The 72,089-nt window shown below is 34.8% G+C and overlaps 1 protein-coding gene and 1 long non-coding RNA gene across 4 annotated transcripts; one reads left to right on the top strand and one right to left on the bottom strand.

The window, feature by feature from the left end:
- Nucleotides 1-15,614: 15,614 nt before the first annotated feature.
- Nucleotides 15,615-62,584, bottom strand: fbln1 (fibulin 1). Of its 3 annotated transcripts, none has more exons than XM_051884318.1 (16): nucleotides 62,416-62,584; nucleotides 57,962-58,073; nucleotides 55,555-55,687; nucleotides 49,197-49,347; nucleotides 48,889-48,939; nucleotides 48,675-48,761; nucleotides 48,464-48,601; nucleotides 46,710-46,847; nucleotides 46,487-46,630; nucleotides 44,311-44,436; nucleotides 42,713-42,838; nucleotides 42,510-42,629; nucleotides 42,305-42,436; nucleotides 41,998-42,121; nucleotides 32,250-32,395; nucleotides 15,615-30,608 (listed from the first exon to the last, which is right to left on the bottom strand). In XM_051884318.1, the coding sequence occupies exons 1-16, from the start codon at nucleotides 62,468-62,470 to the stop codon at nucleotides 30,319-30,321; spliced, it is 2,073 nt and encodes a 690-aa protein (XP_051740278.1). In that variant the 5' UTR covers nucleotides 62,471-62,584; the 3' UTR covers nucleotides 15,615-30,318. The 3 variants fall into 3 exon arrangements, with proteins under 3 accessions (XP_051740278.1, XP_051740279.1, XP_051740280.1); XM_051884319.1 differs by having other exon boundaries at nucleotides 32,250-32,392; XM_051884320.1 differs by lacking the exons at nucleotides 15,615-30,608; nucleotides 32,250-32,395 and adding an exon at nucleotides 37,637-40,397.
- Nucleotides 33,806-38,222, top strand: LOC127507321 (uncharacterized). The gene is made up of 2 exons (XR_007928322.1): nucleotides 33,806-35,740; nucleotides 35,827-38,222. It is a non-coding gene; the product is annotated as an uncharacterized LOC127507321 (long non-coding RNA).
- Nucleotides 62,585-72,089: the final 9,505 nt, after the last annotated feature.

The raw sequence follows: 72,089 nt of genomic DNA, 5'->3' as shown, positions 1-72,089 counted from the left end.
TCCAGTCGATCCACAAAAAGTCAGTTTTGGCTGTTTTGCAGGCCAATATGATGGCGATCTTTGACTTTATACTGAATATGTGAGAGAAAACAATTGATTTATTCCGGTCGATCCACAAAAAATCAGTTTTGCAGGCCAATACGATTGCAATCTTGGATTCTATACTGAATAGGTGAGAGAAAAAAAGCTTCCACTCAATCCACAAAAAGCCATTTTGAAGTCTTTTTAAACCAACCTTCAGACCTTTTTTTAGTCATATCTATAACCCCAAGCATGCCAAGCACCGTGTTTTTGGATTTATTGCAGCTCTTCCTGTGGGGATGGAGGCCGCCGTGGCTTCAGAGTAATCTCAGACTCCATTCAACATCCTTGAGTTGCCTGAACCACTTCTCCCGCCAACCAAAAGCATCGTTTTCTCAGAATCCACAATGGGCTTCAACCAGCCACTCCAATAAATGATCCCACACACAGTCATGTTAGTCAAAACAGCCTCAAATGCATCGTCTTGGCAAATGACTGAATCTAATTTGAACTATTGAGTCTATTTGAATGAATCCACTCACTCTTAAGATGGGATTCGGTTTGAAGCCAAAATTTCACATTATATTGGAGATCCAGCCCTTTAGGCAATGCGTTTATTTGTCTGTTTACATAATAACCCACCTGCAGATTCCTCAACTCAATTAAGTCCCTCAATCGTGGACTTTATTCATATTACTTCAACTTTTTGAGTCGGTGCACGAGACTCTCTAGTCATCCTGATGTTGTGTGTGTCTGTTTGCTTAAATTAGTCATGGCCAGCGTTGGAAAAGCAGCGCGGAAGTGACCAGTGCGCTTTCACCTCTCACCATGGCGGATCTCCTCGCCGCTCTGAGGCCAGAGGACTCGCGCCAGGCCGGGCCTGCCGAAAGGTGATGTGTGTGGTCCCGACTGGTCCAAGGTCAGTGGAGGCCCTCGGCCAAAGCCTCTGTGGTGCTCCAAAGGCAGTGACATTTTCTCAGGTTCAGGAATTGTAATTTTGGGGCAGCCATGTTAAATACATCAACATTTTTGTGCTGAGTTTATGAAAAGATGAGATGTTAGCCTGCAATTATCCTGGGCAGTGTTTACACCTCGACCTTCCCTGCCCTGAGAAACACTACACTCATTCCCACTGGGAATTTAATCAAATATACAATATTACATTAATAGTTGCTGTTCTACAAATTCTAAGTCTGAAAAACTATGTATTTTAGGAGCGTTGGTTGACATAGGGCTGGCTGAAAAAAATCAATAATATAATGATTTCGCTTTAATTAAGCAACATTGTGAATATTTGTCCATATTGATTTGTATGAAGAGAAGAGAAAAATCAAGCTTGAATATGAATCAATTATTGTAGAAATGCTGAAAATATCAGTGTTATTTCCTGGCTATAAACTCCCCGCCTTTGGTAGACATAACATGAACAGTCTGCCGTGGTGACAGTAACTCTCCTTGTCTCTGAGACAATAAAATCTGCACCCAAACTGATGATGGAAAGAAACCCGATGATCATTTCTCTCATTTCAGACAGAGGTTCGGTCTGACAGAGCCGGCCGGCCGCATGACCAATCACTGTCCGGGAATTCGAGAAACCTCTGTGTTGTCTTGAAAGACTCATCCACAGGAAAAAACAAGTACAAGCTGGACTTCTAATTGAGATGACAGATGGTTTTACTTAATCAGCGAGTCTGGAGAGAATCTACAGAACGTTGAGTTGATAAAGAATTGTGGTTTAGAAGAATAATAGATGGACTCACGAAGTTGCGTTCTCATTTCAGTGCAAAAAAATCATTATCTTCATCAGTATTTTAGCCTTGTTGTCCAATACAAATATCTCAATATCCTTAAAACAAGATTTATAAATCTGACTATTTATAGTGGCGTTCCACAGACAGATGGAGAAATTCGGTTATGATAGTCCTTCTATTTAGTCACTATTGCTGATGCTTATGCTTGTGATTAGGGGTTTAACTTGTCTATCCATCCATCTATCATCCATCCATGCAAAAAATGATTTTCTTACTTAGTATTTTTGTCTGGTTTCCAGTCCAAATGTCTAAAGAATCTTAAATCAGGAAGCATTTTCTAGACAAGTAAAAATGATTGTATTGTTTTCAGAAAAGCAAAATAATCTTGATTATTTAAATTAGCATTAGCAGATTATTTTGCTTGTTTTAAGCAAAAACTCACCTAATTTTGACTTATTTTTTCTGAAAACAAGACAATAATTTTTACTTCTCTAGAAAATGCTTCTTGATTTAAGATTTTTTTTAGATATTTGGACTAGAAACGGGACAAAAACTATAAGTAAAAAATAAAATAAAAAAAGCATTTTTTGCAGTGCATACTTTCCAACATTATTAATTTATGTATGTATGTTGGTAGGCATGCATGTATTTAAGCATGCATTTATTTATTTTTAATTAATTAATTTGCTTATTTATTTAATTATTTAGTTATTTATTTTTGTTTTATGTATTTATTTATTTATGTTTTGCTTATGTTTTGTTTTATTGGTTTATTTTTGTGTTTTTTTTATTTGTTTGTTTTGTTTTATTTATTTTTAATGTTTTATTTATTTGTTTTATTTATGTATGTATTCATTTATTTATGTGTTTATTTATTTATTTATGTTTATTTTAATGGTTTGTGTTTATTTGTTTATGTATTTTAATGGTTTTTATTTGTTTAATGTTATGTTTTGTTTTATTGGTTTATTTTTGTATTTTATTTATTTTTTAAGTTTTATTTTTTTAAATGTTGTATTTATGTATATATTTATTTATGTTTTGTTTTATTTGTTATGTTTTATTTTTAATTCTTTATTTTAATGTTTGTTTCTTTTTTTGTTTTATTTATTTATGTTTTGTTTTATTTGTTTATTTTTGTGTTTTATTTATTTTAGTGTTTTGTTTATTTATTTTTATGCAAGTACACCCACAGATATATTGTCCAGACTTTAAAAAGGGACGAGAAGTGGCCAAGTAAAATTTATTTATAAAGCACTTTAAAAACCACAGACTGTACCAAAGATATCAACATTTAAATTAATTTTCCTAGTTTTATTGTGCACAATTCATGATGGCATAATAACTTGCTTCACCTCTGTGTTAACTTTTACTTGACATCATGAATCCATCTTTACAATCCCTCCGTCCACCTGACTCCATCAGGTATGTAAAAGCCACTTATCATCCTTTTTTTTTACTCTGAAATATATCAGATTACAGAAATGAACTGAGTTAGGAACAGCATTTCATGTTGACTTAAAGAAAAGACCTGTGCATTTACACTGGAATGAAGGAATAATCTCATATTTCAGTACTTATTTAGTGTTACAAGCTACAGACTCCATGCAAATCTGTTTTACAAGAAGAAGAAGCTGAAGAAGTGACTCACGCAGCTCGCGATGGGCTCTGGGTGGTCCATCGCTGTGTCTAATCATTGTCACATTGTTCTCGACTGTGCATGACTTACACTTTTGAAACATGGAAAAACTCCGTTGCCTCTACTGCGACTCTCCCAGGTTGCGCAAGTGAGCAATTCGGTTTTAATCAACTCCTCCAACATAATTCCCATAAAGTGCTAATGTAGCTACGTAGATGCCCTTGATTGATGCGCTCGATTCCATCGCTCCAACGTCACTCATTTCATGCTGTGAATGAACACGCCTGCGCGCCGTAGCGCAGAGGTCACCGAGGTCACACCCACGACGGGTGCTTTTGTTTCTTCGTGTGGTGGGACGCAGGAATGCGTTTGCACCAAAGCCACGGGAAGTGTTGAAATACCGCAGGCCTCCCCGAGCCTCTTTGATGCCGTTAAGCATTAACTAAACTAACTGGCACCAAAAACAAAAACACATTGATGGACGACCCAACAAAAGAAGCTTTTTAAAAGAGAAGTGCGTGCATTAATAATTATCGGCCATTACACGGAAATGCTTTGTTTTGAGGCGATTATTCATGGCTGTTGAAAGGCCTCCGTGATGATCCTGTGACTTACAACATCGAGAAGGAACAAAAACAGACAGATGGGTGGATGGGGTAAGGAACATTTGGTGACGCACCGTTGCATGTTCAGCTGGACTCGGGACACAAAAGAGAGTGGCAAAACCAGAGGTAAAATCTTTTAATTATTTTTTACATATATTTTAAAACTAAGGCCATGATTGCATTGGATATAAATAAGGGTATTTCATTTCAAGTTTGTTTTTCATATCTGATATTTAGGTAATTTAGTTAAAGGTACACTATTTAACATAACTTAGTCAATACATCATCATTACTTTTTCCAAAACATGTTTTTGTCTTACCATGATTCACTATAGATAGCCTCAATTTCTCATGACTTTAATCCAGATGGACCAGGCACCACAGTGCAAAATGCACATGATTCTCTGATTAATTGCGAAGTTTAACCATTATACAATAAAAGTTTATCATTTGCACGTGTTTTAGGTCCTGTTAATTTTAACATCCAAGCGTTTTTAAACCATTTGAGCGCAAGAAGGAGCGAAAGAGAGCTCAATTCTGAACGTGCACGCTGTTTTCTGTGCGCACAGACACACGTGAACACTGTATTCCATTCTCTTCCGCATAACGAACGGACACATACACGCAAAATTATGTCAAAATGCACGTCTCTGCGAATATCCTCGTAAACACAGTTGCTCATGGCTTAAGAAGTGACTGTAAATAATTGAGAAAGAAAACCGGAAGTGTAACGGTATATTGTACCCACGCATTCGGCCTTAAAGTGACAGCAGCCTAATATTTCTGCTGCTTTCAGTGTTATGAATGTTAATCAAACAACAAAAGACAAAGAGAAAAATCACTTTTGTAGCTTTAAAGGGTTAATTCACCCAAAAATGAAAATTCTGTCATTAATTACTCACCCTCATGTCGTTCCACACCCATAAGACCTTCGTTCATCTTCAGAACACAAATTAAGATATTTTTGATAAAATCCGATGGCTCAGTGAGGCCTCCATTGACAGCAAGATAATTAACACTTTCAATACTAAAGACATATTTAAAACAGATCATGTGACTACAGTGGTTCAACCTTAATGTTATGAAGTGACGAGAATACTTTTTGTGCCCCCCAAAAAAACAAAATAACGACTTTATTCAACAAAATCTAGTGATGGGGGATTTCAAAACACTGCTTCATGAAGCTTTACGAATCTTTTGTTTCGAATCAGTGGTTCAGAGCGCGTATCAAACTGCCAAAGTCACGTGATTTCAGTAAACGAGGCTTAAGTGTTTCGAAATTTCAATAGTTCACGTGACTTTGGGAGTTTGATTCACGCTCCGAACCACTGATTCGAAACAAAAGATTCGTAAAGCTTCATGAAGCAGTGTTTTGAAATCGCCCATCACTAGATATTGTTGAATAAAGTCGTTATTTTGTTATTTTTGGTGCACAAAAAATATTCTCGTCGCTTCATAACATTAAGGTCGAACCACTGTAGCCACATGAACTGTTTTAAATATGTCTTTAGTAGCTTTCTGGGCATTGAAAGTGTTAATTATCTTGCTGTCAATGGAGGCCTCACTGAAAAATATCTTAATTTGTGTTCTGAAGATGAACGAAATGATGGTGAGTAATTAATGACAGATTTTTCACTTTTGGGTGAACTAACCCTTTAACACAGATTTATTATATTAAATTTATACAGTTAAGACTATGCAGTGTTTGATTATTCAATTTCTGTACTTGAATACATGAGATGCCAGGAGATTTTCTTTTGCATAACAGGATTCCTGTAGGTCAAACGGTAGAGCGTGTGCTAGCAACACCAAAGTCATGGTTTCGATTCCCAGAGACTGCATGAACTGATAAAATATAAACCTTAGTCGAACCAAATGCATACATGCAAATGTACATTTATAGAAGAAAATAAAAAGGTGACTGAAAGACGAAGTTTAAAATACAAAAATAAAGTTGCATTGTGAGATGTAAAACATTTGTTTACAGATGGATAGTTTTATCCAGGTATTAATGACCTCGTTGGTCTGAACAAGACTTATTTCTGTCTTACTCATTTTCCTTTCCAGTAAGCTGTTCAACTGACCGCGAAATGTTTGGATAACATGAAGCTGTTTTGTTCGACGCTTACATGTTCTGGGTAGGTGCAAAGCTAATTCAAAACACACTCACACCTGACACTACACAGTGAGTACTACATCCAGTGAAATCAATCGCCCAAATATTTATAAAATGCATGACCGCACTGTTTGTCTCGGGGCCCAGATTCGTTAACAAGTTAGACGTAATATCTCACAGGACACGGCAAACATCATTGTTTGGGGTTGTGTACTTGCAAACTCAGACAAAACAGCAGTCTTGTTTTGCTTTCAGATTGAGAACACCTAAACCTCGGGGTTAACGCATCGTGATGTCATTAATCTATGACAAATTATGAGAATAACCATTGTTGAGATTGACATTATTCACGCTTTAAAAATTCCCTACAGTACTCGAAATTTTCCAAAGGCCGCATTTGGTGTCACTTGTGTAATGCTAAAGTGGAGGTGTTGTCGATTTCTCCGTGTCCACTCAACAAACTTGAGCTCTCAGAAAGCCATTAACTTCGCCTGGAGATCCTCAGTGTCATTGAGAACATTTTCCACATCGATTGACGACATCGGTTTGGCCATTTCGCCAATAAGTGTACCATAAACCCAGCTAACAAAATTATATGTTTGTTTTGCTAATGCTCCCATTAAGTTAAGTTCTGAATGTTTTAAAGGGGACCTATTATGCAAAATTCACTTTTACATGGCGTTTGAACATAAATGTGTGTACACAACCACCCTATAATGGTAAAAATCCACCCACTCCTCTGTAGGCCCCGCCCACAACTGCTGACGGACTCTGCCTTATTAGCTTAGCTCCTCCCCTGAGTGAGCTGTACACATTCCGCCATGTCTACTAAAGTTATTCAATCAGGAGCAGTGAGTGATTTTCTGTTTTTCTTTTGTTGTTTGGTTCATATTAACAGCAGTAGGTACTGTATATTACGCTGCTGTCACTTTAATTCAATCTAATATACACATGTGATTTCCTTTCCTGCTGTTTACATTCACAGACATAACCGACTGTGTTTATGTGAACTTTGTGTGTTTTTTTTACATAACCTTGTGTGTGTTTGACAGTTTAAGCATAATAAGACGTGAAAGAGAACTTAGTTTAGTACTCGCACGCCGTCTGACAGCCAACTTTGCGCGTGTGCTTCAGATGTGTGCGCTCAGAAAACCATATATCAGAAGTTTAGACGGATATGGCTTTAAAACGCATGCAGATAATAAACTTTCATGATGATAAAGAACCGCACTGTCACATGAGTGTGACCGCGATAGAGATGATCATCAAAACCAAACAGATGTTTTAGTTTTTGGCAGAGTATCCGACGCGCAAGCTCAGCTGTAGGCTCCGCCCTCTTCTGGATAGGGGGCGGGGAGCAGCAGCTCATTTGCATTTAAAGACATGCACGAATACAACATGTTTTTCGATGTATAAATAATTTATTTCATTTTGATAACATAATTAAAGATCAGATAACTTTGAACGAACATTCCATTAACGTTATTGGAAGAACGTTTGTTCATAACTTTGAAAGAACCATGACCTGTTAGCTGGGAAACTTGACCCCCGAACACAAACCAAAGCGATTTTATGCCACTGGTAAGAAATTCCTCCCAGAAAATGATGCCATGGATCTCCTTAAATCTGAGCTTAAGATGTTGTTTGTTAGTTTCAGCAGACAGCCCATTTTTCTTTGATCTTTGAACATGTTATTGCTTATGTGTGAATCTAGCAGCCAGCTTTATTTTCTTCAATAAACAATGTGTTTTTCTGTTCTTCTGAAGAGAACATTTGTTTCAAATGTCACTCGCTGCTGTAAAAAGCCAAATAATTATGTGCTCGTCATAAATAAAGTTACTGTTAAAACCATCCATCAGCTTTTACAGTCTGACGTCATGCTGTATTTTCGTCCGGTCGGTTATCCCCGTCGACCTCGCATTCGTCATTAAGCGTCATGTAAAGCGAGTGCTCGGGGTTTTTCAGAGCCGATCTACTCTCAGACGGCCTTTGCTTGTGAACTCTGAATTTTCATGAGAGTGGGATAAATCCCACACTTCCGTACGCTACGGGTCTCGTGTGTTCTCTGGCTTTGGTTGTGAGCGCAGTTCTGGTTATAGGCGGTTTGGGCCGGCGCTGTAAGTTATGGGGAGTCACACGTTTCACTCGGGCGCTTTGGGTTTTGGTCAAGGTGGCGTCCTTATTACTAGCCTCCTCAAAACCCAAATGAGGTCGCATTTGAAGGGATTGCCCCTAATGTTTGTGAGAGGACAGAAATAAAAGTCCAAAAGAAAGGCCGCCGTAGTGTTGTGTGTGTCTGCCACCTGTTGGACTTCAGTAAAACATCAGCAACCATCAAATTTGGTGAAGTTTTTTCCTTACAAATGTCAGCTGTAATAGTAGATCTCTGGGAACTGAGAGATCAATGGCTCTAATCAGCAGACGTCCATTTAGAGGTTTTAATAATAGTAGAGGATGTTTTTGAGTGCAAACAAATGTTTGACTCTTAAGTTACAGATATTGCCCATTTCCGCTTGTTTGGGATCGGTTCAATGTGACAATTGACCTCAGTATCAGTCAGAAACTCAAGTACGTCTCATTGCTTTAAATCAAAATGTTACTTATTTAATGCACAATCTTGGTCTTATTGTGCATGGTTCGTATTCTAAATTAAAAAAGATTGTCTTTGTAATTGTTGGCCAAAAAATGCAATCACTCCATCTAACAATCCAATCAATTCCTATACAAAACAACTGAGATCTTGATTGTCATTTTTCTTTCAGTAGAGATGTTGCAGAGCAAAATATTAGTCATTAAGGGAGTAGTTCACTTCAGAATTAAAATTTCCTGATAATTTACTCACCCCCATGTCATCCAAGATGTTCATGTCTTTCTTTCTTCAGTGGAAAAGAAATGAAGGTTTCTGAGGAAAACATTCCAGGATTTTTCTCCATATAGTGGACTTCACTGGGGTTCAACGGGTTGAAGGTCCAAATGTCAGTTTCAGTGCAGCTTCAAAGAGCTCTACATGATCCCAGACGAGGAATAAGAGTCTTATCTAGAGAAACCATCGGTCACTTTCTAAAAAAAATTTAAAATTATATACATTTTAACCACAAATGCTCGTCTTGCACTGTTCTGTGATGCTCCACGCATTACGTAATCACGTTGGAAAGGTCACGCGTGACGTAGGCGGAAGTACTGATCCAGTGTTTACAAAGTGAACGTGCAAAGACTAATGCCTTACCCACACTTGCGATCTTGGCCAGTTGGGAGTGCGCAAGACTGTCCCATGTCTTAAAAATGCCAAAGTTCAGTGCTCTTCGCAGCGGTATTCGAGGCTAAGCGTATCCCATCATGCATTATGTTCGGGAACTAACATGCCCCGAAATCGCGAGATGTCAATGAAAACATTATATTCAAAGATAAATTAATTAGTTATTACATATAATTTGGTAGTAAAACATAAAATGTTGCACATTTTATTGGTGCAAAGATGATTAGGCTATGTGTATTTTGTACAACATTTGCAACTGCTTTTTATCACTTAAAGAAGCGCCACAATTTTAAAAGTGTGTTTTTTATTAGTTCATAGTGACTACTGAACAGACATTTAGAAGTTTATTTTAAAATGCAAAGTTTTGAAAATAATAATAATTAAACTCTGTAAACACTTGTAACACTATAAGTGTGTCCCATCGGGTAATCAAAAGTTCTACACACACTTGCAGTCTTCACGCCTACTTGAACTCTTGGGCCAAATATAGGAGATACGTGTGAGATACGATGTAAGTAGACAAGTGGTCAAGTGCAAAGACTGCAAGTGTGGGTATTTGGACAGGGCAAAAGTCAAACACCCTTTACAAAAAAAGGTAAAACAACAATGTCTGAAGATTTTGAAGTTGGAGAAGACCGCGGTTCTTCCGATTACGTAATGCGTGGAGCATCACAGAGCAGTGCAAGATGAGCATTTGTGGTTAAAAAGTATATAATTTTTATTTTTTTAGAAAATGGCCGATGGTTTCTCTAGATAAGACTCTTATTCCTCGTCTGGGATCATGTAGAGCTCTTTGAAACTGACATTTGGACCTTCAACCCGTTGAACCCCAGTGAAGTCCACTATATGGAGAAAAATCCTGGAATGTTTTCCTCAAAAACCTTAATTTCTTCTCGACTGAAGAAAGAAAGACATGAACATCTTGGATGACATGGAGGTGAGTAAATTATCAGGAAATTTGAATTCTGAAGTGAACTAATCCTTTAACCTGCTGGGGAAAAACTTAAACCTGCCTAATATGGTTTGCTGGGTTTAAACTAGTGTCTCAGTCTGGCCAAGCTTGTCTTCTGCTGGTTTAGCTAGTCAAAAAGTGCCCAAAACCCCTTTAAAACCAGCTATCAGACCAGGCCCATGTTTCCCAAAAGTCTTGTGAGCTAAGTTGATTGTAGAGAAAATTGGTGGCAATGGTCTCGACAATCAACTTGGGCTCAAAATGCTTTTGGGAAACGCAGCCCAGAGTAGGAGACCACCTAAGACCAGCGAACCAGTTTAGGCTGGTTTAAGATGTTATTTTTAGTAATATGAGGTTACAAAACCTAAGCTCCCTCAAAACTGAAGTTAATTCCAATCCTACATTTCCATCTTTTTGAATACCCAAAGTTTATTTCCAAAATGCGTCACATTACAGTAACAAGTGACATGGGTTGCGAGCCGCATTTAATCTGTTGCGTATTATTTCCAGTGAGCAATCGCGTAACAGTTGAGTTTCAGTTTCAGTGACGTACCTGCATGTAAAATTGTGCATTAGCATATACATTTTGATGTGTTTTTGCCAAGCGTTTTTGTTTGACATAATGAGAAACAATGGCAGCAGGAGAAACTCCCCCAACATTTTCATTAAAAGAACTCACATATATCTTAAAACATGTGTTGCGGTGAGGGACGGGGGATGCTGGCCAGGAAAATGCAGCGGGGGGAGCGCGTTTGTGTGTGTGTGTGTGTGTGTGTGTGTGTGTGTGTGTGTGCATTTGATACGACCCCGTCGTCTGCCTGTCCCAAAGCTGGGCCTCATCCCAGACGGACTCTTCCTGTCTCGAGATCCAGAGAGCCTCCCTTCCCCATGAGTCCTGACCACCACCCCACCAACACACACGTCACATACACGCACACACACACGCATGCACGCAGTCCAAGGCCGATGTGTTACGCTTCAGCAGCGGCTGTGGGTGGGTGGCATGGAAGACAGATGGGGCATTTCTATGGGCTTTATTCTGCAGGATTGCAACTCATTATGCACTGGTGCATGCATGCATTTGAATTTTTTTGCTTAAAGGGGTGGTTAATTATGATTTCACTTTTTTAACTTTAGTTAGTTAAGTTAAAAAAGTTGTTGCTGTTTGAGCATAAACAACATCTGCAAGTTCAATGCAAAGGGAGATATTTTCTTTTACAGAAATCGCTGTTTAAGGACTACAACAAATGGCTGGTAGGGACTACAACGAGCTTCTTCCCGGGTTTGTGACATCACTAACCCTAAAATTTACATAAACCCCGCCCCCGAGAACACACAACAAAGGGGGTGAGGCCATGTTGGGCTGCTTTAGAGAAGAGGAAGAGTTGTTGTAGTAGAGTGTTGTTGACATGCCGTCATTTTACTCCGGACTGCTTCAGAAACGAGGGTCAATTCAACACTGGATTTGCACAAAAGATTAACATGACGGCACATGCTAGTCGATGAGTTGAATCAACTCCACAGCAACTACATAAATTTATCCACTAACCATTCAGAAACGTCTAAAAGTTGTAACTTCTTCCTGAGTCTCTCCATCAGTGTCGACTCCGGTTTGAACAATGTAAGGCTGAACACCGTTACTGACAATCCTCATTTTGGCTGCGTGATATTCTTCAGCTTTGTTGTTGTTGAGCGACCGAAGCGTGAGCTGTTAAAGCTCCGCCCTCTTCTGGAAAGGGGGCCGGGAGCAGCAGCTCATTTACATTTAAAGGGACACACACAAAAACGGCGTGTTTTTGTTCACACCCGAATAGGGGCAAATTTGACAAGCTATAATAAATGATCTGTGGGGTATTTTGAGCTGAAACTTCAGACACATTCTGGGACACCAGAGACTTATATTACATCTTGTGAAAGGGGCATTATAGGACCCCTTTAACAGTCTAGTGTCATGTTTCACAGTCTTTTCACAAGCATTTTCTGATCCATGCAAAAATAAATAGCATGTTGTGACTACTACTGTTCAAAAGTTTGGGGTTGGTAAGATTTGTTAAAGTTCTTGAGAGAAGTATTTTATGCTCACCAAGACTGCATTTATGTATGGAAGCTTGTTTCCACCATGAAATAAAAAAGTTAATTGCGACTTTTGATCTCACAATTCGGACTTTTTTCTCGCAATTGCAAGATATAAACTCACAATTGCGAGTTATAAAGTCAGAATTGTGAGATATAAACATTTCTAAGATTAATGAGGATCTTTTTGGAACAGCTCACTCGGTCTTTAAGGCTCGTAAAATATTTCTATTGTGCTTTTCTTTGTTGTTATAATGTTTTTGTCGCTTGTCTCATTTTCCCTGACAGGCAGTTCATGCATTGCTGATTTTCCGGCAGTTTTTCAGTCTTCAGAGCTGCTATTGTGACGTCGCAGCCTCCGTCGGAGGGCTAAACCTCAGTCTACACACAGAAGAGGAACGTTAAACCATGATAAATGATTCCCTCACTGTCCCATTGTCTTTGTAAAGCCGCTCGGTCGCGGCTGCTCTCGACCGCAGCGGTCATGAGCGAGCGACGGCTGAGACTCGTCTCTCCATCTGCTGAAATGAGCTCGGGCCGCCTGCTTCACGTCCCCTGACGTTGAGGAAAGACAGTCTCGGTTCAGTGGCCTCGCGTTAAAAGGGATGTGGTCATAGACGGCTCCATGTCCCTCCGAACGCTACGACCAAGTTTCCACTGCTGAGAACCAACAGCACTTAGTTCGATCTATCAATGCATGGCATGACCGACTGTAGCGAGTCGAACAAGAGGATTGTGGGAATGTCGCTGGCATGCGTTTAGGTCTTCATTTGACCAGTACGCAAAAACCAGCGGCCTTTCATTTCTGCAGTCGGCTGAGCCAAGTTACATGGAAAGTTTGATTTACTAATGATCTGAATCAACCCTAGCAAATTATGGTCAAATTATAAGCTTGTGAAATAATTGAATTACTCATTTTTACCAGAGCACCTAATTCTATACGGAGACTTTCTGAGTTTCTTGCATATTTTACCCAGAGATGGGAAGGTTACTCTAAAAATGTATTCCAGTACAAACTAATAATTAATAATAGGACTGGCAGATGAAAAATAATATCTCTGTATTTTTCAGTCTTGGTGATATTGAATATATCTCTTATAACTTATGACTTAAGACTGATTTTTTTTTTTCCCACGTTCATTTCAACCAAAAAAGTCATAGCTGCAGTTTTAAAATAAAGTAAAATACTGTGAAATCAAGGCATGTTTTCTTTTAAATAAATGAACTCATTTTCATTTATATGCATCAATGCATATATAACACAACACATAATAATATAATAATGCATAGTGATAAACAGCAATATTACCTAAATATATTTTAACAAAGCTTGAGAAGAAGCACATGTAGTGTTCTGTGAACATTTGTGATAATGCAAATGAATCGTTTTCAATTAACATTTTATAACATTCTGTTCAGGTTATGAAAACTATGTTTTTGTTTCCACAACCAAAATATTTTAAGAATGTACACTCTAAAAAATGCTGAGTTAAAAACAACCCAAGTTGGGTTGAAAATGGACAAACCCAGCGATTGGGTTGTTTTAATCCAGCGATTGGGTTGTTCTAACCCAGTGATTGGGTTTATTTTAACCCAACCAAGCAATTGGGTTGTTTTAACCCAGCCCAGTGAATGGATTGTTTTAACCCAGCGATTGGGTTGTTTTAACCCAGTGATTGGGTTTATTTTAACCCAGCAAATGGGTTGTTTTAACCAACAACGTTCTGTTCAGGTTATGGAAACTGTATCATTTTGTTTCCAAAACCAAAATGTTTCAAGAATGTACACTCTAAAAAAATGCTGAGTTAAAAACAACCCAAGTTGGGTTGAAAATGGACAAACCCAGCATTTGGGTTTTTTTTTTAAACCCAGCCAAGCAATTGAGTTGTTTTAACCCAACCCAGTGAATGGGTTGCTTTAACCCAGCGATTGGGTTTTTTCTAACCCAGCGATTGGATTGTTTTAACCCAGTGAATGGGTTGTTTTAACCAACAACGTTCTGTTCAGGTTATGGAAACTGTATTTTTTTGTTTCCACAACCAAAATGTTTTAAGAATGTACACTCTAAAAAAAAATGCTGAGTTAAAAACAACGCAAGTTGGGTTGAAAATGGACAAACCCAGCAATTGGGTTGTTTTAATCCAGCGATTGGGTTGTTCTAACCCAGCCCAGCGATTGGGTTTATTTTAACCCAGTGATTGTTTTTTTTTTTTTAACCCAGCCAAGCAATTGAGTTGTTTTAACTCAGCCCAGCGAATGGGTTGTTTGGTCCCAGCAATTGGATTGTTTTAACCCAGCCCAGTGAATGGGTTGTTTTAACCCAGCGATTGGGTTTATTTTAACCCAGTGATTGGGTTGTTTTCACCCAGCGAATGGGTTGTATTAACCCAGCGATTGGGTTGATTTAACCCAGCGAATGGGTTGTATTAACTCAACGAATGGGTTGTTTGATCCCAGCGGTTGGATTGTTTTAACCCAGTGATTGGGTTTGTTTTAACCAACAACGTTCCATTCAGGTTATGAAAACTACCTTTTTGTTTCCACAACCAAAATGTTTTAAGAATGTACACTCTAAAAAATGCTGGGTTAAAAACAACCCAAGTTGAGTTGAAAACGGACAAACCCAGCGGTTGGGTTAAATGTTTGCCCAACCTGCTTGGTAATTTTATTTAACTCAACCATTGTTTAAAAATGACTATATGACTTGCTTAAAATTAACCTAAAATAGGTTGGAAATGAACATTTATTAATAAGTTTAATGAATAATAATTAGACAATAATCAATTATTAAAGTGCTTATTAATAAATGTTCACCTTTTGATTATTATTGTTGTCTCTAGTAATTATGTGTCTGATTTTTAATTTCCAACCTATTTTGGGTTCATTTTAAGCCAGACATATAGTAATTTTTAAACAATAGTTGGGTTAAATAAAACTACCCAGCACTTTGAGCAAACATTTAACCCAACCGCTGGGTTTGTCCATTTTTAACCCAATTTGGGTTGTTTTTAACCCAGCATTTTTTTAGAGTGTAACTTAGCAGAAACTGCATTCATACAGATTTGTAGCCATCGTACTATACTTCACTTGAATATATATTTTGTGTGCATGTATGTTTATTTTAACTTTTTGTTGCGAAATGTGTTTCGTGTCCTGAGCAGCTGTTCACTCAATACTAGACAGTTGACAATTACAAAAATAGAAGTAGAAATCTAAAAATTGTTTTTAATAACACAGTTGGTGATGCATACAAAACATTAAGCAATGCAAAGTGTGTCTACACAAGCGTACAATCAGTGTCGAGTCGTCAACTCCATATTCAGTTGTCTGTCTTTCAGCCCTATAAAGGATGAGCTCGCATCAACTCACAGAAACACCTTCAGTTCCACTTCCAAGGTCAGCTGAAGAGGAAACCACTAGGGAATGAGTAAAAACATGCTTTTACATTCTACAATTAAAAGCATCAGAGCAGCAAATGATGTTTCTTCCCACCAGAACACACGGTGGCGTCTAAAGCAGGGCATCGCTCCCATCATGCAATGTTCTTGTCTGTCCTAGTGTGTCGTGCTCCTCTTGAAAAACTTGTGTAGTTGGATAAAAACATTTTGTCATTTTAGGTGTCCATTTAGAGATTGTCTCACACAATTAATTGGATTAAAAGGAATAGTTCATCCAAAAATGAATTATTTTTGGGTGACTTATTCCTTAAAGTGGTAATTATTTTGCCTAAATTAGCTAGATTAAGTATAATTGTTCTGCAAAATCTAATAGTAAAGTTGCAATCTGTAAAAACACATTTTAAAATATCTTAAGCTTCTCAGTTGAATTTATCTTGCATATCTGAAGATATTTTTTTGTTTTTACTGTCATTCAGAAAGATTCATGCTTGTGATTTCATAAATGGACACCTAAAATGTTTAGACAGAAGGTTGATGTTCTTAAAACCAGAACTCAGACACGTAGATGTGAACGTTGATGATGTTCCGGTGAGAGACGACCCCGTTTGTGACGTAGTTCATGGCCAGCTTCAGTACGGTGCTCAGAGGACCAACCAGTTTATACACTCACTGCAGATAAACATGGTCCAACATTTTTCCCCCTCAAATAAGGTGACAAACATCTGTTTTTGAGAGCATGTGCAGTAAAAGTCACATTGAATCCGTCATTTTCGATACCAAACTGGGTCACTTTTAAACATAAATTTGATGAATATCTGAAGGGGTTTTTTTGTATGGAAGCTTGTTTCCGCCACGTAATAACAAATAAAAGGTAATTGTGACTTATCTCACAATTGTTACTATTTTTCTCAGGATTGTGAGATATGAACTCGCATTTGCAAGTTATAAAGTCTGAATTGTGAGAGATGAACTCGCAATTCTAAAAAATAGTTGCAGTTGCAAGAAAAAGTCAGAATTGCGATATAAACTCGCAGTTCTAAAAAATAGTTGCAGTTGCAAGAAAAAGTCAGAATTGCGAGATAAACTCGCAGTTCTAAAATTAGTCGTAATTGCAAGAAAAAAAGTCAGAATTGCGATAAACTCGCAGTACTAAAATTTGTTGTAATTGCAAGAAAAAAGTCAGAATTGCGATAAACTCGCAATTCTAAAATTTGTTGTAATTGCAAGAAAAAAGTCAGAATTGCGATAAACTCGCAATTCTAAAATTTGTTGTAATTGCAAGAAAAAAGTCAGAATTGCAAGATATAAACTCGCAGTTCTAAAAATTGTGAGATATAAACTGACAATTCTAAAAAATAAAGTCTCAATTGTGAGAAACAGAAAAAACACAGAATGCTGATATAAACTTGCAGTTCTAAAAAAAGTCGGAATTGCGAGAAAAATTCAGAATTGCGAGATATAAATTTGCAGTTCTAAAATTAGTTGTAATTGCAAGAAAAAAAGTCAGAATTGCGATAAACTCGCAGTACTAAAATTTGTTGTAATTGCAAGAAAAAAGTCGGAATTGCGAGATATAAATTCGCAGTACTAAAATTTGTTGTAATTGCAAGAAAAAAGTCAGAATTGCGAGATATAAACTCGCAGTTCTAAAATTAGTCGTAACTGCAAGAAAAAAGTCAGAATTGCGAGATATAAACTCGCAGTTCTAAAATTAGTCGTAACTGCAAGAAAAAAGTCAGAATTGCGAGATATAAACTTGCAGTTCTAAAATTAGTCGTAACTGCAAGAAAAAAGTCAGAATTGCGATAAACTCGCAGTTCTAAAATTAGTCGTAATTGCAAGAAAAAAGTCAGAATTGCGAGATATAAACTCGCAGTTCTAAAATTAGTCGTAACTGCAAGAAAAAAGTCAGAATTGCGATAAACTCGCAGTTCTAAAATTAGTCGTAACTGCAAGAAAAAAGTCAGAATTGCGAGATATAAACTCGCAGTTCTAAAATTAGTCGTAACTGCAAGAAAAAAGTCAGAATTGTGAGATACGTTTTTTTTTTTTTTTTTTTTTTTTAATTCAGTGGCGGAAACAAGCTTCCACACATTCGAGGTTGCGCCTCAAATAAAGTTGGTTTTGAGCTAAATATCAGAAGTGATCTGGCTATAGCGATCTCATGAGAAAATGCTATTTTATGAGCTGGAAATTTCGTGTGAATTTGAATGTGATACATGTAGAAAATTTTTAGGAAAAAAAAACAAAAAACATAAGCATGAATATCCTCCCCTAAACCATCACTGGGGCGTAAACAGATTGTTCGAATTCATACGAATTAGCCGCCGACTTGCCAAAATGTAAAATAGTTAGGAATTGCCATGAAATTGCCATGTCTATGTCATAACATGAACAGTGGAAGTATGTGAGTGCAAATGCAAGTTGAATGACATAAAGAAAAGTACACATCGCAAGAGCGAACATTAGCATAAACTGTTGTCTTTTCTCTTTCAGCAACAGTCTGCAAAGACATTTGAAAGAAACTTTAGTACAGTAACCTAAAGACACAAGCTAAACTATGCACTGCATAGACCAGGGTTAACATCTGTGTTGTGTACTTGTGTCTGTCCTTAGGTAATGTGTGGCTTTTAAGCATGCTCTGAAGTTTGAAATTATGGATCTTTTGTCATTTTATAGAGACAAAACATTGTCATAATTATGTCTGAGCCTCTAATAAGTGGTGGTAACATAACAGACACAAAGTTTATGAAAATAAAAATAATTCACGGCCATTATGGAGCGACTCAAAGGAGCAGCATATACCAAAGCTTCATTTGATGATGGATGTGACATTCATTGTTACAGAAACAAAGAAAACGGGGTTTCCCCAAAGGACGCGAGACATCCTCCGCTGGCAGACCACACCCGCTATGAGGACCAAGCAAATGAGCCAAGAATGCTGAAAAATCTTCTAAAAGCGAATGAATGAAGGAGACAGAAACGCTGTTTATACAGGCTGCCAGTGCCGCATCTCTTGCTGGAGCTTCAGTGACATTAAGATCTCAGCTAACCAGGAACATTCACAGAACTTCCCTAATGTTCTCTCAAAGTTATGAGCAAACGTTCTTCTGATATCTGTCTGTCTATCTATCCATCTGTCCGTCTATCTGTCTGTCTGTCTATCCATCCGTCATTTTGTGCGTTCTATCACTCCTACTGTTCTATCAATCATTTTATCTATCAATCATCTGTCCTATCTATCTATCTGCACCATTTATTTCTATGTAAATAAATATTAGAAAAATATTTCATGATATTTTCAGTTAATACAGTATATTGTTTTCAATATTCACATATAAGTTATGCACCATTTATTAAAATAAATGATACAATATAATAATATTGTGATACAAATATAATAATAAAAATAGGTTATGTAACCACTAGATGCCTGTATAGCCCTATTCATAAATATAGGGCTTTGTATTCCCTAGTTGTTTATAAGTGTATTTTCAGATATAATTACTTTTATTAGGTTTTATGTTTGGATATACATTTAGACATACCATACCATTCCGATGATTGATTTTTTTTTTTTTTTTTTTTTTTTTTTTTTTTACAACCTAAATTCTGGAAATGTTGGGACGTTTTTTAAATTTGAATAAAATGAAAACTAAAAGACTTTCAAATCACATGAGCCAATATTTTATTCACAATAGAACATAGATAACATAACAAATGTGTAAAGGGAGAAATTTTACTTTTATCCACTAAATGAGCTCATTTCAAATTTGATGCCTGCTACAGGTCTCAAAAAAGTTGGCACGGGGGCAACAAATGGCTGAAAAAGCAAGAAATTTTGAAAAGATTCAGCCCGGAGAACATCTAGCAACTAATTAAGTTAATTGATATCAGGTCTGTAACATGATTAGCTATAAAAGGGATGTCTTAGAGAGGCAGAGTCTCTCAGTAAAGATGGGAAGAGCTGTGAAAGAGTGCGTAAAAAGATTGTGGAATACTTTAAAAACAATGTTCCTCAACGTCGAATTGCAAAGGCTTTGCAAATCTCATCATCTACAGTGCATAACATCATCAAAAGATTCAGAGAAACTGGAGAAATCTCTGTGCGTAAGGGACAAGGCCGAAGGGCCCTCAGACGACACTGCATCACTCGTCGGCATGATTGTGTCAATTACATTACTAAACGGGCCCAGGAATACTTCCAGAACCACTGTCGGTAAACACAATCCGCCGTGCCATCTGCAGATGCCAACTAAAGCTCTATCATGCAAAAAGGAAGCCATATGTGAACATGGTCCAGAAGCGCTGTCGTGTCCTGTGGGCCAAGGCCTTTTGGCGCATCATTAAACGAAAAATAGGTCAAAGACGACCATGAACTCTACAGTAGCTGGAAACCTATATCAGGCAAGAATGGGACCAAATTCCAACACCAAAACTCCAGAAACTCATAACCTCGATGCCCAGACGTCTTCAAACTGTTTTGAAAAGAAGAGGAGATGCTACACCATGGTAAACATGCCCCCGTCCCAACTATTTTGAGACCTGTAGCAGGCATCAAATTTGAAATGAGCTCATTTTGTGCATAAAATTGTAAAATTTTGTCAGTTTAAACATTTATGTTATCTATGTTCTATTGTGAATAAAATATTGGCTCATGTGATTTGAAAGTCTTTTAGTTTTCATTTTATTAAAATTTAAAAAATGTCCCAACATTTCCGGAATTCGGGTTGTAATTCAAAATGTAAAATGTTTTGATCTAAAATTGCCAAAGACCTCTAGAGGGTTACGCTATAAACAAACTCTTCGCATGTATGCAAATGTGCACATTTTATATCCATTATTGTGGCAGTACCAAACTCTCTAGTGTTTCCTTCAAATGTATATGCCACTGAACTGAATGTTGCTAACTAACTTGCTCCTATATGGTAGTAGATTTTCCAAAAGAGAAACTGACCGTAGAACAAGAAGCTATCCACCTTTTTTTTTTTTTTTTTTAACTGTAAGAGCTGACACAGCCTTGAATGGTTAAATGGCTTCTGGTTATTTTAGCTGTACAAAAAGCATATATTATACTGCTTAATGTTGCAAACTGGTATTTGACATTATTATTTTATTTGCTTATCCTAATCATAAGCACACTGGTTTGTAGTGTGAAAAGTTTAATGGTTTACTGCCCTGCCTCTTCGAGTTTTTTTACCTATAGCTGATTCGCGTGAAATGGCTTTCGCAACATTTAGAATACAATTTGTTCTTGTGTTGCGTTACTTACGAATTGTGTTCTAAAGCATTTCGAAATGCAATGATGCTCAATCAAGTTTGCAGTTATAGGGAGTTTACAAAGTGTTTCAGGAAGTTTAAAATCACCCTGCATTGTTTTGTTTAGAGCTAAATGCTGAATGTGTCTGCGGTCGGTTTCCAAACCACGAAGCTGCGCAAATGTGTTCCCACGCTCATTTCAAAATGCCATTAAAGAGCAAGAAGACTGCAAATAGCTTCAGTTAAATGCACGTTAGCTGTGTACACACTTGCCACAAAACAAAGTCGAGTCGATGCCAACAGCCATTCGTCATCTTCAATGGCTACGTGGGTTGCGATATTGAAGGCTTACATGTAAACAGTCCAATTTCTGGTTTTCTGGTCACTCCAACTCTGAGAGGAAATGTATGACAGGATCCAAAATGGGCAGGTTTAACACTAGGGACAAATGCGAGGAATGAGTTGCTCGACCACAGTATTGGATAATGACATGCTGGTTGATGGGTTATGCAGGAAAGGGCAACGGAGTCGGCCCACATAGCCAAAATGCCAAGGTTTATCTCACGGTAAGCTCACCCCCAACGCGGCACCACACAAGAGCTGTTGGGAAGCGTGGCTGCGTTATCCAAACAGCCCTAAACAACTGGAAAGAGGACATGACTTTTACTTGCTCTCTTTGAAAGGCCACATGTGCGGTTTGGTGTCTCAAGCTCAATTAGCAATGAATCATTGCGGTCAACTAGTCGGACTGAAGCTGGAATGTTTGTTCCAGTCGTACCTCCATTGAAAACTCGACCACACTGTCATGTTTTACAACAGATCGCTTGTATTTGCTATCGCTGAAACTTAAAGTGCAGTTTATTCAGTGTTCAACTCTAGTGTGGTAGCGTGGCATTCTGGGAATTTAGCCTGGGAATTTTAAGTACTTGCAACCCAGTCATGGGGTGTGTTTAAATCCACCCTTCCCTCAGTCTCGTTCGCTCGGATGTACATCATTGCTTACGCTGCACGAGAACTCTTGCAGTGGGTTTAAACAGAACGCCCTAAGCTCTTGATCACTTCTGTTGTGACGTCACAGTCATGTTGCATTGTGGTCTATGGAGCTGCCTGAAGTGTACATATAAGTAGACCTGCTCCCTCTGTCAAAATCGAGGGGTCAAGGGACTGTCCAAATAAACTTTCCTCGTCTATTTGACGAAGTTGAACACTTCAAAATGGCGGCTGGGATTCCCTTAGGGGAAGTGCTTAGGGAAGTTTGCGAGTGTATGTCTAAAAGTGAAGCCCTACGCTGCGTCCGAAATCACGTACTAAGTAGGTACTACATTTGAATTTGAATTTACTTCACGACAGTTAAAATAGTATACTCTGTGTCGTACGAATATGGGTAGTATGAATGAAATTCGGACATACTATATCCGCCATGTTACGGTCACGTGACCTACCAGCGTCAGTTGCATCACTTCCATTCATAAATCCCCTCCCGTGGCCTCATGGGACAGTAAAGTGTCCATTGAATGCACACTTCAGAATCTCACCAGAAGTAGGTCATCCAGGGACTTTTCGCCTACTGTTTTTTCCAATATTATAGATTCTGACATACTACTCCTTCGGAGTACTGATTTTCGCATACTATACAGTAAGGAAGTATTCGATTTCGGACGCAGCACTAGTGATCTATCAGAAATGAATAATGTATTCAAGCACACGTCATTATGAGGTGCTCAAGGCTGCCACATACAGGTCTTAGTAGGCAAGTGCACTTTTAAATGTTTTACTCGCATATTTTAAATAATTAATGTTTATATGTTTGGTCTGTTACAGTTTGACTAAAATCATCAAAATTGACTTGAATTAATGAATATGACATGACAAAATATATATTAATTTTAAAAGACATTTTCATCAAAAGACAAAATATGACTTAAAACGTAAAAATAAACATTGTACTTTACGGTTTATAGGTTATTTATATATTATGGTTATTAATAGCCAAATAGCTATTCAGCGATTTGTTTTAGCAAACTGCAATTCAGATGGATAAAAGTCCCATCACATTTGTTTTTTTTTTCTTCTCAGAATACATCACATTACGGAAGCAAAATGGGTTGTGAATGCCGTTTCATGTTGACTTTAAATGATTCGAAATCCTGTTCTCTTATATAACCTCTGCTGTAAAGTCTCTCCTCCTTGCAGCCGCCGCCCTTGGATACGTCAAACGGGTGATGAATCAGTCTTGATGGATGACCGGGTCCCTGGCTGAGTTCTGTCGGTGAGTGAAAAGTGTCTGCGGGGGCTGCAGACCACCACAGTAGAGAGAAAATGGTTTAATTTTCAGCGGTAATCCCTCAACTGAAGAGTCTTCGTGGGTTTGGGTCCAGCTCATTGTGTGGCTAACGCTGTGCCATTTTGTGATTCATTCTCTGATGTGTTGTTATCCAGAGGCCGATGCGTTAGACTGTCCTCTGCTTGGCTTCAGCATGTGGCGCTTAAACGTCCTGCTGTTATTCTGTGCTTTCAGATTAGATAAAAGACCCTTCCTCTGGCGTCAGCGGGTGAAATAGATAAAATAGCAAAGCTGAACAGTTATATACCAGGTTAAAACTCTCCAAGTAGCAGTTCTTAACCCTCTGAGCCTCTTCATTTTTGGGTCACACTTGGTACCTTTGTGTATTTTCAGGAAAATGATTGTAATATATTTTTATTCAATAATATTTTTTGGTTATTATTGAGAATTTGGAGAGGATTTTATGATACTGTACAATTTTTATGAGCTATTTTTTCATTCAAATTAATGTTTTTTTTTTTTTTTTTTGGCATTATTTCAGATTAAGGCCTTTAACTTATCTGAATCATGTCCATGATTTTTTTGTGTGTTCACATAGCAAATGCGACAAAAATCACCAAGTGTCATCCCATCCCAATGAAGCAAAAAAATTAAAAAATTCAAAACGTAAAATTTTTTGGTCTGAAGAGCCTCAGAGGGTGTTAAACAAACTGTAGTCGTATTTTTTGTGCAGACCCCTAAAAAAGTCCAAATGAGTCACAAAACCATTTCATTTCATTGATTCAGACAGTTCAGTAAATGAATCACTTCAAAAATGTTTTCACATTTCAAATGAATCTTTTGCTGAACTGTTACATTTACATGAACTGACTAAATGAATTGGTTCACAAATGAATCGGACGCTGCACACACAGGACATTTCAGGAGAGTGTGCTACAGCCTCAAAGTAGTAAAAGTAGTAGCTATATGCATGAGGTAGCGGCTAATGCAAAGCGAATCCTCGTCCCTCCGCAGCGTCTACAATTCTGACACACTTCACTAAAATTCCTCTGGTCTGTGTGAAGGACAGTAGCCGTAGCCAATGTCACATACCTGATCACAGACAGCATGTCTCTGCCGTCGCCTCCGTTTGTAACATCAACTTCCCTGCACTCAAATATTGCATCACTTGGAGCGGGCGCTGACCACAGGTGCATATCCCTACCAGATGTTTCCACCAACTGGAATTTTTATCCTGCCTTTTTTTATCCGGACCGAGGTGGAGCCAAACTGAGAGCCGCTCAAGGGAAGATGCCACGGCGTTTGATTTCCCACCGTCCGCTCCCGCGGATGTCGGTACATTCCCCATGCTCGTGGTAGTCCGGGCTATTCCAGGCCTGCATTTCTGAGATCCAGACGTCATCGTGTCCGAAGCCAGGGATTCATCCTCAGCGAGGAGCGTTGATGCAACAGACTGTACCTCCTTTCCCAGCCACTCGGACCACACATACGTGCATTGAGAGCAGGGCTCCACAATATTGGGAAAAGACGATATTTTGTTTTACTGCAATGTGAAAAAATACACAAAGTTTCACCAGATGACTTGAATATCTCTATGAAAATAAAGCGATTTTGTTTAGGCGTGCATCTGCATATAAAATATATATATAAAAAACTCTTTTTGCGCTGAAGACTTTAAATGCAAAATCCTTTTTAGGACAGAACGATTTGGGAAAGCCTTGAAAAATTTGGGTGTTCAGAAAAAAAAAATCTTTCCACTTGAGTTTTCATAGGTCACTTCCCGTGAAAGCACTGGCTGTGTTTCAAATGGGATAAATCCATCTCCGAAAGGCACTAAAAGAGGTTAATGCATAAATGTAGATTTGTTTTGGAGCAGGACTGCGTGTTTGACCACTGAAAGTGATGGAAACCTGTTTGAAAATGTCATTAGCTAGTTTCCATCCACCTATTTTTTGAGCATTTTGGGATATCCAACGCAATCTCACAGCAATTTGTACATATTTTAAGAGGTGGCTAATTTGTACGACCTTACTCGTACGTTTTTATACGATTTGTCTAGACCCCAGTGATGGGTAGGTTTAGGGGTGGTCCTTCCTGGTGACGCTTTTTGAGAAATCGTACGAATTCGTAAGAATTATCCACTTTGTAAAATACGAACGAATTGCCATGAGATCGGGTTGGGTTATCACATAAAAAACTGCTGGATGGAAACGCCAAGATGCGCATAAATTCTAAAAATGGGACGGCATAACTGGACTAACTAGCGGACCGATCTTTTTGCACAGCATCTAAAAAGCTGTTTTGGTTGTTCTGAATTGCCTGAGCAAAGTCTGTCATTAAAGTGGTTTGGTATAATTACCTTCCAGAATTGTCTTACACGATTGCAGCATGTGCTTCCAAAAGCAAAATAAGCCGTTTATTGCATTTCGTCTGCGCACTCTGAGACGCAAGTACAAAAATTAGTATATACAGTGGCTTCTCCTACTTTTTTTTAATGATATTTAGCACCAATTTATCAGGAAGTGATGATTTTGTTCTCTTCGACTCACTGGCTGAAAACGCTGCTTTATTCGCAAATGTTTTATTCGATATTCCAATTTTGCGCATTAGTTAAATTCGCAACTTTGGATAGAAACATAGCTACTGTTTCAATTCTTTTTAGTGATGATAGTGATGCAGAAATTGCACACTTCCACAGAACAATCATGGCCGCCATATTGAAGGGTCGTTCCAAACCAAAGTTCCCGAAATTGAGAAGTTCCCTTTAGAATGAAGGATTTCGTAGGGTACAACTGATAAACACTTCGCTCCTATGATTTTTCGCGCAGACAACTAGCGCACACAATTGTACGAATACTCCTTCATTGGTTCGACAAGATGAGGCAGAAGTACATTTCAAAGAACAGTTTTTTTTTGTTGTTGTTGTTGTTTTTTTTGTCCCCTAGACCCTTCATCCCTTCGAAGCTCTCCCTCTCTAGAGCAGGGGTCTCCAAACTCCATCCTGGAGGACCACTGTCCTGCAGAGTTTAGCTCCAACCCCAATTAAACACACCTGAACCAGCTAATCAAGGTCTAATTACATACTAGAAACTTCCAGGCAGGTGTGTTGAGGCAAGTTGGAGCTAAAATCTGCAGGGCCGAGTTTGATACCCCTGCTCTAGAGGGTAAACCCTTAGAAGAGCTTTTCATCACAGTAAATGAACCAAATCTGAAACAGTATCATGAACTTCACGCGTTTAAATGAAGCGCTCAAACTTAATGATGTCAGTTTTATTTCAATATTGTGCAGCCTTAATTGAGTGCCACAAATAAAATGTGGAGATTGCACACATGAATATGAGCCTTTGAGTGTTTCCAGCTCAAAGACTCTCTCTTCTGTTCTTGAAATGTTGACTTTGTAGTGATGAGCACCACCTTGAGTCAACCTACCTGGAGCGGCGCTAAAAACAAACACTGCTGCTGTTCTGATGCTTGAGCTGGTCACCATAGACACGACTGTGTTGCGATTGAGGCCGTCTGTGTTTTCACACACTCGTGACTGATTCACAAACGTGTGGATGACAGACACTGCTCTGAGTGTTGGGCATTCCCAGTCCAAATCAAACAGCAATGACTGGGAATTTCCTTCTGAAGAAGCTGTTAGGAATCATTTATTTTGACTTATCTGTTTATAGTAACTTAAAGATTATGCAATTTATGTTAATACTTTTTCTCTTTCCATTTGATTATTCAGTCGTACTACCAGTGTTTGTAAAATAAGCTGTTGAAATAAAATCAAAACTGTTATGGTTTAGCGTGGTTATTGAATCAAACTTCATCTCTGAAGCTGCTTGTTTATTATGCGCTTTAAGAGAACAAAGTCAATAATTATCAAAAAAAAAAAAAGATGAAATTGCGATTGACGGTCCCTAAGGGCCGCCAAAACGTTCAAAGTGGGTGGAGCCACTTCTACTAAAATGGCTATAACTCATGAACAGAATGAGATATTTTCACCAAACTTGGTACACCTATGTAAGAGCTCATTCTGTGATCACGTGACAAAGGACGTGGCGACTGGCCACTTGGTGGTGCTATAACAGGAAAAAACTTGAAAATGTCTATAACTTCTTAACCGTTAGCCTGATCAACTTGAAAATTGGCAAGCGGTGTCTTCGTCCAAGGTGCCATGATTGTCTATGAGGACACTGGCGCATCTCAAAAAACATGGCCACCATCGGGCACTGAAATTTGAGCAGCTATCAGACAAGGTTAACGGAGGCCAATTGGAATGAAACTCACTGGGCCTGTTTGACTCATGGACCTAGAGGCCTGTGAGAAATTTGAAAGAAATCAGCCACCGCGAGGCGCCTTCGCGTTTTTTACGTGTGTAAAGAATTGTGTATCGCACGATTTTTCACGCACGGCCACGGCATTCGTACCACATGGTAGAACTCCTCATTCTGAGCAACTTTGCTTCTAGGACCGCTGCTCTCCATCGTATAGTTCGATGTTCGAAATATTGGAGATTATTTCAAAAAACAACTTTGGCAAACTAGTCCTAGGTTTTTGGCTCAACCTTGATAACTGTTAAAAAACTTTAAAAACCATATATTTTCTATGGTAAATTGTCTTTATTTGGTGTAAACGGTCTTTTCCATCTATGATCAAGATGGTTACAGGCTTGCTAATTAAAACATAATACTTTTTTTACACATGTGCGTAAAGGCCTTAAAGAACCCGTAAAGGCCTGAACCCCGGTAATTGATGCCCGCAGCTATATTTATTATTATTATTGTATTATATTTTAACTGAAATGTATTGTTATTGTATTACATTTCAGTTGAAAATTTATAATAAAAACATATTTTAATGTCTCCTAAATGCATATATGTAAATTTGTCTGGGCAGGACTGCGTGTTTGACCAATAAAAGAGGTGGAAACCTGTTTGAAAACAGCCACTTTTGCAATTTTTTTAGTGATGATAGTGATGCAGAAATTGCACACTTCACCCAAAAACTTGTACATTATGAGAAAGCATTCTTGCTTTCTTATATCATATCTACAAGCTTTTAAGCCATGGATTGTGATGACATATGTTAATAGTTGAGGTTAATGGATTCATACAACCGTCTCTGTGTTGCTCAAACACACCACAGCATCAACAAATATTGTTTTAACAGTGACATGTCTCGTAAATCACATCAAGCTCCTTTATTGTAATCCAAAGCCCGAGGGAAATGGGACGGAGGACAGACTGAGCTGATCTGCGCTCCGTACATCCCTGATTTATCCACACCAGCTGTTCTCCGACACTGACTCATGCCACGTCCATTCGTAGGACCAGTTTAATTCAAGGAGCTTCTGGTCACGATATGAGGCCCCTGACTAGGGCCCTGGAGAGGACCGTAAGAACAGCGCGTTCAGAAAGAGGTGGCTTCTTGCATTAAGTGCAGGAAACGCTTTCATGTGGTACCCGCTCGAACCAGGCCAGACAAACACACACATACAGACGTCATGACGTCAGGATTCCACACGACCACGAGTGTCTGCCGTCGGCATCGTTGCCAGTTGTTTGTGGCTCTTTTGTGTTATGGTGATTTAGGAAGTCTATTCTCTCGACTAGGAGGGGAAACTACCCATGACGTCTGCGCACACAAAGACGGCCAATTACACTCTTCAGGGTTTCATTATAATGCGTTTCATCTCAGTCACACTGATCTTTCATGTTCAGGCGCCAATTGTGAAGTAAATTAAATAAAGATTTTTGCATGAAAACAAACAAAAACTACATTTTTATGTTACAGCAGTCGGCCAAAATCAGGATGCAATGATGTGTCTGTTGCCAGGGTGCGGCTATGTGGTTGCTAGGTGGTCCAAGTATTTAAATAATACTAAAATAAAACTGTTTTGTTTAATGCATTAACTGAATTGAACATTATTGTAAAGGGTTGCCAAAGATTTTTTTGCACCCAGAGTTAAATGCTGGGTTAAAAACAACGCAAGTTGGGTTGAAAATGGACAAACCCAGCAGTTGGGTTAAATGTTGTCACTAGTAATTATGTGTCTGATTTTTAATTTCCAACCTATTTTGGGTTCATTTTAAGCCAGCCATATAGTAATTTTTAAACAATAGATGGGTTAAATAAAACGCCCCAGCATGCTGGGTAAACATTTAACCCAACCGCTGGGTTTGTCCATATTTAACCCAACTTGGGTTGTTAACCCAGCATTTTTTAGAGTGCAAGTATAAGTAATAGGGTAATGGATTTTGAAAAATGATTGATCAACCACATACAAATTGTAATCTGATTTGATGGCGCAAAGCATGACATTAAAAAAACCCCCACAAACCAGAGACACCAAGTCCTGGAGAAAAACAAACAAAATAAAATTGTTCATGAAAACGCATGGTTGATTGTCAATAAAATAACTTGACTCTAATTAGTTTCAAAGTTCATAGCCTGTGATTTCGTGGAACGTTTCAGACGTTTCACTCCATCTTATATAATCTATGAATGAATTTCATTTTAATATTGCTTCAAGGGATGTCAAAAGAGTATGTTTCTCATCAGTCTCACCCACATTTCTATAAACTCGGAATGGTTGCCCTTCCCAATAACCTTTGTGTGAAAGCGCACCAACAATAACCGTCTGGACACCAAGAAACCTCTTTGTGAGCTTTTCAAAGTGTCCTGGAAAAACAGCGAGTAGACAGAGAACACATTAAAGTCGGTCATGCCACAAAAGTGGGAAACAAGGCCACATGCTTATAGCGAAGGAAAAACATGGGCTCAGGATGAACAACACATGGACGAACGTCTTCAAACGCAGCCGAGAAGGCCGCAAATGATGCCGTCGACTCTGCAGGCCTATCATCAGATAGGAATCACACTGTCGGAACGAGTTAGATTGAATAAGCCTCTCCGTGTAGATTCATGCTTCCCCCTCTCCTCCCGCAAAGACACACATATGCATTTGGTTTGTTTAAAGAACAAAGAAAAAAAGAGAGAATCTTTCGTAATGGGAAATTAGGTCAGAAAACCACTTGATGCAAATGTGATTTCCAGACAGGGATGCCTCTGGGCTCGGTCTGTGGTCCGCTGGCGTTGTTAGCCACATGCCACAGTGACACTCACCCACGATCATCCCGTGATCCAGACGCTTGATGATGTCGAAGGAGTTCTGGACGTTTCCTTCCAGGATGTCGTAGACGATGTCCGGGGAGTCCGTGTGAGGATGGTGAGAAGGTGTCGGGGATCGCAGGAAAACGATTTCTGGGAAAAAAGAATCACAGTTGTCAATACATTAGTGAACTTCTTAGCCACGCTAAGGTTTGGACGACATAGACACCAGGGTTGAACCAATATTCAGAATTAAAGAATTGGCTATCGTTATGTCTGTCATTCTATCTGTTGTTCTGTCTATCCTTCTGTCTATTTGCCTATCTTTCGTTCTGTCTATCTATCATTCTGTCTAAATTGTTTTATCTGTTATTCCATCTATGGATCTGTCTATCATTCTATCTGTATCGTCTATCTATCTATCTATCATTTGTTCGTTCGTTGTCATTCCTTCTACTGTTCTGTCAATCATTCTATCTATATAATTTTTTTCATCATTTGTTCTACTGTTCTATCTATCTATCGCTTGTTCGTTCATTCTATCATTCGCTCTTCTGTTCTAACTACCGTTCGTTCGTTCGATTATTCGTTCTACTGTTGTATTTATCTATTGCTTGTTCGTTCATTCTGTCATTCCTTCTACTGTTCTATCTGTCTGTCTATCGTTCATTCTGTCATTCGTTCTACTGTTCTATCTACCGTTCGTTCAATCCTTCGTTCTACTGTTGTATTTATCTATCTGTCTGTCTATCGTTTATTCTATCATTCGTTGTATTTGTATTTATCTATCTGTTCTAACTATCGTTCGTTCGTTTGATCATTCATTCTACTGTTCTATCTACCGTTCGTTCATTGTGTCAATCCTTCTACTGTTCTATCTATCGTTCGATTGTTCGTTCTACTGTTCTATCTACCATTTGTTTGTTCAATCATTCGTTCTACTGTTGTATTTATCTTTCAATCAGTCTATCGTTCATTCTGTCATTCGTTCTACTGTTGTATTTATCTATCAATCTGTCTATCGTTCATTCTGTCATTCGTTCTACTGTTCTAACTATTGTTCGTTCGTTCGATCATTCGTTCTACTGTTCTATCTACTGTTCATTCGATTATTCGTTCTTCTGTTGTATTTATCTATCTATTGCTTGTTCGTTCATTCTGTCATTCCTTCTACTGTTCTATCTGTCTGTCTATCGTTTATTCTATCATTCGTTCTACTGTTCTATCTATATATCAATCATTCTCGTATCATTCAGTCGTTCTATCTATATCTATTGTTTGATCATTCCTTCTACTGTTCTATCAATCATTCTATCTATCGTTTGTTCGATCATTTGTTCTACTGTTCTATCATTCGTTCTATCATTCATTCTACTGTTCTATCCATCAATCATTCTCGTATTGTTCAATCTATCTATCTGTCTATCTATCGTTATCCCTGTCAGTCGTTCTGTCAAGTTCTTTTCAAAACCTTTAGACATTTAAAGTTTGTCTTTACAAACTTAGTTACGCAATTACAAAAATGAGTTTTCTTTTAATTCTACTTATAGTCTAATTTTAATTGCAATCCTGATCTTGTTGGCTACCTCAATTCAAATTAACATTAAATTCAGGAATTTAACTGGAATATAAAAACTCGTTCTGAATGGAGCACAACTCTTTTCAGTACAGTGACAGTTTAACTGACTAGATTTTAGTCATTTGAATACAACATTTAGTAATAAAACGCTAAACTTTGTTTTGGATTAATTTATTTAAACAAAAAATGATCCAATTAATTTCCATGGCTGGTACCTTCTGGTTTGTTGAATTCTCTGAAGGTGGGAAGCGAGATGGCCGTGTGTGAAGTGGACAGGATGGGACTGAGGACGCAGGAGATGTCATTGGGCTGGCAGGACTTCACACATCGTATAAAATCAGCACGATCCACTCTCGGCCTGCTGGAGGAAGACAACACAACCATCTGACCTTTGTCCTGAGTTATATGTCAGTGTCTTCTGGGATATGCCAGAGGAATACATGTTAATGATGCAGGATTCGGTTTCCCCCTGTCTGCACCGCTCTCAATGACGACATGCTAAAATGCTAAAGCGCTCCAGACACAGTAGGGCCCATTGTGAATGACTCGAGCAAACAGGCCGTGATCTCTGGTGATGACTGGGTAAAATAATCTTCCTTCCCAGTTGAAGCTCTCCAACAAGTGGACGGCTTCCAGCAGAACCCACCGCAGAACCAAGCACCCAGCGGGCGGGTGAAACCTTTACTACATAAATATTATTTGCACAAACACACTAGCCATTCTTAATATGGAGCTCATAACACAAACAATCAGGTTTTTTGGGGGGGGGGGGATAAAAATCAGAACAGAAGACGAGTATAGGCCAAAAATCACACCACAGGAGAATTGGTGGTTGAATTTCCTGTTAGCCACTCATGGTTTTTCAATGCTTTTTCGAAGTTGTGACATTGATATAAAACTTTTTCCAAAAAAATGTTTGGTTTAGCAGAGCATTCCCACTTCGGTATCCCAAAATCTCATGTGGAATTTAAGGGACGAGGGAGCTTTTAATCTTAAACGTCCTGACAAGATAACTTTGACTTGATTTGAAGCTGCGTTTGGGAAGTTCGCTGGGTAATCAAGCGCAGACTTTGGATCAGAAATGAGATCTCGTTAATATCTCTGACAGCAATGAGATTCAATTGTTAAACCTCATTGCATTTTTGTATTTATTCTATATTGGCCAGTATTGAATTTAATCATACATGCTCATTTAGATTACTGTACTTTTACCATCATCAATTGCTCACTTAAAGTCTATAAATCAATACATTGTTAAAGACACTAATAATTGAAACATAATCTTGAGAAAATCTCAAAATAATTATTAATTTTTCATACTGTACATTCTAATTTTGTGATGTCTAAATTCATTTTTAACATTTTAAAGAACTGCAAACATTAAACTTTTGTAATTTGTCTCAATAAAAAAAATTGCGCATTTTTTTAAAATTTATTTAGACAAAATATTATATAATTAATCATTTTAATACAAATTTAAAGATTCAAATTTTATAATTTTGTCTAAATAAAGCACTAAAATTATTGTATTTAGACAATATAAAATTAATTTTAATACAAAATTAAAGATTAAAATTTTATAATATTGTCTAAATAAAACTAATATTAATTTGAAACTAAATATTATAAAATTTTGTAAATTTTAATACAAAGATTAATTTTTAAAAATATTTTGTCTAAATAAATTAAAACATTTTTGTATTAAGTTTAGACACAATTTTAATAAAAAAAGATTTAAATTATTCTAAAAAATAAAATAAATTGTTTCCCATTTAAGTTTTATTTAGATAAAATGTTACAGATTTTTAATATCAGCCATTTATCAGTTATTGGCCGTAACATAATCGATATTTTAATATTGGTGCATCTCTTGGCTAGCATTAAAATCGGTATGAAACTGATGTTTCGATAGTCTTTTTTTCCTATTGTCACGTAAATCCGAGTAAAACTGCTTCTCAAACAAGAACAAATGTAGGGCGGGGCTTGATTTTGTCTGTGGGGAATTGATTGGATGGTTGTGGTTTGCTATTGGTGGATCTCATGTGAGTGACAGGTTGCTCCGCCCTCATCATCAGAGAAGAGAAAAGATGTCGCTGCAAGAGGGAGGGGAAGTTATTTTGATTAAAGATTATGAGGCACTTTAATAAAAAAAAAAAAAAAATAGTGATCTGCCTGGATAAATCATTTATAATAAGTGCTGCAATATTCCATTAGAAAAAAAAAACAAGAAATGTCCATTTTGATTTCATGGTGACTTTAAAGTGAACAGCTCTAGTGAAGTGTGCATCATTCTTGCAGACGTGCCGTGGATCGTTCACCCTCCATCTCTGAGCGCTTTGATCGGACGCAGGAGCTGCAGCGAAACCCCAAAGCTCAGATCAGGTTACGGGCATTTTTAATGTCGAGAGGGGAGAAGCCCCTGACAGAGAAGTCAAGCCACCGCTGGGCACGGATCTGTAATTAGCAATTAGCGGGTGGGTCCACGTTTTGCTAAGGCCTGAGCCAAAGCCACAAAATGTTCTCCTGCTTATAATACCCAACTTGTGCACGACATGCAGAGCGAGAAAGATGGAGAAAGAGGGGCAAACGGCACAAATAACATCAAAGCTAACATTGTGGCGAACGCCGCAGGGGGGAATCCATCGCACGGCACTCACGTGAGCAAAAAATGCCAAATCCCCATGTGTGACTTGAGGGGAAAAACATGGCTTTTGGATGGGCCGTGTTTCTGGTCAAGCAAAAGTTCTCTTTTTCTCTCTGGTAATTATTATTTATAGTCAGTGTCTTGATAGCGCACCAACACAAACACTGCGGCCCATCATTTCTCGGTGCACGGCGGCGATGTAGCTTCGCCACAAATTGTTCAGACCACTGTCCAAAGCCCAGAATCCCATAATTCACTGTCAGAAAGTGTGTGTGTGTGACGGGAGAGAGAAGAAAACCAATGAAACACCACCTAGCGGTGTGAGGAACCTTTAAAGTGCCCCAATTATGCTATTTTACAGGTTTTTAATTTAGTTTTTGAGTCTCCTACAGCAGGTTTACAAGCATCCAAGATCAAAAACACTTTCATTTCCTCATCATATCCACTGCAGCATCAGCTCTTTTCTCAGTGTCTGAAATGATTTGATCAAGGATTCGGTCTCTCTAAACCCCGCCTCTTCTCTGATTGGTCAGATGGCCTCAGTCTCTTGTGATTGGTCAACCTCTTACAGTGCATGTTGGAAGTTCAGCTCCGGAGGCTTCCTTGATAGACAGTGATATGAACAGGAAAATGGCATTGGTTTTTTGCTAGGGCATTGCTAGAGGGTTGCTAGGGTGTTGCTAGGTGGTTGCTAGGGCATTTTAGGTAGTTGCTATGAAATTGCTAGATGATTGCAAGGGTATTGTAAATGGTTGCTAGGGTGTTGCTAGATGGTTCTTAGGTAGTTGCTATGAAATTACTAGATGATTGTGAAGGTGTTGTAGATGGTTGCTTGGGTGTTATTAGATGGTTGCTAGGGTGTTGCTAGATGGTTCTTAGAATGTTCTAGGTTGTTGCTAGGGAATTGCTAGATGATTGCTAGGGTGTTGTAGATGGTTGCTAGGGTGTTGCTAGAGTTTTACCTAGGATGTTTTAGGTAGTTGCTTTGAAATTACTAGATGATTGTGAGGGTGTTGTAGATGGTTGCTAGGGTGTTGCTAGATGGTTCTTAGGATGTTCTAGGTTGTTGCTAGGGAATTGCTAGATGATTGTGAAGGTGTTGTAGATGGTTGCTAGGGTGTTGCTAGATGGTTCTTAGGATGTTCTAGGTTGTTGCTAGGGAATTCCTAGATGATTGTGAGGGTGTTGTAGATGGTTGCTAGGGTGTTGCTAGATGGTCCTTAGGATGTTCTATGTCGTTGTTGGGGAATTGCTAGATGGTTGCTAGGATGTTTTAGGTAGTTGCTATTGCTAGGGTGTTGCTAGATGGTTCTTAGGATGTTCTAGGTAGTCTCAATGAAATTGCTAGATTATTGCTAGGGTGCTGTAGATGGTTGCTAGGGCGCTTTAGGTAGTTGCTATTTCTAGGGTGTTGTAGATGGTTGCTAGGGTGTTGCTAGATGGTTCCTATGATGTTCTAGGTAGTTTCTGTGACATTTCTAGATGATTGCTAGGGCGCTGTAGATGGGTGCTAGGATGTTCTAGGTAGGTGCTATAAAATTGCTAGATGGTTGCTAGGGCGTTGCTAGATGGTTCCTATGATGTTCTAGGTAGTTTCTGTGACATTTCTAGATTATTGCTAGGGTGCTGTAGATGGTTACTAGGATGTTCTAGGTAGGTGCTATGAAATTGCTAGATGGTTGCTAGGGTGCTGTAGATGGTTGCTAGGATGTTCTAGGTAGGTGCTATGAAATTGCTAAATGGTTGCTAGGGTGTTGTTAGATGGTTGCTAGGATGTTCTAGGTAGGTGCTATGAAATTGCTAGATGGTTGCTAGGGTGTTGCTAGATGGTTCCTATGATGTTCTAGGTAGTTTCTGTGATATTTCTAGATGATTGCTAGGGTGTTGTTGATGGTTGCTAGGGTGTTGACAGATGGTTCCTATGATGTTCTAGGTAGTTGCTATGACATTTCTAGATTATTGCTAGGGTGCTGTAGATGGTTGCTAGGGTGTTGTAGATGGTTGCTAGGGTGTTGTAGATGGTTGCTAGGGTGTTGCTAGATGGTTCCTATGATGTTCTAGGTAGTTGCTATGACATTTCTAGATTATTGCTAGGGTGTTGCTAAATGGTTCTTAGAATGTTCTAGGTGGTTGATAGGGAATTGCTATATGTTTGCTAGTGTGTTTTGCTAGATGTTTTTACAACTTTTTTATCCTCAATTATGCTTATTATTTTGCATTTAGGATCATTTTGAGCAAGTATGCGATTTATGCAAATGAAATTTTTGTGTAGTTGATTATTTTAGCACTAGCATAACCATGTCACAACAAGCAGGCAGAAGCGTTTCCATCATCATTGATTACAGTATCATATGTATTATAGTTTTTATTAATAGTTTGAATTATATTTTTATATTTTCTGTTTTCATTTTAATTTATTAATTTTAGTAATTTTGTGTTTTTGTCATTTTTATTAGGTTATTTTGTCTATATTGTTTTCATTAAGTTGTAGTTTATTTTTTAGTAGTTAGGCTTAAACCAAAATAATGTCTTGTCAACTACCTGAATTTTTGTTTTGATTTTTTTTTTACTTCAGTTTTATTTCAAGTAATGCAGATGTTTTTTATTTAACATTTTATGGTTTTATTAACCCTGGTTAGCAGTTAGTATCTTTCAGATCTCTTCAAAGACCGATGTCATCAGACCGGTCCGTCTGTTTATGGGTGTATGTTGGTGGATTAGTGGCTAATGTAGTCTTTAAATACAGGCTAAAGGGTTCAAATGCCTGGCTAATTATCCAGCTAACCGCTTCAATGATTAATGGATTCTTCTGACTAATTAAATGTTAATAAAAGCACGTCAGGGTGGGTAGTGCACATGCCGTGTGGTAATTTTCCAACCGCCGTTCTTCATTTCTCCAGTGTATCATAAAAAAAAAATTTTAAAGCCAAAAAATATTTTAAAAAAATACAAGATTGCTAAAGTAAGTAATATTTTATTAGAAAATAACAGACTAAAATAATAGAATAATAATAATAATAATAAAAAAAGATTTTGACACCAGTTGATTTGCTTTGCCTAAAAGCGCCATCTAGTGGCCAGTACATATAGACGTCTGATTCAAGTCTCACATCTGATCACAGTTTGGGTGTTTGAGAGTAGTTTCAGCTACAGTCACAGACTAGAGTATATAATGCACAGCAGTTTAGATACATGAAGAACATCACCTCAGGTAATATATTTCCATCAGACACCTGAGGAACTTTGCTTTCAGCAGAATCTATCGTTACACTAAAGTCCTGCATCTTGAGAATAATGTTGCCTTCAAGTCCCTGTGGGTTGATCATATTTCTGAGCGCTCGTGAACGCCACCACAATCTCGTTAAGTGTCCTTTTCATGAACGTAATGAACGAACCTACCTGTTTCTGTGCGGCATATTATCAGACAAGCTTTTTGACTCATAATGTGCCGCACAGTAACAGGTATATATTTTTTACTGTGATAATTTAACAAATGTCATTTCATTTCAAAGTTAATTTCTATCAGTTTATGTGCATATTTTAATGAAATTCTTTTTTAAAATTTTATTGTGAATTTCTTTTCCACTTTAATTTGTGATTTTTTTTTTTTTTTTTTTTACCACTTTGTGCATATTTTACTGCAAATAAATTTATTTGGATTTTTTTTTTACCGCTTTGTGCATATTTTACTGCAAATAAATTTATTTGGATTTTTTTTTTACCGCTTTGTGCATATTTTACTGCAAATAAATTTATTTGATTTTTTGTTTTTTTACTGCTTTGTGCATATTTTACTGCAAATAAATTTATTTGTGATTTTTTTTTTTTTTTTTAACCGCTTTGTGCATATTTTACTGCAAATAAATTTATTTGTGTTTTTTTTTTTTTTACCGCTTTGTGCATATTTTACTGCAAATACATTTTTATTTGTGAATTTTTTTACCACTTTATGTGCATATTTTACTGCAAATATATTTTTAAAAAAATATTGTGATTTTTTTTTTTTTTTTTTTTTTTACCGCTTTGTGCATATTTTACCGCAAATAAATTTGTGATTTTTTTTTTTTACCGCTTTGTGCATATTTTACTGCAAATAAATTTATTTGTGTTTTTTTTTTTTTTACCGCTTTGTGCATATTTTACTGCAAATACATTTTTATTTGTGAATTTTTTTACCACTTTATGTGCATATTTTACTGCAAATATATTTTTAAAAAAATATTGTGATTTTTTTTTTTTTTTTTTTTTTTTTTTACCGCTTTGTGCATATTTTACCGCAAATAAATTTGTGATTTTTTTTTTTTACCGCTTTGTGCATATTTTACTGCAAATAAATTTATTTGTGGGTTTTTTTTTTTTACCGCTTTGTGCATATTTTACTGCAAATACATTTTTATTTGTGAATTTTTTTACCACTTTATGTGCATATTTTACTGCAAATATATTTGTAAAAAAATATTGTGATTTTTTTTTTTTTTTTTTTACCGCTTTGTGCATATTTTACCGCAAATACATTTTTTAAAAATTATTGCGAATTTTTTACTGCTTTATGTGGATATGTTACTGCAAATACATTTTTTAAAATTTATTGTGAATTTGTTTTTACCACTTTATGTGCATATTTTACCGCAAATAAATGTTCAAAAAATGATTGCAAATTTTCTTTACCGCTTTATGTACATATTTTACTGCAAATACATTTTTAATTTGTGAATATTTATTTATTATTTAATTTAAAATCGCCATTTTATGGTTTTTTTTTTATTTTATTTGTTCATATTCAGTGGAAATGTTGCATTTAAAAAAGATTCGGAAATGAACTTTGAGACGGGTGCACTGACTCTCAGATGTGACAAATATTAAAGTTAGCAGAAGTGAAAATTTGATTAAATTCCCACAGCATAAAATCAAGCTCCACCCTTCATTTGTGCATTTGTTTAATCCTTTTTCTCTTTTTAATTTGAGATTTTTTTTTACCCCATTATGTGCATATTGTAATGTAATATTCAGTTTATTTATTTATGTATTTATCACAGAACTCTCCAGTTTATTGTTTTGAGAAAGCATGAGCTAGCAACAGTAACCAAGGGGGGCGGAGCTTAGCAAATTATCATTTCGAAACTGGATTTTCATGTCAGAAGCAAATCAGTATCAGTGTTATTTTAGTATTAGTTATATACTTTAATAGTTTTTTATTTATATTAATGTCAAAATCACTTAACTAAACTAGGGAACTCTCCAGAAGGACTTGAAGGCAACATTAGTCAAGATACCAGAGGCACATGTGAGCGTCTGCTATCAAACGGTGCTAATCAAGCGTTAATGATGCACAGAAAGCGTCTGGTTTCATTCAGTGATGGCGTTGCTCAGCTCGTCTGGGGTTACAAACAAGCGGATCTTGAAGAGGTAAACGCTAAGGTGTCCGAATCGCCTAAGTTTCATCTCCAGAGAGATTTCAAAGTCCTGAGGAAGCGTGATGGGTTTCTGGACCACCAAGACGCCGCCTTGGTCCACGCGTTTGGCGGCGAAGTAGCCTCCCTGGTTACCGTCCACGATGGCCACCTCGATGTCGTCCCCGAGCACGGAGTTGGAGGGGCCCATGCGGAAGATGTTGGTGGGAATGGGGATTTTGGTGGGGAATGTCAGGTGGTAGTAGGTAATTCTCACAGGCAAGGCCAGGCACTCGCTAGACTGATTACAAGGCAAGCGCTCACAGCGACTGCGAAGGGAAGATGGAGAGAGAAACGGGGGAAAGAGAGAAGAGAGAGGGGTTAGAATGGTGCAGTGCACAACATGCGGAAAAGTGTGTGATTTTAGGGGGTGGGGTTTGATGGGGGGAGGAGCATTCACAGTGACATCACAGACTGACAGCCGGAAGGAAAAATCCCATTTATTTTCTACCTTGAGTCAATTAAAGTAAAGTTTGTAATATTGTGATGCATCAAGTTGGCGTGATTCAATTTTTATTGAAACATTTTTTGGGAGAAAATGAATGGGAAACGGAAACTGCTGCCATCTTACCAGCAGGGGGATATTAATGATATTAACGGCAACGTGTATTAATGAAAATTTGTGCTCTATTCATGCTTTGCGTTCATGCACAATGTGATCAGCAGATCTGTTAGAAACCCCAGTTCTCAAATTAACACCTTCCTGAAACATTGAGCTATATGTGAACTCCTTAAAGATCATATGAGCTAATATTTGCGTCATTTTGTATTATTTAATTTTTTAAAATAAGTAGAATATCTTAATTTGTTTGTTTATATTTTATATAATTTGTATTATATATTTTTTTGTATATTTTGTATATTACTCATTAAATAATATTTTATATATCATATATATATACAATTTTATTTAATGTATTTATAGTTATTATATTATTATTATTATTATTATTCTTTATAATAAATTAATTATTAATATATTATTTATTTAATGTTATTATTTAATATGTATATAAAATGTTTTATTTTATCTTTTTATTATGTTTGTTTTATTTTGTTTATTTATTTATTTATTTTATATCATATTCAGTGGAAATGTAAATAATTTGTATTGTATTTTTTTATTTGTTTATATTCAGCAGAAATGTTTATTTTTAATTATTTGAATTAAATAATATTTTATGTATTTTTTATATATGATATAAGTTTACATATTATATTTTATATAATTTAAAACGTAAAATTATATCATATATATAATATTTAATGCATTTATTATTATTTTATAATAAATAAATTATTAATATATTATTTTTTAATGTTATTATTTAATATTTATTTAATATATATATATATTTTTTATTTTATTTATCTATTTTATATCATATAATTTTACATTTAAAAAACATAAGTATAAATATAGTTTACATATTATTTTATATCACTAAAAAATTTAAAATTATATCATATATATAAAATATTATTCAATGTATTTAATTATCAATATATTATTTATTTAATGTTATTATTTCATATTTAATTTATATATAAAATTGTTTTATTTTATGTTTTTATTATGTTATTTTTTAATTATTTTTTTATTTATTTCATATCATATTCAGTGGAAAAAAGGTTTGTACATGACCTTTGAGACGGGTGCACTGACTCTCAGATATGACAAATATTAAACTTAACAGGAAGTAAAAATTTGATTAAATTCCCACAGCATAAAATCAAGCTCCACCTTGCATTTGTGCATTTGTTTAATGTCCTTTTTCTCTTGGAAATGCGTCAGATTTCGGCTGAAAAATAAGTTCTGAATGTAGTTTTTATGTTCACTTTGATGATTTTGTAACGTTTGTCACTTACGTGTCTCCTGAGCGTCTGTAGTTCACCGGACAGTCGAAATTCAGGCATTTATATCCACCCTGAATGTTGAAGCAGCTCTGGGACTCTGTGCAGCTGTGAGTGCCGGTCACACACTCGTCGATATCTGCTCATGGGAAGAAAGAAACATCAGCATTATTGCTGGTCTTCATGATTATCCCATAATTAAATGTTTAAATAAAACTCTGACTGTAGCTTTATTCACAGTCAACTACAATTACAGTTAATAAAGTGCTGTAATATGACAAAACTCTTATCATTGAGATTGTCATGATAATGTGTTTCTGACCCTGGCAGCTGCGTCCGTTGGGAGCGAGTGTGTATCCTGTGGCGGGACAGGTGCAGTGGAAGCTGCCCGGAGTGTTGTGACACCGGTAAGAGCAGATGTGTCCACCGGTGGGCAGCGCGCACTCATCGATGTCTGAGGATCGACACACAGTTACTTCCTCTGTTGTACAAACGATGGAGTTCGACAGCAAACATGAGCCACTCACCTTCACAGGTGATCCCGTCCACGTCACTCAGCTGGTAACCGCGGCGACAGTAACACTGATAGGATCCGTAAACATTGGCGCACTCCTGACTGCAGGGGTTGCTCTCGCATTCGTTGAGGTCTGCGGGTTAAACGAGAGGTCAGTGAATGAAGCAGGAGTGAATATGAGTTGATTATTCGTTACTCCTGTGGGTTTTCCTGTACCGTCACAGTTCCTTTCGTCGTGGGCCAGCTTGAAGCCAGTGGTGCAGCTGCACTTGTAGGACCCCCGGATGTTTTCACACTTGTGTGCACATAGTCGGCCGGGATAGTTCCTGCATTCATTGACGTCTGATGTTCAAGAGAAATGAATATGGCATACAGATCAACAGGAGTCAAGCAATAGGTGCATTAAAATAATTAAATATTATATTACTTGTTATTTTTATAATTATGTAAAAATATATATGTATAATTTAAATAATTATAAAATTAACAATTAATATAATATTTAATTATATTTTTAATTATTTAAATTTATATTGTAGAATTTTATATATATATATATATATATATATATTGTATAGTGTGTATATATATATATATATATCATTAAAGTATCTTAAATATAAAAATAACAATTCATATATTTAATTATAGTTTTAACTATTTAAATTATATATATATATATTATATATTATAATTTAATGTTTTAAAAATATAATAAAAATATTTTAAATTATATATATATATATATATATATATATATTCTAAATAATTATAAAAATAACAATTAATATAATATTTAATAATATTCTAAATTATTTAAATTAAATAATATATATTGCATAATTTGATTATTTTAAATAATTATAAAAATAACACTAATATTGAAATATATTTTTAATTATTTAAATTAGATAATATATAGTATAATTCAATTAAATATATCAAATATTTTAAATAATTATAAAAAAATAATTAATATAATATTGAATTATATTTTTAGGTATTTAAATTAAATAATATATATTGTATAATTTAATTAAAATACATATCAAATATTTTAAATTATAAAAATAACAATTAATATAATATTTAATTATATTTTAATTATGTAAATTAAAAAATATATAGTATAATTTAAATTATATATATATATATATATATATATATTGTATTTTAAATAATATTTAAAATATTTAATTATATTTTTAATTATTTAAATTATATATATAGTATACTTTAATTTAAAATCAAATAGTATATATTGTATAATTTAATTAAAATGTATATATAGAATTTAATTATTTTAAATAATTATAAAAATAACAATTAAAATATTTAATTATATTTTTAATTATTTAAATTATATATATATATATATATATATATATATATATATAGTATACTTTAATTTAAAAAATATATAATAAAATTATTTTAAATAATTATACATATAATTAAACTTTTATAATACTTATAAAAATAAATAATATTTAAATATTTGAATAATATTATTTATTTATATATAATATTAAATATTTGAAATAATAATATTTCATTATTTTTAATTCAGTGGAAATGAACTTTGAGACCCTCAGATATGGCAAATTAAGGTTAACACAAAGTCTGTACATTTTATTTCTTTATTCCTCATTGATGTCTGAGGTTCAAGAGAAAGAAATACAGGTTAACAGAAGACAAACACTGAACAAATGTTTTCTGTGCATGTGGTGTTTGGCAAATAAATTCAAATGGTGTGGGTTTGAACCTACAACCTTTCAGTTAGCAGCTCTTAACCACTAACCCACAGCACTAACCTTCACAGGTTCTGGTGATGCTGTTGAAGTTGAAGCCGGGCTTGCACTCGCAGCGGTACGAGCCCATCATATTAATACAGCCGTGACCGTCACAGGAGTTATCAGGCCCCGCACACTCGTCGATATCTGAGACAAGAGGTCAGTCAGAGGTCACTCACACATTCAGCTCTTAAAGGGACGGTACAGAAACAGCCTGTTTGATTTTAAGACTCAGACTAACCCTGACTAACTTTATAAGTGGAAAACTTAGCAAAAGTGTAAAATATGGCATTCACAACACATTTCATTATTTTAATTATATATAAAATATTTATTTTGATTATTTTATTTATTATATTATTTATTGATTTTTTTTCCTTTTGATTTTGGGGTGAAATAAGAGCTGGATTATTTTATTTTATTTTATTTTATTTTGTGATGCATTTTCTGAGTAATACATTATGTAATATAATTATATATAAAATATTTTGACTATTTTATTGATTATATTATTTATTGTTTTTTCCTTTTAATTTTGGGGTGAAATAAGAGCTGGATTATTTCATTTTTATTTTTTATTTTATTTTGTGATGCTTTTTTTGAGTGATACATTATGTGCTATGTAATATAATTATATATAAAATATTTATTTTGATTATTTTATTTATTATATTATTTATTGATTTTAGCTGGATTGTTTTATTTTATTTTATTTTGTTTTCACCCAAGACTTTGAAGTCTTGGTTTTCAAGGATTTTTTTTTATTTAAGTCACTTACAAAGTTCACTTATAACATTAGTTATATATACCTTTAAGACTTCTGTGTATAAATATACTCAATTTTAAATTCAATTCATTATTAATTTATATAATTATATTAAAATGACATTCACATTCCTATTTTATTCCAACAAAATGATGCATTTCTGAGTGAAACATGTACTTTGTAATATATTTATATGTATCATAAAATATAAAATATATTTTATTTATTATTTATTATTTTATTCTTGATTTTTCCTTTTGATTTGGGGGGTGAAATAAGAGCTGGATTATTTTATTTTATTTTATTTTATTTTATTTTATTTTATTTTATTTTATTTTATTTTGTGATGCATTTTCTGAGTAATACATTATGTAATATAATTATATATAAAATATTTTGACTATTTTATTGATTATATTATTTATTGTTTTTTCCTTTTAATTTTGGGGTGAAATAAGAGCTGGATTATTTCATTTTTATTTTTATTTTATTTTGTGATGCGTTTTCTGAGTGATACATTATGTGCTATGTAATATAATTATATATAAAATATTTATTTTGATTATTTTATTTATTATATTATTTATTGATTTTAGCTGGATTGTTTTATTTTATTTTATTTTGTTTTCACCCAAGACTTTGAAGTCTTGGTTTTCAAGGATTTTTTTTTATTTAAGTCACTTACAAAGTTCACTTATAACATTAGTTATATATACCTTTAAGACTTCTGTGTATAAATATACTCAATTTTAAATTCAATTCATTATTAATTTATATAATTATATTAAAATGACATTCACATTCCTATTTTATTCCAACAAAATGATGCATTTCTGAGTGAAACATGTACTTTGTAATATATTTATATGTATCATAAAATATAAAATATATTTTATTTATTATTTATTATTTTATTCTTGATTTTTCCTTTTGATTTGGGGGGTGAAATAAGAGCTGGATTATTTTATTTATTTTATTATTTTATTTTATTTTATTTTTTATTTTATTTTCACCCAAGACTTTGAAGTCTTGGTTTTCAAGGATTTTTTTATTAAGTTACTTATAAAGTTCACTTATAACATTAGTTATATATACCTTTAAGACTTCTGTGTATAAATATACTCAATTTTAAATTATATTCATTATTAATTAATATAGTTATATTAAAATGGCATTCACATTCCTATTTTTTTCTATAAAATGATGCATTTCTGAGTGAAACATGTACTTTGTAATATATTTACATTTAACAAAATATATTAAAAAATCATTTATTTTATTTATTATTATTTTTGGAGGTCTTGGCTTTCCAGCACGTTTATTATTTGATCTTTTATTTTCTCTCTGAATACCAAGTACTTGATTTGATTCATCATGTTTATCTGCATTATGTTATCAGCATGAGATTTCATGTGTAGTTTTGATCCGTACCCACGCAGCGAGTCCCCTCAGCGTTCAGATGGTATCCACGACCACAGTTAACAGACTGTCTCTGGCAGGTGTAGGAGCCGACCGTGTTGAAGCACATGTGACCCAGCGGACACGGTCCGGTCTGACTCAGACACTCGTTTATATCTGTCACACACAGAGAGGGACGTTATGGAGCAGAACGGGCTGTGATATTTCAGATCACATGTGATAGTTATGGTCTCACCGATGCAGCTGCCGAGAGCGTCCTGTATGAACCCCGTGCCGCACTGCACTCTGGGTCGGCAGCGGAAAGACCCGGCTGTGTTCTGACACATGAGTTCAGCCGCGCAGTTATGAGTGCCGGTCTCACATTCATCAATGTCTGAAACATCAAACCCCACACTCTAATTATCATATATGTAAATTACATCTTTATTTATTTATTTATTTATTATTAAATAAGTGACATGTGATGTGTAGGTTATAGAGCTGCACGGTTAATCAAAATAAAACAAATCACGATTATGGTTTACTGCGATAATCAAATCGCAAAGGCTTCGATTTCATTAAATAAAAATATGCAGTAAAATAAAAACTGCATTAAAATGTTTTCCATCCAAATGAAAGTTTTTAAATTTTAATATATATTAAGATAAATGTTAGTATTGTAATTTTACATTTGTACTGTAAAGTGAAATTATTATAATATTTTTCTTAATCATTTTTTATTTTAGAGTGAAATATTTCTTTTTTGTTTAATACCATTTAAGTAATAATAATGAACATAAAAAATAATAATAAAATAACTATTATTTTATGATCATATTGATATATAATCACAAAATATTATTTTTCTTAATCGATTTTTTAATTTTACAATGAAATAACAATAGTAATGTTTCTTATTTTTTTTAAATATTTTTTTTAGTAATAATGATCATAAAAATAATATTTATTATTATTATATTATTTATAATACAAAATACTGTTATTAATATTATTTTTCTTAATATTTTCACAGTGAAATATTACAATTGTAATATTTCTTATTTGTTTAATAATTTATTTAGTAATAATAATAATAACTATTATTATTATTATTATTTTATAATCATTTTGATATATAATCACAAAATATTATATTATTTTTTTTACAGTGAAATATAACAATAGTAAAAGTTCTTGTTTAATATTTTTAGTAATAATGATCATTAAAAAAATAATAAGTAATTATTATTTTATAATCACATTGATATATAATCAAAAATATTTTAGTAATAATAATGATCATTAAAATATATATATAATATATTATTTATTTTTAAAAATATATTAAAAAATAAATAGTTATTATAATATTTTTTCCTTAATGATTTTTTTTTTATTTTACAGTGAAATATTACAATAGTAAAAGTTTGTGTTTAATATTTTTAGTAATGAGAATGATCATTAAAAAAATAATAATTATTATTTTATAAACACATTGATATAATCAAAAATATTGTTTAAATCTTAATCTTTTTACAGTATATATTACAATTATTCATTTAATATTTTTAGTAATAATAATGATCATAAAAAAAATATATATATATATATATTATTTATTTATAAAAATATATTAAAAAATAAATAGTTATTTTTTCCTTAAAGATTTTTTTATTTTACAGTGAAATATTACAAAAGTGATATTTTTTTATTTGTTTAATACCTTTATTTAGTAAAAATAATTAGCATAAAATAATAATAAAAATTATTATTATTTTCATATAATCACAAAATATTTTACAATATTATTTTTGTTAACTGATTTTTATTTTGCAGTGAAACAAAAATAATTATTATATGATAAATTATTATAATAAAAATAACTATTATTATTTTATATATTCACAAAACATTCGGCCACATTTATATTTTTTAAAATTGCACAGAGCATTTTTAATAAAAAAAAAAATAATCGTGCAGCCCTAGGCTATGAGTGAGTGTGTGTCTGACCTTCACACTTGTTGTTGTCGGTGAGCTCGTAGCCCGTCCCGCAGCTGACCTCTCTCTGACAGCGGTACGAGCCCAGCGTGTTGATGCAGCGTTCGCCCGGCTGGCAGTGATGAGAGCCCAACAGACACTCGTTGATGTCTGCGGAGGCACACAAGACTCTGTAAGTGATCTTCACACACGGCTGAAGGTTTATCAGTGGACCCATACTGACCTTCACAGTTTTTTTTGTCTGCCTTCAACTTGTATCCCACCAAACAGGCACAAGTGCCATTGAGACACCGCTGAGCGCAGCCCGCAGCTTCAGTGCAAACACACAAACCACAGCAACAATCAGAATCATATACAGATGGACAAGCACTGTAACATGTCTTGCTCATTGATTGTTTAGTGCATTAATTAACTAATAATTAAATAGTTCCAGCTACCTCTGCAATGGTCCTCTGTGTTTAGAGCATCGCCCTGTGAAGTTTGCAAATCTGTAATTTTGAAACATACATTTAATTAATGCATTATAACATTAGCGGTGAGTGTGGGATCTCCTCTGTGGCACTAGAGGGCAGCAGAGCCCAGCGTTACCTGCTCGACTCCAGACTGACGCTGGACGATCTTCACATTCAATACTGTTAAGGAGTTGTGATGTCATAACCATGATGATTTCTGAGTGTGTTTTTTCAATTCAATTCAAAAGAGCAAGAAACCCTGTTTTCCCTCATAAGTGTTTGTTTGTTCTCACCCGATGCCAGTTTCCCGTTGACGTTCGGCAAGCGGTCCACACAACAGGCCCGGGACACCACACCGCACTGGTACCCCACCGCGAGCGTGAGGTCACATGACAGACCTCGCTCCTGGGCCGCCCGGCCGAGCAAACAACACTCACAGCACATCTGGAGAGGAGAAAACAACCCGGGATCAGAGATGTGGGAGAACTGACTGTTATCCGAGTGACCATGAGGTGTTTATAAATGAGGATGTGAAGACACACACACACACACACACATACATATATATATATATATATATATATTCATATTATTTCCTATTTAATAAATATTAATGTACTATAATAGAATTTATTTACTTATTTCTTAAAAAGTGAATGTATATACTAATATTCTATATATAATAAAAGTGACATATATATATATATATATAAAATAATAATCATAATATTTATAGCATATATATATAATATTAAACAGAATAAAATTATATATATATTACATTTTATTATTTTATACTATTTAATAATATTAATATAGTATAATATAGTATTTAAGATTTATGTACTTATTTTTTAAAAAGTGAATTTATATACTAATATATGTGTGTGCATATATATATATATGTGTGTGTGTGTGTGTGTGTGTGTTTAATAATAATAATAAAATTTATAGCATATAATGTATATTAATATTTATTAGTGTAATTTAAATTCTAAATTTAAAATTTATTTTAGACTTATCTACTTATCTGACATATCTACTTATTCTTTATATACTAATTAATATATTCTATATATAAGTGACATATTTGTTTAATAATAATCATAATATTTATAGCATATTTACACATATATACATATATATTATTTTATACTATTTAATAAATATTAATATAATATAATGTATTATTTAAGCTTTTTTAAAAAAAAAAAATTATATATATATATTCATATTATTTCCTATTTAATAAATATTAATGTACTATAATAGAATTTATTATTTTAGACTTATCTACTTATTTCTTAAAAAGTGAATGTATATACTAATATTCTATATATAATAAAAGTGACATATATATATATATATAAAATAATAATCATAATATTTATAGCATATATATATAATATTTATTAAACAGAATAAAATTATATATATATATTAAATTTTATTATTTTATACTATTTAATAAATATTAATATAGTATAATATAATATAGTATTTAAGATTTATGTACTTATTTTTTAAAAAGTGAATTTATATACTAATATGTGTATATATATATATATATGTGTGTGTGTGTGTGTTTAATAATAATCATAAAATTTATAGCATATAATGTATATTAATATTTATTAAATAGTGTAATTTAAATTCTAAATTTAAAATTTATTTTTGACTTATCTACTTATCTGACATATCTACTTATTTCTTTATATACTAATATATTCTATATATAAGTGACATATATTTGTTTAATAATAATCATAATATTTATAGTATATTTACACATATATACATATATATTATTTTATACTATTTAATAAATATTAATATAATATAATGTATTTTTTTTTTAAAAAGTGAATTTATTTATATATATATATATATATGTATATATGTGTGTGTTTAATAATCATCATAATAATCATCATAATATTTATAGCATATAAAATATATACATTTTATTATTTTATACCATTTAATTAATATTCATATACTATAATAGAATTTATTATTTTAGACTTATCTACATATTTTTTTAAAGTGAATATATATATATGCATATATATAATAATAAAAATGTAATTTTTTAATATTAGTAATAATACATATTTTAAGAATTAAATAATACAATTATTAAAATAATTAAAATGTAATAATGTATCTTTTTTCCATAATGCATTGCAATAGACTGGAAAAAAAGTGGAAAAAATAATTCAAGATTGCGAATTCAAGTAATTCAATGCTGAAAAGCGTCAATAAAGCCTACAAACTAATTCAATCAATATTTGTGTGTGCCATGTGTTTTCAAGCTTATGAAAGATTCATGTCATTGGCTTAGCAACATTTTAAAGCCAAATTGTAATATAATCTTTTGCGCACCACATGATATTGCAGTTCCAAATCACTTACTTATGAGGTTCTATTTCTTAGAAGTCAGCTGCCTATGTAGGGAGCAGACAGTGAGGTAGTTGAAGTTTACTGCGGTATACAGACACAAAGAAGTGCTGTCTTTATTTTGACCTGACCTTTGATGGTTTGTCAGAGTCTGTCACAAAACAAAATTCACACCTATGTGCAAACTGACTGAATCCTTTTCTGAGCACACAGACTGATGAGAGAGAGAGAGAGAGAGAGAGAGAGAGAGAGAGAGAACAGCACAAAAAAATATGTTCCCCAGAGGCCACGAGGCGGGACGCTACAGATCCTGACGGTAAGCATCATGGCTGATTTCCCAGACACAGATAAAGTCTCATCCTGGACTCAAATGCACACTGTCAGAGATGATTCACCTTTACAGATCTGTCTGTATTCAAGATCAAGATGTAGTGCTGGAGCAAAAGCACAAAGCCTAATGTGGAAAAACAGAGATGTGTGCAATTTGATATCCCTGTCTGAGTATGTAAACACACGCTAATTACAGGACTAGGTGTCAAAAAATGACTTTTCTTCCTCAGTATTTTTGTCTTGTTTTCCAGCACAAATATCTAAACATTCTTAAATCAAGACACATTTATTGGAGAAGCAACATTACTAAAGACATTAAGTCTTGTTTTTCAAAATTAAGTTTATGCTTAAAACAAGAAAAAATATCAACCAATACGGTAAGAAAATTAAGAATAAATATGAGGGTTCAGATATTTTATTCTTGTTTTAAGCATAAACTCACTTAATTTTGATATATTTTTCAGTATACAAGACTTAATATCTTTAGTTTTGCATCTCAAGTAAATGTATCTTGATTTAAGGATGTTCAGATATTTGTACTGGTAAACAGGACAAAAATACTAAGAAAATATCTTTTTTTTTTGCAGTGCAAAAATGATTTCAAGCTCCAAAATGGACAAAAAAGTAGCAAAAAGATATTATAAAAGTAGTCCATACTACTTGTGCACCATAATCAAAGTTTTCCGAAGTCATATGACAGGAACAGACTGAAATTTAAGTCGCTATTTTGTGAAAACTGCACCTCCTAGAAAGTCATGTCATTGTAGAGCAGATGATGAGAATTTGAATTTTTGTTTGAATTATACTTTGGATCAAATGCACATGCATCTTTTGTCCATGAACAATTTGAATAAACTGAACTAATGAGGTTTCTAAGAACTGAATTCTCACAAGACGACACTAGAAAACACTCCTCTAGAGTTTTAGAGGAGACACAAACAGATCTGCTGATTTAAAGAGAGCTTAAACTTGCCACAAGATCATCTAATTCCTGCCTCGAAAAGTTTGAGATAAATTATGCTCAGTGGTTAGTGATAAACGCATAAATAAAGCAGAGACAGACACTTTTAAACGTTCTTAGAGTCCCACTGACAGCCCATGATGAATGTTTCCTAGAAGACAGCAGGCACCTGGTGGATTGTAATGTTGAAACACACTCAGGTGTGTATTAAAGGTTGAAGAGACACTCTATTCTTCATGCTGAGGTTTGGCCGAGAGCCTGTGCGTATAATCGGAGCTGGATTTATAACACCGGACTGGCAGGAACAACCTCCACTTTGTGATGTGGGCAAGTTCTCTCCTGCTCAACGTAAACAGTGCTGAGAGAAAGACATCTATTTTTACCCCTCGGTCTCCAGAAGAGTTCCTGCTTTAAAAACCACATTTATCATCTTATTGTGATCTGAGTGTCTAACACAGACTTGTACGAACAAGAACACAGACCCAAAATGTACTCGGACACTTAAATCACACCTAAAAATATTTGTTTCAATGCATTAGATATGAAATATCAACACAGGTCTCTTTTATTTTAAAGAGACATAGAGAGAGTACACTTTACAAGCTAAACATTTCACAAAAAGAAGTTTGTTATAGGTTTTAAATGATAAAACGATACATATACTGTTCAAATGGAGACATATTGGCTCCATTAGCCCAAGTGAGCTGCCTTGCCGTCTACGAAGTACAAAGTTAGCTGGCTGTTAAGGCTGCATTCTAGCTGAAATGGAAAATCATACAGTAAGTGACTATTTTGAAATGCTCTATAAAGTCAGCACACACAAATGTGAAACATAATATTATATCCATTATAAAAAAATCAGTTTGAATGTCCGCTGAGGAAAGCGATATCTTTGTCTATGTCCTTTTAAAAGTTAAGGGGATTTCCCACTTTCTTATAATTTCTTATTCTTGTAAAATAATATTTATTGAACAATATTTAAATTAACAACAATAGCCTTTATAAAAGACAATAGGTGACAAACACAAGCAAACAATTCAGTCAAATGTACAAAAGCATCCCTCTAGTACAGGATTTAAGTTAAATATAGCCTAAATATAAAGTTATGAAACTTAACCCAAATCATTTGGAACAAGTAATAGATTAATAAGACCAAAGATTGCCCGTTTGATATACCCCAAATTAATTATATCTCATTTAACCACTATCTACATAAAAGCCAGCGGAAAATTCCCAAAGGACCGGCCGAGATTAAGCTGTTCTCTGCGGGTACACGAGCACTGAACGGCCGCTGACGGCCTGGAGCTCGCATCTGTGAAAGCGTCAAAATGTTTATAAATGAGTCGCATATTCGAGGTCTAAATAAGTACATTCTCAGCTAAAAAAACTCTTAAAACTATATTTCGTGACACAACAACATAGTATTTTTTTTTTTTAAATATAGTGGATTTGGTCGACCACCATGACAGTCGCCTCAAGCGGAGTGATACAAACGGTTAAACAGTTCCAGTGCTGATACTGGGGGAATATTGCACGGCTCTCAGCCAATCAGATTCAAGAACCAGAAAGAACTGTTGTATAAATATATATATATATATATATGAGCAATATCACACGGCTGTATATCAGCACGGCTGTGATTCGGCCATATTGCAGCCATATCGCAAGCCTATGAGTGTGATATTGCGTTTATACAACAGTTTGACGGCACGAGTGTGTAAATAAATAAGAAGCAACAACGAAGTGTCTTTAAAAGCCCGTTTTTTGAGGAATTACTTCCTTCCGCCACAGATTCAAATCTCAAGTTGACAGTTTAACAGTTGAGCCCAAGCCTCCATTACTAATTTTAAAATGTGACTTTAGAACTAGTAATGAAGGAACGTTGAGTCACTTCATTGAAGCTTATTGTATTATGTAGAGTATTATGGTTTTATGAGAGAGAGATTGACTAAACGAGTGTATTACATCTGATATAGCATTCATTCTTCAGGTCGATGTCCATAATATTATATCCATTATAAAAAATCAGTTTGAATGACCGCAGAGCGATATCTTTGTCCTTTTAAAAGTTAAGGGGATTTCCCATTACAGCGCTAAAACCACTTCCTTGTTCTGACTCTGTTATAAAGACAGCCTTTGCCGCCATCTAATGGCGTAATAATGTAACTTTCACTGAAGTCCATGTCACAATCGATGGACCCTTTCTCAATACCAAATACGGCATATTTTTTATATAAAATAATATTTATTGAACAACAATATTTAAATTAACAACAATAGCCATTATAAAAGACAATATGAAATAAACACAAGCAAACAATTCAGTCAAACGTACAAAAGCAGCGCTCTAGTACAGGATTTAAGTTAAATATGGCCTAAATATTTTCCCCTTAACCCAAATAATTTTGCTCTAGAACAAGTAATAGATTAAAAAGACCAAAGATTGCCCGTTTGCTATACCCCAAATCAATTATATCTCATTTAACCACTATCTACGTAAGAGCCAGCAGCAAATTCCCGAAGGACTGGCCGAGATGAAGCTGTTCTCTGTGGGAACTCGAGCACTGAACGGCCTGGAGCTCGCATCTGCAAAAACGTCTAAACAAATTGTAAAATAGTCGCTATGTTTATATATAAGTCAAATATTTGAGGTCTGTAAGTACATTCTTGCATAAAAACCCCTTAAAACTACATTTCGTGACACAACAACATAGTATTTTTTTAAATATAGGGAATTTGGTCGACCGCCATGACAATTGCCTCAAGCGAAGCGATACAAACTGTGAAACGGTTCCAGTGCTGATACTGGGGGAATATCGCATGGCTCTCAGCCAATCAGATTGGAGAACCAGAAAGAACTGTTGTATAAATATGTGTGTGTGTGTGTGTGTTTATGGTATTGCATAACAACATTAAAAAAAAAAATCATGCTGCGCTGAGAAAATCACACTCAAACACACCTTGGCCGTCTTCGTTTCACATGTGCTGCTGGACAAGAGGCCGTCACAACTTCCTTGGTCCTTTGCCATATTGATGCCGCTGGTGCAAATGTTGTCATCAAGAACCGTAGCACAACACTGTTCCTGAGCTATCCTACAAAACAAACACACACACACACTTACTGAAGCTCAGGACATCTCGGCTCAGTGCTTTAAGATCTGGGCTGGTGATCAACAGATTATAGGCATTGAGCACAATGTGTTCATTGTGTCATGGAGCAAGACCAGTAACCTCCGGGCTTTCCGGTGGACTAGTTGTGAATAAACAGACTAAAGGATATTTCTAAGGAACTTTTGATTTCTAAGGAAAGACTGCATTGCAAAGAAAAAAATTAGCATCTCCTGTAAATGTATCTTGATTTAAGAATGTTTAGATATTTGTACTGGAAACAAGACTGAGTAAAAACATTTTTGCACTGTGTTCAGATCCTTTTAATTCACTTATAATGCTTCCTGACCACTTTAAACCACAGGACAGATGTTAGAGAGAGATCGACCGCTTATTTGACTGCAGGACGTCATTGTTTGGTTCTGATCCAGGCTGGACCGCAGCAGCGTGACGCATGGAGCCGAGTTTTTACCGTAAGACGATGGCTGTTTGTCTCTTTCGCTCTTGCTTCACCCTCTTTCACAATCACCCTCGCAGGAAAGCTCACCGTGCGTCTCCTCTCCGAAGAGCCTTTTAAGGGAGAAGTCATCTGCAATTTCTCCTTTCACTTTTCTGGACTTGTTTTTCCCCTTTTCGGTGTCTGAAATAATCTGCAGATTTCCTGTTATTTGGGTCGCTTTCTCTCTTCTCCATCTGACTAGAGTTTCACCTCAGTGGAATTTCCTGGATTTGGAAATATTCCCAATTTTGCAAGCCCACCTACCAAAAATATCCAAACATCACCACTTTTTTCTTGCACGTTCTCATTTAAACAAACTCCGGATCACTTTGAAGGCCAAGACAAGCACATCTGATGCCTGAGGGCTTGATGGAGGAACACGATCAGCTTTGACTGGCACTGAGATTGTGCGCTGATCTTATCATTACAGTTAAAGCCACTGTGGCCACTTCTACCAATGATGCATTGATTCTGCACTACTAATGCGATGCTATGCACGGACATCTGATGCATATTTTAAAGAAGACTTATTCTACTTTTTTACATGTTCAACTCTCTTTAGTGTGTAATGTTGCTGTTTGAGCATGAAAAAGGTCTGCAAAGTCCTTCCAGCGGGAGTTATTCTCTAAATCAGTGTCACTGTTTCTGAACTCCCTGAAACGCCTCCATTGTAGTCTTGAGTTTTCTTCCGGGAACAAACACGTCACAATATTCCTAATAATTCATACGCAGAATAAAGCGGCTGGCCTGGTTGAGTTAGTTAGTAGTGAGTTAAAACTGGTGGTTATGGTAAGGGGCGGGGCCTGGTTGAGTCAGTAGTGTGTTGAAACTGGCGGTTATGGTAAGGGGCTGGTCCTGGTTGAGTTAGTTAGTAGTGTGTTGAAACTGGCGGTTATGGTAAGGAGCAGGGCCTGGTTGAGTTATTAGTTTGTTGAAACTCGCGGTTATGGTAAGGGGCGGGGCCTGGTTGAGTCAGTAGTGTGTTGAAACTGGCGGTTATGGTAAGGGGCGGGCCTGATGGTAAGGGGGCTGGTCCTGGTTGAGTTAGTTAGTAGTGTGTTTTAACTTGCGGTTATTGTAAGGGGCTGGGCCTGGTTGAGTTATTAGTTTGTTGAAACTCGCGGTTATGGTAAGGGGCGGGGCCTGGTTGAGTCAGTAGTGTGTTGAAACTGGCGGTTATGGTAAGGGGCGGGGCCTGGTTGAGTTAGTTAGTTAGTTAGTAGTGTGTTGAAACTGGCGGTTATGGAGCTGCAACAATGGAGAATATGAGGAAAATAATCAACATTCAAGCAGGAAAATCTGTTCTAGTAGAGCCAGTAGACTGTAAAAGGGCATAATATGGCCTCTTTTAACCCATAATTGCATGCTCCAATCTGATTGGATGCATGCACATGTTTTTATCAGTCTGCCAGGAAACAATATTGCGGTAAACTATGCTACTTATCCCGAACTCCAAAAATAAAATGTATTATTAAGGCGAGACACTACCATTTCTTTTTCATGCATTTTGAGATTTTGGACTTTTGAACATTTCTTCTTTTAGACTAGTGGAAAGAAAACGTCCAAAATACACATTTAAGTGTTTATTTTATTGCACTTTATCTGTTTGCGCTGCATCCAGCATAAACAGCATCACTGTTTATAATGGGTTCGATTTGCTTTTGTCGCGTGGCGTTTAGACGTTAGGTGTTAAACTGAACAAAGTGATTTATTTCTGTTTAACGCATTTGCTGTGGAAATGGTGAAGTTCTGGAAGAAACCTGCAGGTGGTGGATTCGGAGATGAGCGGCAGACTCGTGCAGTCCTGAGACTCCTGGCCTCGGTCCTTGCCATCCTTACAACAGTCGTCCAGAGAGATGGGATCTGTGGTCTCTAGAAAAGTAAAAAACAGGAAAGACATTACACACAACAAATCTAAACCAGACGATTCACAAACACACACACACACACACACACACACACACAGATTAGATTAGAGGTTTGCACAGGCTTTAAGTTAAAGGCCTGTAACTGAGAACTGAGAGTTTTGTTACATCTTACGACAAATTTGAAGCATTTTATGTTGTTAATCAGCTGTCAGAGCAGCTATTCCACATTTCTGGCTCTGTCTGACTAGATTGCACTATTAAACCAGGTTTGCCATGACTTGCCCTGCTGAATTAATGCTGAATCAGCTTTCTTACCAGCTCATCTCTGCCACAGTCTTTGGTTTGTGGTCAGATCATGAGTGCTAGATATGTCACTATGGCTGGCAAATGGTGTGAGAGGAGAAAGAATAAGAGAACAGAGTCCAAAAATGTGCTCATTGCAAAATGGTGGTTAAATTGAGAACATTTACTGGCCATATAAATATTTCATTTCTTACTAGCCATAAAAAAAACTGTGTTTTGCATTATTTTAAATATATTTATATTAAGGGATGCAAAGGACTGGAAACTTTCTGGTAAATTTCTGGAAATTTTCCAGAATTTTCGGAAACTTTCTAGGATTTTTGGAAACTTTTGGGAAATTTTGGAAAGTTTCTTGAAATTTACTTACCCCTTTGCATCCCTATTTATATTAAATTAATATATTTTTTAAAAATATGTTATTTAGCTGATTTCTCATGCATATTAGTCACAAAATTATAAAAGAGAATCTAAAATGTCATATTTTATTAAAATTACAGCATAGTATTTATAATCATAAACTTTCCGGGACTTTTGGAAAGTTTCTGGAAATTTTCCGCCCCTTTGCATCCACATATATGTATATATATATATATATATAAGAATATCTTATACTGTTTAATTTTATAATTAACAGCTATAAAAATAAATACATATATTAAATTATATAAATAATGTCTCAGATTATTTGGTCTTAACACAAGATATTTATAATCATAATAATATGTTCTATAAAATCTTCTTATAATTAGTTGTACAATTAAGAGCTATAAAAAAAATGAATAAATATATTTAAAAATCTTTTGATTGGAGACTTTGGTATGTTGGTAAATTGTTGGCAGATTGTTGAAATCATGGGAACTTTTTCTCAGGAGATTTCCACAGAAAGTCTCCATTTGCTCTCCTGTCAATCTGCGATATTAAAGAAACCTCAATTGCTGTTTTACTTCCCTATGATTGAATGTTGAGTTTCTTTGTAAGGAAACTGACATTTAAGGACCGCGTAGACACTCTGAACTGTTCAGATCAGATGGTGGCATGACCTTTGTCCAATTAGCGATGGACAGCACATGGAAAACACCCTTAAAAATGTTACTGCCCCAAACCCTGCGGCTAAGAATAAAGACTCTTCCTGGACGCTCGGCAGGAGACCTGGTCCTGCCTGCGGCCCTTCACTTCTTCTCAGTTTCAGAGGATTTTGTATAATTAGGGAGGAGATAAGACATGCCTGGATGAGACACGTTGTTTGCACACATTTCTATTCTATTCTATTCTATTCTATTCTATTCTATTCTATTCTGTTCTCCTACCTACCAAGGTCTGTCTTTCAGCAAATCAGGGCATCACAAAATTAATATTCATGAGCTTAGCTCATGCCCCGCCCACTTTTAAGTTCTACACTGCCCTGATGGTGCAGATATTTGTTCTTGTTTTCAGAAAACAAGTCGTCATATGTATCTTGATTTAAGAATGTTTAGATATTTGTACTGAAAAACAACACAAGTGTGTGCCCAGACTTTATGACTACTTTCAATCTCTGTTTGTTTATTCATTGATTTATTTGTTTTTAATCATCATTGTTCTATTCAGTTTCCTTGATGCCGTTTGCACAATCAGTATCTTCTCTTGATATGCCGCTCAAAGCTGTCTGGATTGTATCTCCCTTGTTTGTTTTTTCCCACAAGCCATTTTCCACTCATGCTGAATAATGTTTAGCGTCTGGCGGATGAAGTAATTTGTTGAAGGGCAGCTAGTCAACTCCGTTAAACACGTCTGAGTCTCTCCCAAAGATTAAAGGCCATAAAAACTAGTCCAAAAACATTTCCAAACAACCATCAGCTGACGCAAGTGGACTCAATTGGATCAAACAGATCATTAATTTCCCTGTGGTTTCCATCATCTGCCAAAACGCAAAATATTTTTGGCGGATGGGTCTTTTGGACTTTCTACTTCAGGTTTGCACAGTGATCGAAACGCCAAATGGGGTTTATAAGCAGTAATTTCTCCACGTGAATGCACACATTTTTATTTATTTGACAACAATAAACCACAGTTTTTAATTTAATAAACAAACAAACAAACAAATAAATAAATAAAAATATTAATTTATTTACATGAATAAATAAAAACATTAATTTATTTACATAACTATTAATTCATTCATTTCAATAAATGTGCTTTATTAAAATAAGTTTTATATATATATATATATGTTTACAAACTTTAATGTTAGATGCGATTAATTGCAATAAATAAATAAATAAATGTATTTGCATGAATAAATACAAATATTAATTTATTTACATAATGATTAATTAATTTATTTAAATAAATGTGCTTTATTAAAATAAATAAAGCTTAATTTAATTTTATATATATATATATAATATATTTACAAAATATTTAGATGTGATTAATCGCAATAAATAAATAATTTTTTGACGTGAATAAATATAAATATTAATTTATTTACATAACTATTAATTTATTTAAATAAATGTGCTTTATTAAAATAAATAAATAACGTTTTATTTAATTTTAAATTATAAAATTTGCATAAAATAAACCAGTTATCCAGAAGAAGAATCTTATTAATTTAATTAAAGAAATTTGCAGTCGGTTTGTTATAGTTGTGATGTAAAGTACATACTTTATTTTATTATTTAGTAGAGAAGAATTAAACATTTTTTTTATTTCATATTTTACTTTATTTTAAGTTTTTTTTTACTATGATTTAAGTAATTTTCTCTATTATATTTTATTTTATTGCATTTCATTGCATATTTTACTTTATTTTAAGTAATTTTTTTACTTCAAGTAAATTTGTAGAGTTGTTGTGAGACTCAATTTTCATTTCTTTATTTTATTGCATTCCATTGCATATTTTACTTTAAGTAATTTTGAAGAGTTTCAAATTTCCTCATTTATATGCATTTATTTATTTACATAAATGTGCTTTATTTAAGTAAATCAAATTTTATTCAATTTTAAATGATAAAATTTACATAAAGTAAATTAAACAAGTCATCCAAATGAATAATATTAATAATTTTATTAAAAAAGAAATGTGCAGATGGCTTATTATAGCCATACGGTACAGTAGATACTGAAAAATCCAGTTGTTTCTGTAAGAGAAACTTTTTAAAGCCCAATAAAACCAAGATAAAATACTCTTAAAGTGAGCTAAGAGCAGCACTAGTATGTGACACAAGCTATGAAAACACCACCCACATGATACTAAGTAAACTAGTTCGCCGCTGTTCAAACAAACAGTTTGTCGCTCTGAATTATGACCTGCACCCACAAAACATCTGTGTGGTGACCGTTTGAATGACATGAACGTGTGAAGACCTTGAAGGATCTTGAGAACTGAGTAAAGGTTCAGATACAGTCTTCAAGACACTATACCAGTCCTGGTAAGGATAGGATTACCCGGTTAACCTTCATCTGGCTGCAAAGAGCATCTTTCCTCATTCAAATGCCATGACTTTCTCTGCACTGCTCCATACTTTAGATTCAGAGTGGCAAGCAAAACCTCATTGGTTTCTGCAACCCAGACCCCGCCCCCTAATCTGAATATTCATACTACCTCATCAGTATCTGTTCAGAATAAAGCACTTGAGCTGAGGTAAATGATAGTTTTGGGAGCACAACCCTTTAATTAAGAGATCAGCAAGTGACTCATTTGATGTTGAAAGGTGTATTAATTATGTCAACACTGATTCGATTACATGAATACAGTGTAATAACTAGAGAATAATACTTATTACGGCACTTTTTTGTTTAATGTACCACGTGACTGTATGTACTATACTATTTTAGACTATACTGTTATTTTTTAAATCCTATTTTCCATTCTAGAAACGTTTAAGCAAATTGTATACTACAGCAACCAACATTTATGAAGCCTGTTTCATCACAGACACAGGCAGACATTACGCGAGTACGCGCTCACAGAGCAGAAGTGAGATGTCATAACACCGTGTTTCACTCCGAATAAACGCCTTTTAACAGCAGCAGAGATGTGAATTGTGAGGTAAACTCACCTTGCCCCTGCAGCAGCCCGCATAAACACAACAGCACAATCACACAGAGATCCATTATCCAAACGCTCGCGACGCTTCTGAGGTGAGAGGACTTTTAAAAGTCTCTGAGAGGAGAAACAGTGAGACAGTCGCGTTGAGACTGATTGTCAGGGCTTTAATGGGCGCGTGTCCGCTGCGCGTTCGGGGGGCAGGACCGACCACTCATGCGCAATCACAAGCGCGCGTTTTTGGTTCCTTGGCATTGGGTACGAACTTTTAACAGATTCATCTAGAAAGATAAATGTCCAGATCGAGTTCATAGAGAGTCTCACTAAGCTCGGTTTAAGCCAAATGCCATTTTGATTAGATAATTAAAGATTCAATATAACCTTTTACACCGTAGTAGATCCCATATTAGTTTACAATTATTTTACAGCAGTTTAAGGCCCAGGGACGATAACTATAAAGATAAATACAACTATATTTGCGTCCACACAAACGAACGATAACGGACTGTTTATGCTAAGCTCACGAGCTGCGGTTTTAAAGTGTGTACAACATGTTTTTGCTGTTTACACGGCTTTAACCAGCAGATGTCCTCAGCATCCTATGTTTCGAGTGAATAGCTAGTGTAATTTATCTAATCTAACAGTGAATTTAGCTGAAGAAATCAATATAGTGGAATAAAAACAACGCCTAGTCTTTTTCACTGCACTGCAAAGACAATGTTGTCGAAACTAGCGCTGGATACCTGAGGTAATTTTATGTTACGCTGTTTGCTAGCCTGGCATAATGATCTCGTCGTTACTTCTCGCCATTTATTCCGAGGGTATGACCGATTTTTTTCCATATATCCATTTTCTTTAAAGCATCCTTGATAAGGGGGTTTGACTTGTTAAACTGTGGTGGCTTTTTCTGGACCTCGGCGATTAACTTAGCCGCCGCCATTTTAAATGCGCGAGGCCTTAAATTAGAATGGATTCTGATTGGCTGTCAGTGTTTTATCGCTCAACAGCTGGAAAAAAAAATCGTTCTGAAAGTGATCCCAACTATATCGTTCCTCTATATTGTTATCGTTATAGCTGTGGTGTGGACAGTGCTATTCTTTTATATGTTAAACGATTTTTAGAACTATATCTTTATCGTTATCTTTATAGTTATCGTGATTGGTGTGGGCGGGCCTTATACTCACAAAAACGGGCTTCCAAGATACTAGGGTGTTGTTGTGGGCCGTTGCCATGGCGTTGCTGTGTTGTTTAGCGCGTTGCTTGCTAACGTGTTGTTTTCTAGCATTTTTGGTGTTGAGCATAAATGGTGTTGCGCATTGATTGCAAAGATTTGCCGTGGTAACTATAGTTTAAACTAAAATTCCATCTTAATTAAATCATATATTGAAATTCTGAAGCTTCTTACTGTTTAAACGAGATCATTTGATTATTATGAACATTAATACTAGACACAAGAATGTTGTGGGTGGTTGCCGAGGCATTGCTAGGTGGTTGCTAAGTAATTTTAGCGTTCATATGCAGTTGCTATAGTTACACCTAATTAATAAAAGTGAGGGTTTCATACTAGTGCTGTCAAAATGATTAATCGCGATTAATCGCATCTAACATAAAAGTTTGATCCATTTTTTTTTGTCTGAATCAAAACAAATCACATCATTTTGAAGGTTTTTTAATAGAGAATGTGAAAATAATAACTAATTTTTTAAAATTTGCTCATTGCGACTCATTTTGCCAACACGGGTCGCATGTATATGTGTGAGTGTGTGTGTGTGTGTATATATATATATATATATAGCACTGATTTATACATTTCTGTTTGAATAACATTGCAATTTTTTTATTTTTGACTTTTGTTTTGTGAAAACTATGAAAACCATGGAAATAATTATCATGTCACTCAATAAGAGCCTGCTTAACCCTTTCATGCATAAAACCAATGGTATTTTGTTTTTAATTAAACTGATATTTAATTAAAAATTAATATGGATAGTAAACCATTTATGATTTTATATGCATTTCTGATATTTAAAAACGGACTAAAACAGGTGCTCTTTTTTAATAGTTCCTGATTTGATAACTGTTAATATGATTTACACATTACAGATTAATTAGGTTTTCAGATATGTCATAATCTTCGATGGCGGTTAGTTTGATTAAAGAGAGTGATTAAAGTTTAATTACATGTCTATCATAACATCTCAACAGGGTTTGAATGATGATTGCTGAGGGTTTGGTTTCACCATCTGGAGAGGATCAATATCATATACTCTGCAGACATATGAAATATTTCTACAAACTCTTGGTTAGAAATCGTACTCTCTGAAATCTCAAGAATGATACTAATCCACACAGCCAATGTTTTGGAGCGTTCATTCACTCGTAGAGGCTGTTGAGCAATAAATCAGGCTGACAGAACTCTGACTGATTGCTTTTATTTGCTCTTTCCAGACGCCTCCGCGGTAAACCTCTGGTTTCATCTCACCAAATGGCCCAAGAAAGATTCACAGACATGGAGAGACGCTTTCTAGATGGGAACCCGAACCGTTTATGAGGCATGAAGCGGCATGAAGACTATTTCAACTCAGTATTCCGGAAGTAAAAATTTAAATTTTCTTTCGTATAATTGTTTAATTCCTGGAGAAGAACTAATATTTCTAAAGAGAGATCCATAAAAGTCTCATAAATGATGTTGAAATTTTAATAGACTTTTTAATGCTTAAAGTTTGTAATGTTCAGAAATTCTTACTTTTGCCATCAATACAAGAAAAATGAATGCAAAAAATACTTTTGAAACCAATTCTGCTGAAAAAGTGAACACTCATGCAAGTTATAACATGGAGAGTTGTAAAGTCTGATTGGATGAGCACATATGCATTATACATTCGGACACACATGTGTCTCTTTTTGTCTCTCCCTCACACAAATCTAATTTCCTGAAATTAGCGATCATGAGTGAAATAATTGCCAGACGATATAATAAACAGTGCTCTGCCAGAGTCTGGAGTTTCAATCAGTCGCTCCCTCTGGGCAGAGCAGACCATAATCAAAGCCACATGATTCCAGCTGGAGAAACACACACTCACACACACACTCACACTCTCACTCATGCACACATGTGCACGCACACACACACGCACACTTACTCACACAAATATACACACACATTCACGCACACACTCTCATGCACACACTCACATAAACACACACACGGGTGAGTGTCTGTGTGAGATTCAGTGAGTGCGTGTGTGTGCATGAGTGAGTGTGTTTGAGTGTGTGTGTGTGTGTGTGAGTGAGTGTATAAGTATAAAAACCATTACGCCTATGGAATGTCCCCACAATTCACAAAAAAAACGTGAGTGCGTGCGTGTGAGTGTGTGTGTGTGTGAGTGTGTGTGTGAGAGTGCGTGTGTGAGAGTGCGTGTGAGTGTGTGTGAGTGAATTTTTGAGTGTGTGTGTGAGAGTGCGTGTGAGTGAGTGTGTGTGTGAGTGAATTTTTGAGTGTGTGTGAGAGTGCGTGTGATTGTGTGTGAGTGAATTTTGAGTGTGCATGAGTGAGAGTGTGCACACACATTCTCAAACACACACTCACTAAATCACTCACTCATGCACACTCTCTCACACACACACACACACACACACACACTCACTCACTCAAACATTCACTCACGCACACTCACACGCACTCTCACACACACACTCAAACATACACACACGCACACACACACACACACACACACACACATTCACGCATGCACTCACTCACTCACACACACACACACACACACACACACATTCACTCACTCAAACTCCCACTCACACACACACACACACACACACACACACACACACTCTCATTCAAACACACTCACTCACGCACACACACACACTCACTCAAACTCCCGCTCGCACTCACTCACGCACACACACTCAAACACACACATTCATGCGCACACACACGCACTCACTAAATCACACACACACTCATGCACACACACAGTCACACAAACATACACACAAATTCATGCACACACTCACAAACACAAACACACACACACACACACACTCACTCAAACTACCACTCACACACACACACACTCATTCAAACACACTCACACACACACACACTCATTCAAACACACTCACTCACACACACACACTCATGCACACACACACACACACTCATTCAAACACACTCACTCACTCACGCACACACACGCTCATTCAAACACACTCACTCACACACACACACACTCATGCACACACACACACACTCATTCAAACACACTCATGCACACTCACTCACGCACACACACACACTCATTCAAACACACTCATGCACACACACACACACACTCATTCAAACACACTCACGCACACACACACACACTCATTCAAACACACTCACTCACACACACACACACTCATGCACACACACACACACTCATTCAAACACACTCACGCACACACACACACACTCATTCAAACACACTCACTCACACACACACACACTCATGCACACACACACACACTCATTCAAACACACTCATGCACACACACTCACACACTCATTCAAACACACTCACTCACGCACACACACACACACACACTCATGCACCCACGCACGCACTCACTAAATCACACTCACTCACGCACACTCACTCACACACACACACACTCATGCACACACACACACACTCATTCAAACACACTCACACACACACACACTCATTCAAACACACTCACTCACACACACACACTCATGCACACACACACACACTCATTCAAACACACTCACTCACGCACACACACACACACACACTCATGCACCCACGCACGCACTCAATAAATCACACTCACTCACGCACACTCTCTCTCACACGCACACACTCACTAAATCACACACACACACACACATCATCATGCTGCCGTCTGCGCGTGTAAATCTCACCGTCATGATGCTGCTGCAGTGTATTGTGGGACGTTGCCAAGTTGTTCTTTATTTCATGTATTTACATAATCCAAAACGACTTCAAGAAATGCATTCAAGGTATAAATGTATCATTATGTGTGTTTCCTCAGAATGAAACCCATAATCATCATGCTCGACCACTGTGTTCTAGGTGGTTGCTAGGCTGTTTTGGGTGGTTGCTAGGTGGTCGTTCACTGTAAAAAGTGTCCTGTAGATCTGGATCGAGTCCCTCCGTCAGTGTGCGTCTGTGCGGTCTTTATTATCTGCCAGGTGAAAATCTCAAGCACTGAATCCAGACTGCAGGATGATGTACTGTATTATAATGAGGGTAAATGTCAGTGTGTGTTTGTATGAATAAACATGACCTCATAAGGGCCTCTATAATGGATCCCAGACTCCAGGTCTGCTGAGCACAAACTCTGAAGCTCAGTTTCGGCCGGCTCCCAGCGCTCTGCTATCTCTATTCCTCCGTCTCTGAAGGGTTTAACGAGGACCAGCAGAAGGAAATTACCCTGGCAGCGGTCATCTTTAAATGACGGTAATCTCGCAGGGGGCTCCAACACTCTTTTGAACTCAGAATGGGTCCGTCCTGCCTTATCTGTGTCACACAGCGGTGGGCCGCAATCACAGCAGACCCCCTCAGACCCCCTCAGACGGCTTTCAAAGAGCCCGAGGAACCAGAGCCGAGACAATCTGCTCTTTTAACACAGATTATTTTGTCAGGCTGATGTTGAGTAACAGCTTATTTCATAATTACAGTAATGTCTATAATAGTGGTCAACTAGCTTTATGTTTGATATTTATTATTGGTCAATGATGATAACCTTACCTGGAAACAACAGTGGTGATGCATAGTTTTCTATATACTGTATGAATGTATGTATTGTTTTATTCATGCATTCATTCATGCATGTCCTTAATTATTGTGTGTGTGTGTGTGTGTGTGTGTGTATATATATATTAAAAATATTGTAAAATATAAAACAAAACTATATATAAATATATATACAAGTAATTGTATATAAAATTTAAATAATTGTATTTTTACAATAATTTAGTTAAAAAATTGTATATAAAATTTAAATAATTGTATTTTTACAATAATTTAGTTAAATTTTTTTTATATAAAATTTAAATAATTGTATTTTTTTACAATAATTTAGTTAAAAAATTGTATATAAAATTTAAATAATTGTATTTTTACTATAATTTAGTTAATGTTTTATATAAAATTTAAATAATTGTATTTTTTTACAATAATTTAGTTAAAAAATTGTATATAAAATTTAAGTAATTGTATTTTTACAATAATTTAGTTAAATTATTTTATATAAAATTTAAATAATTGTATTTTTTACAATAATTTAGTTAAATTGTATATAAAATTGAAATAATATTTTTACAGTAATTTAATTAAAATTGTGTGTGTGTGTGTGAAATATTAAAACAAAACTATATATATATATAGTTTTATATATACAATATATAATTGTATATAAAATTTAAATGATTGTATTTTATATAATTGTAATTTAAATAATATGACTATATATATATATATATATATATATATATAGTCATATTATTGTAAAATATTAAAACAAAACTATATATAACTATATACAAGTAATTGTATATAAAATTTAAATAATTGTATTTTTACAATAATTTAATTAAAAAAAATGTATATAAAATTTAAATAATTGTATATTTACAATAATTTAATTAAAATTTTATAACATATATATTACAAAATATTAAAATAAAACTGTATATAATTGTATTTTAAATAAAACTATATATATATATATACACACACACACACACACACACACACACACGTCATTGTATATTACATTTAAATACTTGTATTTTTACAATAATTTAACTAAAATTAAATTATTGTAAGTGTTAAATCAGTATTAAATCAGTAAGTGTGTGTGTGTGTATATATATATATATATACACATAAAAATCCTATATAAATATATAAATAACTGTATATACAATTTAATTTATATTTTTTACAATACTTTCATTAAAATTGTATATATATATATATATATATATATATATATATATATATATTCCATAGTAAAATTAAAAAAAAAAAAATTAATATCAAAATGTTAAAATTGATTTGTTTAAATGAACACTTACTTTACACAATATTTAGTCAAAATAATAAGAGTGTAAATAAAATCTTTGTAATATCTGACATATTACACATTTATATTACTGCTTAATGTAAGAAATACAGAAATCTGTCATTTGGTGGAAACATTTCATTTTTGGAATAGCTCTTCTTCACCTTTTTAGTTAAACTGTTACATTTTTGTTAATTTTTTCCATCGTTAACTGATTTGGCATGACACAGATTACAAATTTCACTCACTAAACCATCAGAAACAGATCCACTGAAGCACAGCCGTTCGTTTTCATGAGAACAGAGCAGTTGATCGACTGCAGAAAACAACAAAGAGCGTTCAGCACGACTCAAGTTTACGTCCTTCTAGATCTGCTGTTTATGAGTCTTTTGTTATCCATAACTCGCTGCTTTGTGTTATTATGTTATTATACTCTTGCTCTACATCTTTCTTGGCCTGCTGTTTGTTTACAAAGAAAGTCACAATCCCAGAGGAAGAGTGTTATGAAGCTGTTTGGATTGGCCTGTACACTTCTGGTTACTGATGATAGTCTCTATTGTTTCCATCTCTAGTTCTGCACTACCGACTGCCGCTCCAGAGAATTGTGGGTAATCTTCCGGAGGTCCACATGGATCTGCTTTACAGGCTTTGACCGGATGATCTGAAGTCAGTAAGTGACTCTTGTGGATTTTTTCTCCCGCTTGTCTTAGATAAACTATCTGACCAAGTCATCAAACTATAATCTGTTCTGAGATCAGCTGACTGCGGTCTGATTCGAGACAAAACTCAGAAATGAATAAATTCATACAGACAAAACAACGTCTCTTATGATGTGAATATATTATTACAATGTGGCTTTAATTTAATTGATTTCAAAATCACTAAATTAGAGTAGAACCAACAATATATATATTAAACTAAATCTTAATTTATATACTACATAACCTTATGAATCTTAGTCATAGTTTCAAAAACGTATTTAACATTCAAAGTAATTTAATAGGTTATCTCTATGCCATCATGAACCGGCTGTCATTTTTCTAAAGTTTATTGATAAAAAATCAGAGCAGTTAATTTGTAAATAAAATATTTTTATTTATTTAAAATAAAATGAGTTTATTTAAAAATATACTAAATTTAAAAAAAAAAAAATGTTATTTAAATATATTTTATTTATTTAAATACATAAATTATTAAAATTATTTCCTTAAACATTTATTTAAAAAAAATGCATTATTTTAAATAATTATTTAAATGTTTGTTTGTTTATTTTAAAATATTTATTAAACATTTATGTAAACAATAAATATTTATTTAAAATGTATTTATATATTTATTTTGTAATTATTCAAGTAATTATTTATTTAAAATAAAATTTATTTATTGAAATAAAAATATTTTATTATTTATTTAAAATGTATTTATGTAGCCTACTTATTTAAATACATAAATTTATTTATTTACAATTTTTAAAAAAATGTATTTATTTAAAATAATTATTTGAAATATTTATTTAAAATGTATTTTTAAAATAATATTTAAAAAAGATTGTATTTTTACAATAATTTAACTAAAATTGTGTTTGTGTATATATAGTATAATTTAAATACAATTATTTAAAACATTAAAATTATTGAAATATGATGTGTGTGTGTGTGTGTGTGTATATATTTATATATATATATATATATATATATATATATATATATATATATATATAGAGTATAATTTAAATACAGTTATTTAATTTTACACCATTTTAATTTTCCGAAATTATTAAAATTTAAACTCGGTTCGGCTGACAAAAAAGTTTGGGATACTTGCACTAATAAATATCCTAATAGGCAAATTAGCAACTCAAGTAGTTTGAACACTTTTCATGATTGGTTTAATGGTTTAATGTTTTCAGATGTTATAAAATAATAATATGTAATAATAATAATTATATAGCTATTTTCCCTTCTGTCGCAGCTCTGAAATCTTGCGCTTGTGAACAATTCAAAAACGGCACATTTAGACACACTGATCAAGGTTTGAAGATGCAACTGCAGTTTTTTCCCGTTTTTGATATTAAACATCAGTGATTGCAGTCTGTGTACATGTATTGTCAGGGAAAATACACAAACATGTTATCAATAGTCTATTAAATGTTGGATCACTTAAATGAAATCCTGTATTTGAAGGATCAAAGCATAAATAAGAATGTTTTGTCATGTATTTGTTGTTTGGAGATGTCGTACTCAGACTGACTCTGGTGAAATGATCCTGTCCTCAACAGCTTGTTTGAATCTGAATGACGCCACTCAGGCCTTGTACTCGTTTGCTCGTAAAATCTAAACAGCAGAGACGTTTCGTTCCGCCGCACCACAAAACCAAAGCCATCGCTCTCAGACAAAAAGACCAACATGCTTGAGCAGCGGCGAGAAGAGCCGGCACGACTGAGAGGAGGTCTAGACTAAACAATTTAATACGGCAGATGTCAACAGAGACTCGACCCGCTCCAGAACACGTGACCAGCCGCTCGGATTCACAGTGGAGAGATCTCCCCTCAAATATTGTTTGTGCCTGTGT

The sequence above is a fragment of the Ctenopharyngodon idella genome, chromosome 24, assembly GCF_019924925.1.
Source record: "Ctenopharyngodon idella isolate HZGC_01 chromosome 24, HZGC01, whole genome shotgun sequence".
Classification (NCBI taxonomy): domain Eukaryota; kingdom Metazoa; phylum Chordata; class Actinopteri; order Cypriniformes; family Xenocyprididae; genus Ctenopharyngodon; species Ctenopharyngodon idella.
The sequence above is the reverse complement of the archived record's forward strand: the minus strand, read 5'-3'. Positions and strand labels throughout refer to the sequence as shown.

Excerpts from the sequence above, each read along its gene's own strand:
- fbln1 (XM_051884318.1), bottom strand. The coding sequence starts at position 62,470 with ATGGATCTCTGTGTGATTGTGCTGTTGTGTTTATGCGGGCTGCTGCAG. Across the intron at positions 48,602-48,674 it reads AGACAAAAAAAACTGTGAAG|ACATCAACGAGTGTCTGTTG; the intron begins GTCAGTATGGGT and ends GTGCCTCCGCAG. Across the intron at positions 32,396-41,997 it reads TACAGACGCTCAGGAGACAC|CAGGCCGAGAGTGGATCGTG; the intron begins GTAAGTGACAAA and ends GTCTTCCTCCAG.